General features: G+C 43.9%; 2 protein-coding genes and 1 pseudogene across 3 annotated transcripts in view; 2 read left to right on the top strand and 1 right to left on the bottom strand.

Moving 5' to 3' along the window:
* Nucleotides 1–3,806, top strand: part of Gatm (glycine amidinotransferase) — a 17,875-nt gene extending 14,069 nt beyond the window's left edge. The window contains exon 9 of the mRNA XM_059261283.1: nt 2,770–3,806. Coding sequence (XP_059117266.1) covers nt 2,770–2,882 — 113 coding nt within the window. The 3' untranslated portion in view covers nt 2,883–3,806. The remainder of the gene's footprint in view (nt 1–2,769) is intronic.
* A 17,107-nt stretch (nt 3,807–20,913) lies between these two features.
* On the top strand, nt 20,914–26,324 carry LOC131907858 (thymidylate synthase-like; annotated as a pseudogene).
* Nucleotides 26,325–47,809: 21,485 nt separating this feature from the next.
* Nucleotides 47,810–70,291, bottom strand: Slc28a2 (solute carrier family 28 member 2). Of its 2 annotated transcripts, none has more exons than XM_059259555.1 (19): nt 70,114–70,291; nt 69,942–70,012; nt 65,941–65,953; nt 64,337–64,344; nt 63,098–63,189; nt 61,938–62,121; nt 59,253–59,394; nt 58,167–58,280; nt 57,790–57,867; nt 57,326–57,406; nt 56,879–56,959; nt 54,144–54,269; nt 53,931–54,061; nt 53,392–53,560; nt 53,027–53,224; nt 52,380–52,461; nt 51,098–51,196; nt 50,809–50,920; nt 47,810–48,481 (listed from the first exon to the last, which is right to left on the bottom strand). In XM_059259555.1, exons 1-19 carry the CDS (start codon nt 70,192–70,194, stop codon nt 48,364–48,366), a joined length of 1,980 nt encoding a protein of 659 aa, XP_059115538.1. In that variant the 5' UTR covers nt 70,195–70,291; the 3' UTR covers nt 47,810–48,363. The 2 variants fall into 2 exon arrangements, with proteins under 2 accessions (XP_059115538.1, XP_059115539.1); XM_059259556.1 differs by lacking the exons at nt 64,337–64,344; nt 65,941–65,953 and adding exons at nt 63,901–63,904; nt 64,081–64,094.
* Between the last annotated feature and the right edge of the window lie 1,392 nt (nt 70,292–71,683).

Genomic DNA, 71,683 nt, shown 5'->3' with positions numbered 1-71,683 from the left:
CGGAAGCAAAGACATGCATAGTCTAACATATGGTTTATTTAATTCAATTTCTGTTCCCTTAAGGTACCAAATTATTACCTTATAATTGGCTAGTGATTTCGTTTCTTATAAGCATAGCCTTGTGAGTTCCTGGAACATCTCTTGGCAATAGTTAATCATCTTCTGTAAGTCGGCCAGTGTCCTGGTGCCCATGTGTGCACAGTCAACCATATTCAGAGAAGTAGCTTTGCCCTTCTACAAAGAAGAAATTACTGAAGGTCCTTTAGAAGTAATTTAATGGTAATCTCATGTTTCAGAGGGCTTATAAGGACACAACTGGAAAAGTGGCATGTATATGCATTAAGAACAATTATTAACATGGATAGATCCTGATCCCACTGCCAGGGTTCCCTCAAACAGACCAAGCTACACAACTGTCTTCCATATGCAGAGGGTCTAGTCTTGTCCCATGCAGGTTCCACAGCTGTCAGTCTAAAGTTCGTGAGTTCCTATGAGCTTGGCTCAGTTGTCTCTGTAGATTTCCCCATCATGATCTTGACCCCGCCCCCTTGCTCATGTAATCCCTCTTCCCTCTCTTCGACTGGACTCTCAGAGCTTGGCCTGGTGTTGTGGATCTCTGCATCTGCTTCCATCGGTTACTGGATGAAGGCTCTATGATGACAGTTAGGGTATTCACTAATCTAATTACCAGGTTAGGCCAGTTCAGGCACCCTCTCCTCTACTGCTAGTAGTCTAATCTGGGATCATCATCCCTGGTGCATGAGCTGGCTTTCTGGAGCCCATTACCTATGGTCAGACACCTTGTTCACCCTTGATGCAGGGGGGAGGGGCTTGGACCTGCCTCAACTGAATGTACCAGGCTTTGCTGACTATTCATGGGAGGCCTTACCCTTTTGGAAGAAGGGATAGGGGGTCAGATCAGGGGGGAGAGGTGGGAGGGCAGGAGTAGAGATGAGAAGGGGATCTGTGGTTGATATGTAAAATGAATTTTAAAATTTTTAATTAAAAAAAACAGTTAACATAATAAAGGATGCCAGCCAGTCATTCAACTCTTAAAGAGTAGGATTAATTTTTACTTGGGGCCAAGTTTTCCTATCCCGACATTTAAGTTTTAGACCAGGATTCTAATACTGTTGAGAAAAACACTGAAAGAAAGGATTTCATGTGAGTCACAGGGTACAGATTATGTGTGAGCCGTTCTTAACACATTTGACGTATCTTCATTGTGAATTCGGTAAGAGCTAGGCAACTTACTTGTTAAAATTAGCTTGTTAAAATTTTGTTCTACATTTCAGATATACTCCATAGAGGACTCTTCTCTTATTTGCCGCATCCATCCTTAATGTAGAATTGGTTTTAAAAAGATAGCTTGACAGTTTTGAACTGAGCAGAATCCGGTGATTGGACCCATAATGCCAAGCCACTTTTTCCTTGGCCTTCATTGAGTAACAAAATTACTTGGGTTCAGCTTTTTCATCTGTTATGATTTTGTTGTTTCTCAAACTTAAACTAATGGAAAGCACCAAATAATCTGATTTGATAGTTTTGGTTTTGTAGTTAAAGTCTTTTTAGACATGGAGAACTTATATATCAAATAGCTACAATTCCCTTCAATTGAGGATGAGTATGCCTGTTGCTAGAGTTTTCCTGCCTGACCCACACTCAGGACAAATCTCTCTCACCTGCCAGTCCCACAGCCACTCAGACCCAACCAAGTAAACACAGAGACTTATATTGGTTACAAACTGTATGGCCGTGGCAGGCTTCTTGCTAACTGTTCTTACAGCTTAAATTAATCCATTTCCATTAATCTATACCTTGCCACATGGCTCGTGGCTTACTGGCATCTTCACATGCTGTTTGTCATCGTGGCGGCTGGCAGTCTCCCTGACTCAGCCTTCCACTTCCCAGCTTTATTCTCCTCCTTGTCCCGCCTATACTTCCTGCCTAGCCAACGGCCAATCAGTGTTTTATTGACCAATCAGCAACACATTTGCCATACAGAACATCCCACAGCATATGCCATGACCAGACAGGACATGGATGCTTCTTATCCCACATCTGCTTTCTGTTTCTGTTCAAACCCATCTTAGTCTTCAAAGCCCCACATAGGAGTACCTCAGGGGAGTCTTTCTCTTGCCTCCTTGTTTTCACCATACGGTGAACCCTGTAGTGACTCTGCAGCTCATCTGCCCCCTCAAACGAAGGAGGAAAAAGAACAGATTACTGTGTCTAATGTAACATATTCTTTCTGAGTGCTGTTAATTAAGTAGCCCATTCACAGTGTAGACGTGTCCTTACAAATGGTGCCAAATGAAGCCAATTGTCTCATCAGCTCTGAAACCTGAATAATCATACGACCTAGATAGTAAACTACAGCTCTGGTGCATTTTTTTCCTTGAGGTGGTCTAGCACAGTTAATCTGTAAAAGATGAACGCATCCTTATTGTGCTTATGTAGAATTAACTTTTTAGTACTTAATTTTAGTACTAGGTATATCTGTTCATCCAGGTTATTGATTTGTGAACAGTCAATAGAACAAAACTTGAGTCTGTAGACTTTTTTTGTTGAAGATGTTATATCAGTAATGGGCTAGGTTAGATGAAATATAGTCTATGAAAACAAAATTAAAAAAGGAAAGACCATTGCAGACTGGATAGACCTGAGGGATTTGAACCTCTGTGTTCCTCCAAGTGTTTGGACTTACTCCCTGCTGGGATGTCTTCATGTTAGTCTGTCTAACGGACCTGTCTTTTTCTCTCAATGCAGGTATCAGTACCATCAAGGTTAACATTCGAAACGCCAATTCCCTGGGGGGAGGCTTCCACTGCTGGACCTGTGATGTCCGGCGCCGAGGCACCCTTCAGTCCTACTTCGACTGAGCAGGCATGGCCTCAGATATACCTAAGAAGCGCAGCAGCAAGGCCCATTCTCTCGCTTTAATAAATGCATGAACTGTAGTGCTTTGAACAATCACGTCTTTAACAGGGGTCCCAGGCCTGGGTTACTTTTCTTTGACATAAGGAAGATGACTCTTACTAGGTTTTACTTTCTTCTCCTACAGTTCTTTACTGTTTGGCTTCAAGTATAAAAGCTTAGTAAATGTATCCCAAGGCAAAAATTAGTCACTTGAGTAACTTGGCCGCTAATATTTAACCATCTACCTCTGTTTTTAATTTTCTTTCCGAAAGGCAGCTTGAAATGTTGGTCCTAATGTTATTTTTCACTCTTTTTGGTGAACTTGTGAATGTTTGTATCAGGTTTTTTTTTTTTTTTTTTTTTCCTAAATGAGACAAAGACTTAGGGGGAAAATTACCCACAGATCCTAAGTAGAATCAGATATTCGTCTTTTTGTCTAAAAATCAAATTTGGGTAGTTTTTTAAAATTTGTTTTTAAATAACCTAGACTATGCAAACACTGAGAAAGTGAAGTGAATTTTCCATGAACGCTTTTAACATTCTCGTGCCGACATTTGGCCCTAAAATCTCATCCTGTAGCTTACCTCATCTCAAGTGGGTTATTCTTGTCTTCTTCCTTCCTTTCCAAAAATTTATAGAAATGCTTAGTATAACAGGGTATAACTCGTAGTTCCTATCCCTAAATGTTGATGTTCTATATCTAACAGGTATTATGGCATCTTTGGTAATCTAAGACTTGTTTACATATGTGCAAATTGTTTAAAGCATAGAGTTTTAAAGCATTTTTTAAAAACTAATACAGGTAAAAAAAAAACATGTGACATGAAGTCATTTTAATGTTGGATATTGTATATGTATTTTTATTCTAATAAACTTTTTGTTCCAGATTGGATTTTATTAGAGTTTGACCTTAGTCTCACGACTTTAATGTGAGTTACAAGAGTGTAGCTGTTGGATAAGAGGTCTTTGTGGGGGGGGGGTGTATGCTGTGTGGATAACTGGGGAGGATGTGTATGCTGTGTGGATAACTGGGGGGGTGTATGCTGTGTGGATAACTGGGGGGGATGTGTATGCTGTGTGGATAACTGGGGGGATGTGTATGCTGTGTGGATAACTGGAGGGGGGATGTGTATGCTGTGTGGATTACTAGGGGGTGGGATGTGTGTTCTGTGTGGATAACTGTTAGGAAGGATATGTGAATGTGGGGGGGGGAGGTCAGAGGTCAACCTCAGGTGTCATTCTTCAGGTGTGATTGTTGAAACAGGGTCTCTTTTTACACTGGCCTGGAGCTCACTAAGTATACTAGTTGACTGGCCCAGTAAGTTCCAGGGATTCCCACCTCCACCCCCCACCCCGGCCTCTCCAGCAGTGGGATTATGAGCATACACCATCACACCTGGCTTTTTTACTTGGATTCTGGGGATCAAATGCCTTCTCATGCTTCAACAAGTGCTTTACCAGCCGAGATTTCTCCTCAGCCCACTTTGGAGCAGAATTGTAGTTTTCTGAAATAATCAAGATATTCATCCCCAATTCAAACCTAATATCATATTCAAAAGTGGTTGACAAAGACTGATCACAGTCCTAGCACTTGGGAGGTAGAGGCAGGAGGATCAGGAGTTAGCCTTAGCTGTATAGCCAGATCAAAGCCAGGCTGGGCTGCAGGAGACCTTGGCTTAGAAAAAGAAAAAAAAAAGGGAAGGAAGAGGCCAAAACAGGAAAGAAGGAAGACAGGAAGGAAAAACAATTAACGAAGTCAGAACTTGGCATATTCCTCACTCATGCAAAGCTGTCTGAATGTTTCGTAAGCAAGGGGTGGGGTGTCAGTCCTGGGCCCCCAAAAGGAAAGGAGTCTCATTTCTGGAGTCGATGGGTGCTTTTCCTCACAAGAACATTGCAAAGATGAATAATTAGAAATGAATCAGAGGTTTCAGCCATTCCTGTAACCGCTTTCTGTCAGGTCACAGAACACAGAAGCGCTCGCTGTAAGAGTGCCAGTGTGACACTTGAACTGAAACTGCTTGAGAACAACGCAGTCGTGTGGGTTGATGCCCACGGAAGCCACCACCCAGCCTCTGTAGTCAGACACTCTCTATATGCAGTTCAGCATGACTTCCAGACCTCCAATCTACGTCCTTAGCTGATGACATTCATTTTTCACGGAGATACTAAAATAGAGACAGTCACGTGTTAGAGCCTCCAGCCTCGCCTCCGGTCCCCACAGAAGCATGCTCACTGGTGTAGTGTGCTGCCCAGGGTTTCTCTCTCCTGGCCTCAACAGCTATTCTCAGGCAGTGGTTCTCAACCTTCCTCACACTGCGACCCTTCAATACAGCTCCTCATGTTGTCATGACCTCCAGCCATAAAATTATTTCATTGCTACTTCATAACTGTAACTTTGCTACTTTTATGAATCATAATGTAAATATCTGTGTTTTCCCGTGGTCTTAGGTGACCCCTGGGAAAGGGTTGTTCAGCCCCCAAGGGGTCGAGACCCACAGACTGAGGACCACTGTTCTAAGAGAAAAATGTCAGGCTTCATCTCGGTGCTTGTATGTCACACACCATGCTCTAGAAGGGCGGTTTCTCTCATCACTATAGAAAATGTAGAGAACCTTTCCAACAAATCTAAACTATACACTATCCTCTAATCATAATTCTTTCTTCAGGAACTTGCTATACCAGCCAGTATCCTTCCTATAAGCCCAAGACTGCCAACCTGAGGTATATGTGTGCTTTCCACCCCCCAAAAATAACAACCCCTTGTATCACAATCTGGATCTCTGATCCATTTCAAGGGCCCTTTCTGACAAAATAATTTGTTTTAGTTTGAAGGCTACCCATGTCTTATAAATCCTAGAATCAAAATGTACACACAGATTCCACACATGTGTAATAATTAGTTGATTTGGATTTAAACAGTTAGCTGGCCAACCTCAAAATTTCAGACAGTGGGGAATTGTGGTACGTCCTTCTGGGGAGACTGAGGGAGAAGAATCCTAAGTACAAGGCCACTTGGGGCTACATATTAGGATCATGTAGTATAAATAAATAAATAAAATCTAATATAAACTTCTATTTTTAAAGTAACTTTATAGTTTGTTTGGCTTTCTGATCTACAGCCTTCTTTTCTTTATGGTGTATATGTGTTGAATGACTGAGAACTGTAATCCACCTATTGTTGCTCAAGTCAGGCAGATTTTCAGGCTAACTCTGTTCAAAGGGTATAATTTATTTGACCTATAGACTCTTTCATTTCCATTTTTTCAGTTTTCTTTTTCTTCCACACTTCTATCACTTTATTGAATTCTTTGGTCATATTATGTATTCACTTCCTTATTTCCTTCAGCTGTTTGTTCTCTTAGAATTCATTCAAGAGCTTGTTTGTATCTTCTTCACTCTCTTTGAAGACAGCTATAAGCATTCTTCTGAATTCTGTGTCTGGGATTTCATCTAAGTCGTTCTTTTGGAAGGCCATTACCATAGGACTGGTCATTTTTGAAGGTATCGTGTTGTCTCGGAGCTTCATGGTTATTTTGTATTTGTCTTGGGGCTTTGTGCCTCTGGTTTTCATTTTTTGGTTGAAATTTTTTCAGTTACTTTTCCTTTCAAGGGAGTGTTTGCAGTCTTCAAAAACTCCTAGGTTGTACTAGGGTTGAGGTGTCATTTTTTCTCATCTAGACTCATGTTCAATCCCAGGTCCCCAGGACACCCCTGAGAGCACAGTTCTGTCTGTGACAAGTCACTGTCGAAGGGTAGACTCACTACTAAAATATAGCAGCAGTGGGCAGGGATGACGGCTCAGTGATCACGAGCATCTGCCAGAGGGTTCCAGTTTGGTTTCCAGCACTCAAGTTAGACAGTGCACAACTGCCTGTAACTCCAGCTCCGGGAAATCTGACATCTTCTGGCCTCCTTGGATACCCATACACAAGTGGCACATACTCACACAGACACATACAAATAAATAAAAAATAAATCTTTTTTTTTTTTTTTTTTTTTTTTTTTTTTTTTGGTTTTTTCGAGACAGGGTTTCTCTGTGTAGCTTTGCGTCTTTCCTGGAACTCACTTGGTAGCCCAGGCTGGCCTCGAACTCACAGAGATCCGCCTGGCTCTGCCTCCCGAGTGCTGGGATTAAAGGCGTGCGCCACCACCGCCCGGCTTAAATCTTTTTTTAAAAATACGGTAGTCGTCCATATAAAAGGCAACCACCCTGTAATTACCAACCATTCTAGGAAGCAAAGTGCTCTGTGCTCTGCTGGTTATTGTGGGAATGTGTCAGAAGGAGCCAAAAAGCAGAGTAGGACCAGTGATTTGTGCGGGGTTGATATAAAGTCGAGGAGGGAAACAGTTCAGACAGACAGAGGAGGGAAGAGGAAGCAGGCTGGCAGAATGAGAAGAAAAGTAAAGAAATGCAATCAGATACCACAGAACAGAAGTCTGAAACACTGAGACCCCACAAATCAGGTCAGGCTGCGTCTTTGGGAAAGGAAAACAATGAAGGAAAGAATAGGGAGAAAGAGGAGAAAGGAGAGAGAGAAGAGGGAGAGAGGAGGGGAACCAAGAACAGAGCTGGTCCGCCCAGTTGACGTTGGATATTAAATACAGGAGGAACAAGTGTGAACGGGAGAGAGCAGTGTGGAGTAGACACACTGTTGGGCCTATTTGGTGGGTCCAGTCTCTCAGTGTTCCTTCCCCGGGATCCCTTGTGATGTTGGGTCACAACTTGTCCTGGCTAGTTTTATGTCAGCTTTCCACCCCTCGGCTGGTGGTCCTGGGTTCTGTAAGAAAGCAGGCTGAGCAAGCATTGGGGAGCAAGCCAGTGAACAGCACCCCTCCATTGCCTCTGCATCAGCTTCTGCTTCCAGGTTCCGCCCTGTTTGAGTTCCTGTGCTGAGGTCCTTCAGTGATGGGCTGCAGTGTAGAAGTGTAAGCCAAATAGACCCTTTTCTCCCCAACTTGCTTTTGGTCATGGTGTTTCATCACAGTAATAGAACCTTAACTAAGACACAGGTGCTGGTCATACCACGTGTGTCCCTCTCACTGTCACGCCTTCCTTGAGGAAATCAGGCTCCAGATCCTGTCTGAGCCCACGTGCAGTCTTCACAGACCAAGTCTTGAGGTGTCGGTTGTACCTCTGGGCAACCTTCCAGGAGCTGGTTTGCAAATGTTGACCATATTTCTGTACCACCCTGAATGTCTGGCATGCTGCTTGAAATCTGTCTCTAAGTTCCTTGTAGACTCTGTCTTTGACCAGTTTCCAGCTTGCTGAATACTGCATGATTCTGGTTCAAAGTTTCTTCTCTATCAAGCAATGTCCTGTGGACCAAGTTTCAATGTACAGCCATATGATCCTTGCCCTGGGATTCACAAGGGTCTCAGGCTGCTGAGCCTCCAACACAACAAAGTTGTGTGTGTGTGTGTGTGTGTGTGTGTATGTGTGTGTATGCACATGTACGTATGTATGTATGTATGTATGTATTATGTATGGGTATGTGTATATTTATGTGCAGGTATGGTGGTCATAGGTTGACAGAGTGTATTACTCTATCATTCTCAACTTCATCATTTTTTTATTTGTGTGTGATGTGTATATGTGTAGTATGAGATGCTTGCATCCATGTGCTTGCATGCAGAGGCCAAAAGAGGATATTGGATATCTTCCCCAAGCACCCTGCACTTTACCAGTACTATATATTTGTACTATATGTATGTGGAGGTGCACATTTGCATATGTGTGTATGTGGGTGGGTGTGCCATATGCTTGCATGTGGAAGCCGGAAGGGGACATCATGTGCCTTCTTCTTTGCTCTCTGCCTTATTCTCTTGAGACAGGTTCTCTCACTGAACTTGGAGTTCTTCATTTGGGGCCAGTCTGGCAGCCAGAAAGCACCAGTGCATCTCCTATCCCCCTCCCTACACTGCCATACCTCCAGCTTGGGGTTGCAGGAGCACACAGCCATGTCCAGCTCTTCACACAGGTTGTAGGAATCTGAGCTCAGGCCCTCAGGCCTGCACAGCAGGTGCCCTTATCCACTGAGCCATCTCCCCAGCCCATATTTTTCTAGATGGAGTCTCTCACTGAACCCAGAGCTCACCAATTCAGGTAGACTGGCTGGCCAGAAAGACCCCAGGATTCTCCTTGCCCCTGCCTCCTCAGCACCGGGATCATAGTTGTGTGCTGCTGTTCCCAGCTTCTAAATGGACACAGAGAATCTAGAATCAGGTCTTCATGCTTGTGTGGCAAGTACTTAATCCACTGAGCCATCTCTCCAGCCCCAGAGGATTTTTGTAAACGGCATCACATGACTGCTGTGTGGAGTACTGGATGCCAAGTGCTCGGCACAGAGCGCTGTGAAGAGAAGGTCTTCCTGACATTTCCTGCCAGCATCATGGCCATACTGGGTCATCCCTCCTTTTCTGCTCTTTTCAATACCCATTGCTGGAGCTAGAGAGTTGAGCCCATGGTGAAGAGCACTGGCTGCTCTTACAGAGGACCTGGGCTCAATTCCCAGCACCTACATGGCAGCTCACAATCTCTGTAACTCCAGTTCTGGGGCTCTGAAGTATTCTTCTGACATCTGCAGGATTCGGGCACATACATGGTGCCCACGTACATGCAGGCCAAACACTCGTACATATAAAATAATGAAATAAGTAAACCTTTAAAAATGAAAAATAAAATAGATTACCCATTACTGAAACTACATGCAGATTTCCTCAGCCTCCTTTTCTTAACCCATGGCTCCCAGCAGGAGTGGGAGCTCCCACTACCTTCAGGACAGGCTGAATTTTCTCTCCTGAGTTGTAAAGTTCCTCACTTTACCTGCTATTAAAGCTACACGTACCCATCTCTTCGACAGGTGTTATCCAACTTTCTCTAGTATATTCCCTAGGTGTCACCCGCCATCTTCTCAATCTTTTTGTGTTGTCCAGTCTTCTGTTGTTCATTTGCCAGACCAACTTCTCTGTCAGTGGCCCCCAGAATCATTATGCATCCATAAATACAACCTGGGAGTTTTAATTTGTGTTCATTGCTTCACCCTGGGACACAAGTCATTCCAGCCCATTAGCCTGACATTCCAATCTTCTTTGCAAAAGAGGATTTTGTCAGATGCTGAATTTATTGCAGCTATTTTCCATACTGAATCATGATCCTTGATACCAGAGCGATCATCTGTTTACCAGGCTGGTTGTCAGGTAATTGGTAAAAAGGATAGGTCTGTCAACAACAACAGGCAATTCTCCTTGCTTAGAGGAAGGTCTACAGTCAGTCCTAGGAGGAAAAAGCCCTATTTGCTTATGAACACTTACGAATCGAATGAATTTCTCCCATGGAGATTCCCACCAGGATGTTCCCATACATTTTCTTTCCATTTCAGAACTGGGTGTCTTCAAGCGTGGTCTCCCTTTCTGGAATGTTTTTCTGATCCCACCCATGATGTGTTTGATATTTTAAGTCTGGATGCAATCGTGCCCTTTGGTTATGGGAGCTATTGCACAAATGCTCAATTACAAGGTTGTTCAGTGCTTTCCAAAAGGGGTGTAACAGAAGCATTTGGTACTTTCCTAGTTCAGAGGCTGGGCGGGTGTTCACATTGAGCAGGGGCTACAGAGCTTTGCCAGAGGCTCCACTGGGCACTGGTGCCCCTGGCTGACATTTCGAATCGTATTGCATCGTTGAGATTGTATAGTTGGATGGAAGAACAGACTGCAGACTTCTGGGGGTCTAAGAAACCTTGATGTTGTTCAGATACTAGCCTTTTGTAATTCATTTTATGGATTTGATTTCTCCAAATCCCAAATGGGCCCACCAGGTCTTGAACCCTAAATGAAGCCTCCTGACCTGTGCTGTCCAGGGCTGATTCATTTCCCCATAGCCTCTTGTCCAAAAATCCACAGGTAAGTTTCTCTGATGGTAAGTTTCTCTTCCTTTCTGAAGGTATTTGTGGGGTTTTGCCTTTTTCACTCTATGACTGTCATTTTAGGGCCATTTCAGGAAAGGCAAAATGTTTTTATCTACTTCAACCACTAACTATGCAGAAAATTTTAGACAGATAGCCACAAATGTCATTATGAAGGATAAAATGGGTGGAGTTTCCTTGATACCTTTGCAGGATTTTGTAGGATGTTGGCATGTATCTCCTCAGACTCTCCATAAAGCTCACAAGGCAGAGGCTGGATTGAGTGCAGTGAAATATTCACCTTGGCCACAAAACTGGGGATTCAACAAAATACACACACACACACACACACACACACACACACACACACACACACACCACTGAAATATTTTAATTTAAATTTTTTATTATTTTGATGTATGTGTGTGTGCATGTGGGTACCTATGAGGGTCAGAAGAGGATGTTGGAGTGCCTGGAGCTGGGTAACAGGTGGTTGTGAGCTGCCTGATTTGGAGGCTGGGAACTGAGCTTGGGTCGTCTGCAAGAGCAGCCAGTGTTCCGATCATGACACCATCTCTCCAGGTACACACTTGCTTAGCATGCGCAAGACTCTGGTTTCAATACCTTTCACAGAGAACTAAGTCCATGAACAAGACGCCGGGATGAGAAGCAAAGACACTGTGATGGTTGGTGGTGTAGGGGAGATGGACCTCAGGGTGCACCTGTGGGGATTACCTTGATTATATAATTGAAGTGGAAAGGCCCACCCACTATGGGTGTGGCTATTCTCAGGCTGGGGTCCTGGACTTCGTAAAAAATGGAGAAAGTGAGCTGAGGACATGCATGTATTAGCTCACCGATCTCTGCTCTTTACTATGGGTATAATGTGACCAGTTTATCAGAAATCTATCTACCCCTCAATCAAAAGTGATTTACACTCACTGTAATGACATGCCAAAAGTAGCTATCAAGAAAGAATCTAATAGAATCTATAAATGTCTTTCCAAGCAACAAATATGCTCAAGTTAAATCATCTGTTCCTGAGCTGATATCAGTGTTCTGCACTTCGTGACTATGTGGACAGATCCCTCAGATTTAAAAACATGCGGATCTCATTTAGAGCTCAGCATCAATGGACGAGCTCTGCTTGATGATAGGGAGCCCTATGAATATCAATTAATCATAACATTATCTCCCCCCAAAATTCCATTTCTCTTATAGATCTGTAATAGTTAAGATTCCCAAATGAAACAGATTATTATATTCTCCAAAGAAATAGCATAAGCATTGATTATAAAGGGGGATTTACGAGTGGTTTGCAAGGTAGAGGTTGAATAGCCTCACAACTGTCATCTGCAGACTGAGAGTCAGCTCAGTCCAAGAGTCTGAAAGCCTCAGAACAATGGGAACGAATGATGTAGCCCCATCTGAGGCCAAGGGTATGAAGTTCCCTGGAGCGTTGCCAGGGGAGCCCAAGCTGGAATGCAGAAGGTGGAGTCTGATACCCAGGCGATGGCAGCTCCTATAGGCACTCTAGCTAAGGGAGAATCCAGCTGTGTGCACCAGCTGGATTCCTCCTTCTTGTATTTTTGTTTCTCTGGGCCCCAGCCTATTGGACAGTGAGACCCACATTCAAAGATGGTCCCTCCCACTCAGTTGCCATTGCACACATCAATCATCTCTAATTATACCTTTACAGATGTACCTGCTAGTGTGCTTTACTGATCTATATATCCCTCAGTACTGTTTCATTGAAAATCAAGGCTAACAATCACAAGGCACATATTAAAAAGTATTCTCAATTATTATCATTTTATGTTATGAATTTTCTGAAAGGGGGCTTGGTGTAAACTTTTTTTCCTGTTTGCAATATTAGGGCTCACACAGCATATCAATTTTGACTTTTGTCTATAAAGCCTAAATTATTTACTGTCTGATCTGGCTCAGTGGTTAACAGCACTGGCTGCTCTTCAAAGAGACCCTGTTTGGTTCCCAACACCCACATGGTGGCTACAGCCATCTGCAACTCCATTTCCAGGGGATCTGATGGCTTCCTGGCTTCCAAGGACACACACATGGTACACATACACACCTGCAGGCAAAACACCCATACACATAAAGCAAAACTAAAAAAGCTTGCTAGTGGTCAGAAAGACGTCTATACCCATGCCCTCCCCCCAAAAAAAATGTGATAAAAAGCTTGCTGGTGACCAGCGCGAGGCCTACATACATGCCCCTCCCTCAAATAAAATGGCAGGCAGCCTCTTCGAGGACCAGTTGAAGTTTAAATATAGCCAAGGGTTGCTCTATGAATTTATTTTTTAACACAAACCCAACAATCCTGAAGGCCAACTTCTGCCTTCAATCACATTTTCCTGCCTGACAGATCCCAGAGACAAGTACTAAATAACCAGAGACTACATGTGTAATCTAGAATAATCCAGAATCTTCTAACTAGCCAGTCCTAAGCATTTGTCTGCCCTGCCTTGCCTTTCCCCTAGGAGACCTCGGCAAAGACCCGGGTCCCGCTTCATCCTAGAGGCCAAGCTGAAACAGGAAGCATGAACTGTGGGAAGGAGCTCATGAAGAACGAGAAAGAGGGGGGGTCTTGGAGAGTCTGAGGAGGCAAGATTCTAGGGTCTTCACAGTCAAGTTTTTCCTGTAAAGGGACACATATTTGGGACTTTGCCGACAGCAGTCAGATTACTCAGACATTATTCTGGTTTTATACCATGTAACCCCAAACTGTCACCTCCCCTGTGAACCTCTGTAGGCAATGACACGGTTCTTGACATGGAGTGAGCCTCACTCTCATTCCCTCACGTGACGACCCCAACTTCACCATGTCACATGCAAAGTCTCATTCATAGACCGTCAGCTCTGACTCATCCCGGTCCCGCTCCGCCGCACGTGAAGGAAACACTACATGAAGGAGTTAAACAAAAGAAAAATGTACCTTACATTCTAGAAAGTTTAGAAATAGGAAACTGAAACACATTCTTTTTTATTTTATTTATTTTGTTTTGTTTTTTATTTTGTTTTGTTTTTTAGAGACAGGGTTTCTCTGTGTAGCTTTGGAACCTGTCTTGAAACTCGCTCTGTAGACCAGGCTGGCCTCAAACTCGCAGAGATCCACCTGCCTCTGCCTCCCAAGTGCTGGGATTAAAGGTGTGTGCCACCACCACCCGGCTCAAACACATTCTTAAAGACTAAGGGTTTATTGTTCTTAAATGCTGTTTTTCCATCTTTCCACTCGGTTTTGGTCATCGACAGCAGTCTTTGGTGTTGAGTCTAAGTGCCATTTTTTCTGTATTGCTGCTTTGTAGAAACAGACACTTTCCCAGAATCTCCTGGTCAGAAATGCTCTGGGCAATTTTGCTCTCTGTCCATTCCTGAGGAGGCAATGGGATGAGGTCAGTCGGAACCACCTTTGGCACAGGGACATGTAATTAGCTTCCCTGGGGGACAGAGTAAAAAAACGGCTGAGAGCACTCAGATTCAGTTAGAAGGGTGGAGAGATGGGGATTAAGTTGTGCTGCACCCTCCAGTAAGTACTTCCGTGAAGTCTGTCTTCCTATTCTTTTATTTGTATTCTCTTGCCCCAAAGTGATCCCTTCCTACTACATTCAGATATAAAGTCTTAATGTGAATTAGGATCACTTGGAATATTTGCTCCAGTGCAGATCTTCAGGCTCTGCAGCCAGAGACTCTGTGTTAGTTTATTTCAGGGCTCGGGAGATTTTTAAAGGCAGTGCCGGGAATATTAACCACATGTACAATGCATTCAAGTCATGTGGATTTCCTGAAACAGTTAAAGAGGCTAACGGGAGCACAGGACACTGGTCATATGGGCCTGTGTACAGGATAGACCTGTCAATATTGTCTATCATTAGAACATAAGGATATTCCACTGTAAGTCCCTCTGGATGCGTTCTGGGAATGTCGTCTTCCTTTTACCCTAATCTGATTAACACAGAGGTGAAAATTGTGATCATCTTCTTACTATTTCTCTTTGTGTACGGGTTCTGGGGACACTGAGTCTACAACTACTCCAAAATTGGAAAGAGACATTGCCTAGATAATGAATCAATTGGATGTCCGCTGTCTGTACTTCAGCCCCTTTTCCTGAGATGGACAGAAACGTTTTTTGATGAAACAGTAAGACAAATAGAATACTCCCACCATCATCTAAAATGTTGTTATTGGGCCATTAGCTAAGGGGTGAAATGTGTTGTGTTCAGAAGAGTAAGGGCCACAGTTAAACCACCAACATTATAAAAATTAAAAACTAAAAAATTTAAAGATTTCTTTTTATTTATGTGTATGTGTTTGTATAAATGTATGGGGTGTGTGTGTGTGTGTGTGTGTGTGTGTGTGTGTGTGAGAGAGAGAGAGAGAGGTGGTATTGTGTTCCCCAAAATATTGTGCACCCTAATAAACTTATCTGGGGTCAAAGAACAGAACAGCCACTAGATACAGAGGCTAGAAAATGGTGGCACTCACACCTTTAATCCTAGCGTTCCAGAAGCAGAAATCCCTCCGGATCTCTGTGAGTTCAAGGCCACATTGGAAACAGCCAGGCATGGGGACACACGCCTTTAATCCCAAGAAGTGATGGTAGAAGGCAGAAAGGTATACAAGGTGTAAAAACCAGGAACTAGAAGCTTTTGGCCTGGTTAAGCTTTTAGGCTCTGAGACCTATTCTGGATAAGGACTGAGAGGCTCCTAGTCTGAGGAAACAGGATCAGCTGAGGAATTGGCAAGGTGAGGTGGCTGTAGCTTGTTCTGCTTCTCTAATCTTCCAGCATTCACCCCAATACTTGGCTTCAGGTTTGTTTTTATTAATAAGACCTTTTAAGATTCATGCAACATATGTGTGTGTGTATGTGTGTGTGTGTGTGTGTGTGTGTGTGAGAGAGAGAGAGAGGGGGGGGGAGGGAGAGAGAGGGAGAGAGAGAGAGAGAGGGAGAGAGAGGGAGAGAGAGGGAGAGAGAGAGAGAGAGAGAGAGAGAGAGAGAGAGAGAGAGAGAGAGAGAGAGAGAGCGCCTCAGATTCCCCCAGATCCAGAGTTACAGGCAGTTTTGAGTCATGCACTGCACGGTGGGTGTTCTGGGAACCAACTCAGGTCCTCTGGAAGAGCAAGACGCTTTCTTAACCACAAAATCATCTCTTCAGCCCAAAAAGAAAATGTAAGACACTTATTAAAGCATGAGCTGTAAAATTCATGTGGGTTTTAATATTTTAAAGGAAGACTTCAAAGAAATTTTACTATTTCATTGGCTTATCTGACTGAATTCGAGTTCTCAGTTTGCTCCGCTCTTTGGTGTCATTTGGTGACTTAAACACATTGGGCAATCCTAGGGGAGTCTTACTTTTTTTTTTACAGTGTTTTGGCATCAATCATTAAAAACTTTTGTAGATCATAGCAGAGTGAAGAAATGTTTTCTTGGTTATTTAAAATTCAAGGCCAGCAAAATGGCTCAGCAAATGAAAGTGTATTCCTTGCAAGTCTGGTGACCCGAATTCTACCCCCAGATCTGGTGAATTACAAGCATGTGTCACTATGCCCAGCAATAACTACAACCTTTTAAAATGCTAAGAAAAATAACCCCATGTAATTTTGTGAGCAGGTTTAATGTTCTATGAAAAAAAAAATCACTTCCATGTTAAAAAAAGGATTTTTTTTTCCTCTTTCAATGATCACAAATGCTAAAATCTATTTTTGCCCATTTTACAAACAAAAGTTGTGGGCCGGTCATAGTGGCACATGCCTTTAATTCCAGCACTCGAGAGGCAGAGGCAGGAGGATCTCTGTGAGTTTGAGGCCAGCTTGGTCTACAGAGCAAGTTCCAAGACAGCTAAGGCTGTTACACAGAGAAACCCTGTCTCCAAAGTCAAATAAATAAATAAACAAACAAACAAAGAAAAATGTTGCTCAGTTGGGTTTTGTGTGAATGCCCCCCTGAAAAAAAATGTATCCTCCAATCAATTCTGAGACACTGAGAATGGCATTGTCATCCACACATCCTGCCCTCAGGGACACAGGGATTGTAGCTTCCATAAGGACCTCGAAAGCACTTCCCACCATGATCATCTCCATAACCAGAACGTTGGGCATTGCATCTAGCCTAGAATGGGACACATTTGACACAAACTTACAACACCTTTATAAGACATTCTAAAACAAGAGGTGCCCTCAGCAATCCCTTCTCTGTTTGTTTTTTTCTCTCTCTATTATTTCCGTTCCAGATATACGGATGTTATTACTTTCCCACTTTAACAAGGAAAACCAAGAAAAGCTCTCCTGGCCAAACTTCCTCCTCTAGCAACGGCTGTGTTTCCACAGTCTCTACAAATAGACGATTTCTACCTGCAGTTCACATGCTCTTCTGCGCGTCCGTGCTCAGCCCTCAGCCTGCACCTCTTTACGTAACTGTTCTTGCTACTTTTTCCCTGATGCAGAACCCAAGGCACGGGTCCCTCCCTCTCATATGACCGTCAGTAACACCGCTGTGTATACAACTTGAAAATGTGTATGGACTGTCTTCTCAGCACGTATCTATTCAACTGCCAACTCAAGGTCTCCACTTGACTGATAGGCCTGCTCCAAACTGGATTTCTGATCTTCCCTGCCAACTCGGCCCCTCCCTGGCTCCTCCTCTGTTGAGCTGAGGCAATCCCATCCTTGCAGGGGTACAAGCAGAACTAAATTCATCCTTGATTCTTCTTGTTTTCATACCTCACACCAAATCCCCAGTGAATCTGTCTACTGTTAAACTATATCCAGAATTCAACAACATCCTAGCACTCAGGAGACAGAGGCAAGTGGATTTCTACAAGTCTGAGGCCAGCCTGGTCTACATAGTGAGGTCTAGTCCAGCCAGGGCTACACAATGAGACCCTGTCTCAGGAAAAACAACAGCAACAAAACATCAGTCCCTTGGTAACTTCATTGTGGGCACTGGGTCTATTTTCTTCTGGTTGGTTGCTTTTATGTATGCAATTACAAGTGCAGGTGTGGGTGTGTGTATGTGTGTGTGTCCCTGAGGTCAACCTCCTCAATTGCTTTCTGTCTTGCTTTTTCAATATAAGGTCTCCTACTGAACACAGAACTCGCCAATTTGGTGTGACTACCTGGTCTGCAAGCCCTGTAGATCCTGCTCCCCACCCCAGAGCTGGGACTATAGGCAAGCAATGCCTCCCTCACTCCACACACACACACCAAGAAGCCTGAGTAAGGTATTTCACATGTAGCTGGTATGAAAAAAAAGTGCTAATTCTTGTAAACTACTGTTTCACCCATGGAGGAACTGAATGGATCCTTTTTAGTCTTTGTGAACTAAATCATATTTCTGTGTGTCTACATCACCAAGACTCAAAGGAGCACCTACTTGCCACTTGACTAACTTAGACTCACACAAGACCACTGAGGAAAGGATTTCATGGCAGTCCTAGAAAAGTCACAGTAAAGGCTACTGGCAACAAGAGAGACTACAAAAGAATCTAATGTACTCAGCAGCTCTCCATGCTACCAGCCCATTAGAGGAAATCCTATGGAAACCTTAGTGTATCACTATTACCATCTAGTGTGCATTCTGCCGCCATCCCATTGCCAATCATGCAGGGTGTTTTTAATCTTAAATTCACTCAAATAAACTTCTTCCTCCTCACTCATATTTCCACAACTACAGTAAACTGTGTCCTGGAAGGACATGTAGGAATCACTTTGTATTTACAATTTTCTTTTGTAAATGCTCATTTATTTGGGACCTTGTATTTGTATTTTAGCAATACTTACTATAAAATGCAATGGGATTTTTTCTACAAAAAGATAAAAGTAATGATAAAGCTTTGAAAAATGAGAAGCAATAAACAATAGAAACCTATTAGAGCTAAGGAAACCCCATGATGCCACAGAGAACTTTTTACAAATACATGCAAGTATTTGACTCATAGAAACTTTATGTCAGAGAAACCAGGCTGAAAGGGTAGAGTGGTAATGTTCTTGATAGGATGTTTTTATTAGTTGTGGTTCTCCAGAGAAATGAGATTGAAATTTTTTAGGAAGCTCAGGAAGTTACTGGGTCTGGCAAATCTAACATTAGTATAGGGCAGCTTCGGAGCCCGGAAATCCAGGTCAAGAACTGTGGCTGCCAGTCTTGACTATAAAACTCGCAGAGCAAAGCCACAGCCTGCTCAGGCAGGGTTTCCTTGTTGCAGTCTTGGGAATTCTTTCTCCTTCAGACACTGTCAGTCTTGACTCACTAGTCCTCAGCTGATTAGCTGAAGTCGCTCCTGATTGAAAGGCTAGCCACTCTCATAAATGCCCTCCTGTATGCTGTAACAGCTGCACTGGTATTTGACCTGCTGTGCATGGCAGCCTAGCCACGTTGATGCATAAACTCACCCATCAAAAGGTAATGGAGGGATATTCTTCCTCGATTACCACTGATTCCCCACTGAGGAAGAAAACCAACTCTGAGATTCTAGGACGTAAGTAGAGGCTTGGGAAAGATAAGCTACAGTTTATTTGAGATCAACAGACACTACTCTAATGCTGTTAAACCCTCAACAGGAGACACTTGGCTTTTCTGTCTGACACTGCTGCTAAAGATTCGTGAACTGTGAGTCCAGCCCTCAAAGACTAAGTTCAAGGAAGAAAAAAAAAAGCAGTGACATAAGACAGCAATATTTTGATTTTATATAATCATCTTCCAATTACCATTGATACCTATTTATTACTTTGACCAATAAAGTAAAAGATAAAATATGGAGTTTGCAACAACAACAAAAAATTAAGTAATAAAATTAAATAAAAAATTTTAAGGTAAAAAAAGAATCATATAGGATGAATTTGGAAAATTCATTTCTGAACTGAGTATGTTGGCACATATGACTGTAATCCCAGTACTTGAAAGCCTGAGGCAGGAGTACTGTCGTGTGTTCAAGGCCAAACTGGGTTATATAACCAGACCCTGACTCAAATAATAATTATTTTTTATTATTATAAAATTATTATTATTGTTGTTGTTTCATCTTAACCTATGGTGTGGATAAAAATTAAGTCCATAGGACAACATTAGAATAAGCAATGAGTAATAATATTCAACACAGTATGAAGCATAATTTATTATACCTAGGTGTTTATTTTTTGAATTATCTAATAGAGTTCAAGTTCTTTGAACTTAGGGATAATTTGGGATGATATTTACACTTAGATGCTTTAGTAGTGCTATGATTTTTTTAAAATAAAAAGCATAAGCAATCTTTGACTCAGTTAATCTGTCTTTGAGAATGACACCCAACAGCAGCTTAATTAATACCTAGGTTAAAATGAAGCAATTTCTAGAATGCAAACTTGCAAACCTAGGCTAAATACCTCTAGTGGGATAGTAAAAGTCCAAACCAGTTTTTCCACTACATTCCTTCTGATCATCCTGTTCTCACTCGATTTCCTTCTCACCGTTAGCCCACCGTAACTCCTAAAAATGCCCATCAAAAGCCACCTTGAAAACGAAAAGCTAGTTTTAACACCACTGCCTTCCGGAAGCATTGCCTCTGGTATAGAGGTGTCTTCCTGTCTCCCCATCCCCACGGGGCCTGGCTGCATCCCTGGGGAGGGCCTGGAACAACCCTCTTCTTTCTTTATTCCACACAGATTGATGAAGAGGTAACCCTGCCCTGTGGACAGACCAGATGGTTTATAGAAAGACACTGATATTCTTTTCCTGTCTGATCTCCTGTTTCAGAGAGAGATGTTTATTTTTACATGTGCACAGCTGCTGATACACCACAAAAGTCAGAGATGGCTAATCCCCAGGACCTCAGCTGCTGTAGGGAAAAGGTCAATGCCACACAGCTCCAGGATCAACAAGGCTCTGGGTCTCCCTGTTGTTAGCACTAAAAATTAATCTCATGAAGCATTTCCTGAAAACGTGCAAGATTCTAATGTGCTTTTTAAAATGTCCTGTAAAAAAAAAAAAGGTAGAATTCAGAGCTACTTTTCCATAGTTTCTGACTATGGGAAATGATTAAAATTTTCCTTGTAAAACCAGAATGGCTATTTTATCATAAAGATGAACATGGTAACATGTTAGAAGGGCTACGCTATGACATTTTTGTTATAAGGTGACATAAATGTAAAGTGAGATCCAGGAGCTGCCTGACTCCATTCTGTTTGCCTGATTTTGAGTTGAATTTAAACTCCTCTGATTCTGGGTAAAGCTATTTTGAAAAGCTCAAAGTACTGCCATTCACTTAAAGGCAGCAGCCCATGTGAGACGCCCTGCCAAGGTCAGTGTGTCGCTGGCAGCAGAAAGTGCAACTCAGCAGTGTCCACTGCCAGCATGGCAGCTTGAGGAGTCCCTGGGAGCCTCCTGGGGCCTCTGCTCAGGTGACATCCGCCACGGAAGAAGATTCTGGATGAGTCAGGAGAGAAAAGTTGGTGAGCATGTTGACTAAGCAGTAAGCTCTGACCCACTAAAGGGAGGCAAGCCTGGAGCCTGGGAGAGGAGCGCTCCTCTTTGCCTGGGCAGCAGCTACACAGTGACATGGGGCTCCTAAGCTACTTCATCTGCAGCTAAGTTGTTTCCATATCGGGGACATCACGTCCTGCATCTCACTTTTCCATATCCTCAGATGGTACCTGTGAAGAGGAGACTGTAAAGAGTTATACTGCACTGATTTCAGCTGTAGAGATGGGACATTGACCTGGACTTCTCCACAGGTCACTTGAGGGGTTGTATTTAAGACATAGATCACTAGCCACCTTTAACAGTCTCATTTGTGACGTGTTACCCAGGAAGGGAAGTACAATTCTTTTACGAGTGGCCTGATTAATTATGCTGACATTTCGGGCAAGAGACAGAAATCAAAACTGGAGGGGCATTCCTTCTTGTGACCCTCTATTTCCTATTAGGTCACTGTCTCGAATGTGATAAGGTTTGGTTTATTGTGCTAAAAGTCCAGTTCAGTGCAGTGGCTGTGCTATTCAAGATTATATCTGGGATGATTTCTGAAGTAAGTTGGAACTGCATTCAGTAAATATGAAAGAAAAAACAATAAAACGTGTTTTGATTAATAAATGTGAAATGATATGATTTCACTAAGATTTCTTGGAGTTCTCTATAGCCTCATCTAAATGAGGGCATATCATTCCTAATGTGGTTTACTGTGGAACAATCTTTGTACACTGTAAATATGTATTGCTCTCATTGTTAATAAAAAAGCTGATTGGCCAATAGCCAGGCAAGATTATTGGGGCAGAGAGAATGCTGGGAAGAAGAAGAGCAGAGTGAGAGGAGTCGCCTGCTGTGGGACAATGCTCTTGTACACTGTAAAGATTTGTCACTTGAATTGGTCTAATAAAATGCTGATTGAGGCCGGGCAGTGGTGGCGCACGCCTTTAATCCCAGCACTCGGGAGGCAGAGCCAGGCGGATCTCTGTGAGTTCGAGGCCAGCCTGGTCTACAGAGCGAGATCCAGGAAAGGCGCAAAGCTACACAGAGAAACCCTGCCTCGAAAAATCAGAAAAAAAAAAAAATGCTGATTGACCAGTAGCCAGGCAGGAAGTATAGGTGGGCCGACCAAACTAGGAGAATTCTGGGAAAAGAAAGGGCAGAGTCAGGTTCCACCTACATGTGGCACCCAAACATTTGGCAAGAATTTCCACATAAAACCTGAGAAAGCTTAAAAACAGGATTCCAAACACACAAAAACAGAGCCAAGTGCAGCTTCTTGTAACTGTCTTTTCTCCTGTAGGCTCTGTTTGCTGGTGGTGAGCCGAGGCACAGCTCCTTTAAGACTGACTCAGCATTAGTGGCAAGACCTTGTGGCTCTTTTAAGAGGCCCTGCTACTAAACATTTAAATGGAATTTATGAGCAGCAAGTGGCATACTACTCGGTGGCAGTGTGGACCCAAAAACTTGTCAGAGTTGCAGTGGTAAACATGGCTTTCAGAGCTCTCGGTAAACATGCCTCTGCCTGAGACTAGCTTCTCAAGGAACCAAGCCACATGGCTAAACATAGATAAGAATTGTGTGTTAATTTAAGTGTAAGAACTAGTTAGTAATAAGCCTGAGCTACCAGCTGAGCATTTATAAGTAATATTAAGCCTCAGAGTCAATTATTTAAGAAGCAGCTGCTGGGTATTGCAGAACAGGCAGGCAGGAGAAAAACTTCTGCCCACAGTTTCCAACCAGATGGGAAGGAAGCAGGACATGCAGGGGAGGTAAAAGCCACAAGCCTCAGGGCAACACATAGATTAATAGAAATGGGTTAATTTAAGTTGTAAGTGCTGGCTGGAGACAAGCCTAAGCTATCTGCTCAGCATTTATACTTAATAATAAGTCTCTGAATGGTTATTTGAGAGTGGCTGCCGAGAGGCTACGGAGAAACTCCACCTACAAATGGCACCCAAATATCTGGCACCTACATCCACATACGACCAGAGAAAGCTTTAAAAAAGGTTCTAAACACACGAACATGGGAGCCCTAACACAGCTTTCTAGTCTTGTGTCTCTCGTGCTGGCTAAAGTACAGAGATGCATCTCCCAGCAGCTGCCTGAGGGAGGAGCCAGACACCAGACACCATACACTACCACCGTACAACCAGCAGTGGCAGCTGACATAAGATTCATCTCATGCAATCAAAAAAAAAAATACAGATGCTCAGTAAAATCAGATCCAGATGGAAAAAAAAACTCTAAATGAGTTACGGTGTGTTTAAAAATATTTATAGGCTTGGGAGAGAAAAGAGAAAGGGTAGAGATAGTCACAGACTTAAAAATAGTTTAAAAATAGTAAAGTCCTTAAAAAAGAAATACATATATATGATATATATACAATAAGTCACGTAAAGAGGGGAAATATATGGGGAGTCTGGATTCTGTATGTTACTGTGTTGTCTTTAGGTTTTCTGACTGCTGGATTAAACCAATTTATATATTTTTAAAATGTTCTTAAGATTTAAGACCAGAAAGGAAACTCTTACACAAGCTTCCATAACTGATACTCTGGAGGGGCAGGTTAGGGTTAGGGGCAGCGCTGTGTTAGATGTCTGACTTACTGCACAAGTATGCAAGGTTGCAGTTGTATTAGTGGATCCGTATCTGGTTCTCTTGCCTTCGCCCAAGCTTAACAAGAGAATCTTATCTCCCAGCACACACAGCACCCCTCATACGTCTTTCAGTGAGAGCAAAGTCACTAGCCATCAAAACATGGATTCCAGGCAGTATAGGTCCACCCTGTTTGGATCCTCGGTAGAAGTGGAGGGACTACTTTCTACAAAGAAAAAAAGAGCATTAGGATCAGGATGGGAGTCACCACAAATTAAAGAACCCTGGCTACTCTGCTAACAAAACAGCCCCAGAAACAGGGGCACCAAGTATTTTAGTTGGCAAGGGAGGTGCTTGAGTTTGAAATTTGACAATTCAGGTGACCAGTCATCAGAAAAGCCTGAAGTGAACTGACCGCCAGCAGGAACGAGTTTCCTTCATGGAGGAAGGTTCTGAATGGTATCGATAAAACCATCTATATCAACCAGCAAAGAGTTTGGGAGACTGAGAAATTTGAGTGTGAAAATATCCCAGGTTAACTAAAGAGAGAGATGAATGTTATTTACCAGAGCACAAAACATTCCCTAACATATGCAGAGTTTCTGTGCCTAACCGCCCAAGAAACCACATCACCCAGGTTATGTTCCAGATGAAACAGAAACACAGCGAAAGTGTCTTTCTTTCATTTGCATGAAACCCTGGAAATGAGCTTGTATGATATGGGCCAGTTACTGGTGTGGGCACTAGCTTTGCTTTGGCCTCAGTCATGATCCCTGGAATTCACTTTTATGGAAACACACACACACACACACACACACACACACACACACACACACGCACACAAATCTTTTGTTGTTGTTAGTTTTCTAGGGCCAGGATGGTCCTAGAATGAGCTCAGAGGAACTGCTTCATTATCCTTTACTCTAGAGTTAGCTCCCTGGCCAATCATCCATCACCCGGGGGTCACTTAGAGACCCTCTCTCTAGCCCACTGTCTAGAGGTTGAATCAGCTCTTTTATAAATTGCTATATTACTCTATTATAATGAACGCAAAGATGTCTGCTCCACAACTAATAGTAAGCTACCAGTCTGCTTAAGGCCTCCTTAACGTCCTGTTAATTTTGGTCCAGGTCTATCAAGCCTGAGGGCTCAGCCAACACCTCAGCTGAGTACAATTATTATCAGCCTTTTCCTGGGAATCTGACTCCTGTCCAGGGTCTAGGAAAAGGTGGTGGTTTGTCCCACCTCCTCCATTATGATGGAGACAGATCAAACAGATCTTTACAATTTCTGGATTGCAGACTGTACTGGCTAATTTTACCATCTACTCGGCACTTGAACATCCCCTTGGCTTGGATGACTTACTTCCTTCCAGACATCCTAGGGACCTTCTCTGGCACCACACTGCATCTCTTGACAATAGTTTAAAAAAACATTATTGGGGTGCCTGCCACTCAGCAGCAAGGCACAGAGTCTCTGACAAGAGGGAGGCTGTGGTACCTGGGACACAGAGTGAAACAGTCTGCTCTGTGGCTTCAGGAAGGGGAATGTGTGGGCACTGGCACCCTGTGGCTTCAGGAGGGAGGACGTGTGGGCACTGGCACCCAATGGCTTCAGGAAGGGGGATGTGTGGGCACTGGCACCCTGTGGCTTCAGTAACAGGGATGTGTGGGCACTGGCACCCTGTGGCTTCAGGAAGGGGGACCTGTGGGTACTGGCACTCTATTGGTTTTCCACACCCAAGTGTATTACCACCTGAAAGACGGATTTCTAATACTCACAACCAAATGAATATTCTATAAGGGTGTTTTAGAAGAGTTGCTGTGCTTCTCAAGGGATCCACAAAGAACTGCCTTCCAAGAGAGAGGAATCTGTCATAGCAATGGGTCCCTAGGCTTTTTGGACATCCAGGGATTTCCCACACAACAGGAAGAACACCTGGGGCCAGTTTATGGTGTCTAGGGGAGGCATTCTGGGACAGACTACAAAGATATGGATTCATTACTTCAGTCAAGGAGTAGACCAACTATAAAAAATAACTGAGACCATCAAATCAATCCTGGTGACAGCGAAATCATCATGTGTGCCTTGAATCCAAAAGAGTTTCCTCTAATGGGGCTTGTCTCCTTGCCATGCCCTCTGACAGTTCTATGTGGTAAGCCAAGAGCTGTCCTGCCAGCCATACCAGAGGTCAGGAGATACCGGCCTAGGTGTGTTCTTGGATATTGCCAGTGATCGCTCACCTACATCATGGGCCTGCAGCCAGTGATACTGTCTATCCTTTGGAAGACGCACATTTTCCCCTGCATCATATCAAGCTACTAAAAATTCAGCTTCAGCAGGAACCAAGACTTTCCCTAAGTTCAAAATCCTTTGAGAAGTTGAAGCAATTGATGACATCAGAGTTGAAGAGTTTCAGATCAAAGGGACTAATCCAACCCAGTGATTAAAAAGGAAACGGCTGTTCAGCGTGTTTTTGACGATGCTGTGTATATCATCAGTTTTCCAAGCTTGGGAGTCTTCAAATGCCCAGGGTAAAATAAAGTTCTTTTTTCTCTAAAGAAAAAATGAACTAGGTAAAAACTCTGGCAGTGGCCTATTTATTACTATTCATTAACTTCTAAGGCGATGTCACCAGCAGATAAAAGTGCCAGTGACACTTTTATACTAAAAGAATACTTCCTGCCTTTCTTTTAGTATTCACTGAAAATGCATAAAAAGCTGAGGGTGGATATATGGAGGAAACTAGAACTTTATATCCTCTTATCAAGAACAACAGGCATTTCTATATGTCCACATAAAGAGACCTGGTGAGTTTCATAGGTTTCATAAGCTGTTCCTCCAAACCTGAAACATGAAACAATGTTTGCTTATAAACTTTCAAAGTTGTGCTTGTCTACTGATTGCTAAAATAAAGACCTGTTTCATACTAAAAGAAACTTATTGGACATCCACAGCAGCTAGGTTTTTAATTTCTTACAAAATAAGACGCATCTATTTTGCCTTTGGAAAGTCTTAGAGGGCTCTTCCTCAAAACACCAGTTAGTGAGAAACCAAAAGCAGCAATCCGAGAGAGCTGGGACAAAGAAGACAGCGTGGCAAAACAATGTCAGGAAGAGGTGAGCAGGCTCAGCGCTGGGGGACGGGGAGGGGACAGAACAGGGCAGGCAGGATTCGGCCTGGCTTCCGGCTATAGTTCACTGATCTCTGCAACAGAATATGGAAGTGACACAATGCGACTTCTGAGACCAGATTGTAAAGGCTGTAGTTTGTAGTTTCTAGTTTCTGTGGGTGTTTCTTGGAACACTGGCTCTCAGGAAGCTCCATCGGGGCACTTAGACACCATCCCCATAAAAGCCCATAACACAAAGTCTACTTGTAGGTCTCTGGCTGTTCCAGAGCCTCACCTCCAAGTCATCTCAGCTAAAGCAGTGAGTGAAAACGTCGGAGGAGCCCCAGAGGCCTCAACCTACACAAAGACCTTAGTCAGCTAAGGAATGCTGAGAGTAGGAGAAATAGTCTTCCCGGGGAAGAGCACAGCAACTGATTATCCAGTACTAAATGGTCAGCCCTGCAAACATACACGCAAGTAACAGTATACAGACAGAGCAGGCTGTACTTACGTGGCTAAGAATATATATGTGTGTGTGTGTGTGTGTGTGTGTGTGTGTGTGTACATATGTAGTCTTATATATGTAAAAAGGAGAACTATATAATATCAAAGGGGCTATATGATGTAAAAAGGAGACCATGAATTTGAAAAAAAAACAAGGCAGGGTATATATGGGAGGGTCTGGAGGGAGAAAGGGGAAAAGGAAAATGATGTAATTATCTCAAATATAAACAAAATAGCTGAAAAACATATAGAGTATGGAATTCTCAAAGAATTAACAGAAAATTAATAAAATTAAAGCAAATAGAAGCAGAAGACATTCCATCGGGAGCTGGAGAGACGGCTCTTGCAGTGGACCCGGGTTCAAATCCCAGCACCCACATGGTGGGTCACAACCATCTGGAACTCCAGTTCCAGGGGATCCATTGGGTCCCTCCCTGCCAGACACCAGAAACCACATGGTGCACATACATACATGTAGGTAAAACACTCATACACATAAATAAATCTTTTTTTAAAAAAATTAAGAATGAATGCCTGCATGAGAGAAACCTTGTGTCCACCACAACAATTACACTTTAGAATTCGTTCTTTAAACTCCCACCCCAACCCTACCCTAAAAGCCCTCGAATTAGAACTCCCAGCTGAGCCAACCTCTCCAATAATGCCTCAGGAAATTTAACGGACCCAGGCTTTAATTGGTGCTTTTGATGCAGTCCTGCCCCCTGGTGGCCAACATTCTCTCCACAGAAAATCAACATTCCCTTTGTCTACTGGGTCTCATTTTTCCTGAAATTTTGTGATTGTATTCTTGGGTGGATCTTCCTTGATGTATCAGGCCTTAAGTACTAAGATGTTCTTCTGGAATTCTTTGATACTTTTCTCTCATCATTTTGTTTTTTTTTTCTGGAAGTTTTATCAGAGATCCAGAACTGACCTTTTACTTTCCTGGGTTTTCTTTCTCCTACCCTCCCAGATCCCTCTACTTTTTGAATGGTAATGATTTTTACAGCCATCAAAAAGAGTACGAAAACAGCCTACTGCATAAACAAAGCTATGTTTCCTAAAGCTTTAACTTACCTTTCTTGGTAGTCTTGGAGGAAGGGGAAAGTTGAGGTGTTTATGAAGTTTTGAAATCTAAGAGCAGTCTTAACATGCTCAGACTTGGTCAAGATTGGGTAAGGATGATGGTTAGGGATGGTGGTCACAGCAAGCAAGGGTCTTGAGACCAGGTGTCACTCAAATCTTAAATGGTCTTATAATAATAATAATAAAAAAAAACAAAACCCAGAGCCTAATATTGGGGTGAAAGCCACAGCCACCACCTCTTCCCTCACCAGCTCCTCAGCCTGGAAGAGCTCCAGAGGAGAGGGATTCAACCTGAAAAAGCCTCAGCTGATAGGCCTCTAGCTGAATGAGCTTCCTCAGCCGAAAAAGCTTTAGTTCCTGTCTCCTCACGCCTTATATACCTTTCTCCGCTCAGCCATCACTTCCTGGGATTAAAGGTGTATGTTTCCCAGTACTGGGATTAAAGGTGTGTCCCACCACTGCCTGGCTCTGTTTCTCTCCTAGACTGAGTCAATCTCATGTAGTCCAGGGTGGCTTTGAACTCACAGAGATCCAGACGCATCTCTGCCTCGTGCGTGCTAGGATTAAAGGTGTGTGCCACCACTGTCTGGCCTCTATGTTTAATCTAGTGGCTTGTTCTGTTCTCTGACCTTCAAGTAAAATTTTATTAGGGTATAGAATATATCACCACAATCATGGGTTCCATCTTGGGAGTAACTAGTGCTTGATGGTTAACTGAACAGTTCAGTGTTCAATTTCAATGAGTTGTTTAAGGTTGAAATAATTCCCAGAGTAAAGAATTTCTTCCATTGCTCTATGGAAAAGTTAGTTCCCTGTGCAGGTATCTAGTGCTGAAATGGGAAAATACAGTATTGTAAATATAAACTGTAAACTGTGGGCATAGACAGTTTCAAAGCTTAGAAGTCTCTCTGCCTATCTACCTTCTGTTTTTGAAGGTGTGAGGGAGGATGTTGTTTTTGTTCAGTTAGTTGGTTAGTTAGTTGATTGGTTGATATTGTTGTGATGGACCAGCCACCACTTTTACGACCCAGGGTACTCTTGAATAGGGAGAAGTGAGAAATATTAGCTAGAAAGAGATACCTAGATGATGAGAGGAAAGACAGAAACACAGGATAGCCTGGGGAGGGCCTGGATCCTTATCCACCAGCCCAGAACTTTATTCCAAAGGGCTTTTTATGACAATGCCAACGGGAAGAGCAGAGACCTCCCCCTTGCAAGATACAGCCAAGTGTAGACCCTTCCAAGCACCTGGTACTCAGGCCTGTGGTCCAATCATCCTCTTTATGCAGACCTGCTGGATAAAGCCACTAGGAAACCCAAATGGGCTCCAACATATTGTTTAGCCAGTTGGTTGGTATTGTTCAGTTAATTGGTTGCTTAGTTGGTTGGTTGGTTAATTTTGTTTGTTTACTTTTTGATGCTATAGACTGAAGCCAGAGTATTGAACACTGTAGTAGGACAGGCCCACAGGGTCAAGGAAATTGGCTCAGACCAGTAGCCAAGGCATGCATATAACATACTCCTTAAGAGCCAACCTGGAGTCTTCCTGAGGGCCTAGCAACAGAAGCTGTCAGAGTTCCTGATTGATGTCATAGTTCCTGATCATGCCCAGCCAATGAGGGATGACCACACAGACTGGGCGCTGGGAGGAAGGTATGTATATAAGGCCTTCCCTGTAATTGAATAAAGGAGTTCGTTATTTGCTTTCAACAGACTCCCAGTGTCTGTGTTGTTGACGCCCTGCCTTCTCACTCCCCCCCCAAGGGAGCCATTAGGATCCAAGCAACAGAGCAAAAAGCACATACTCTGCCATTGAGCTATACCCACAGCCTCCTTCCTTTTTGTTGATTTTTTAATTTCTGCTATGGTATCTTTTAATTTTTATAGCATTCTTATTTCTTTTGCATTCTCTTTCTCAAAGCCTCCTTTCTTTCAAGGGAAGGAAGCCTGCTCTATCTTTTCTTACTTTGTGGTCTTTAAATGTTGTTTTCTTACCAATCTTATGCCCTTCTTTCCTTGGGAGGTATTCTTCAACTGCCTAAAGGTGATCTTTGGCTGTGTTTTTCAAGAGCAAAGACTATCAGTTAGCATACACTATCAACTAAGCAAGACAAATAAGCTCTAGGGGTCAGCTGTACAATGTTGCACAACAAAAATATATTGACTGATAGTGAATAAAAGTGATCAACAGTCTTACCCACCTGTGAGTCCTTTAAACTGTAATAATGAATAACTTGCAGATAAAATGTGCCCTCTAGTATAATAGTGGCATGGTTGTAATGGGAGTAATCAATCACTTTCTGATTGGATTTGAGACCTGCTTCACAGGAAAGAACTCACATTTGGTTCTATAAAATTGATGACAATCCTATGGCTAAGGAAGTTATAGACCCTAAAGGAGGCCTACTACCATTGTTTTACAAAATGGTTAGCTGTCAAAAAGCCTTCTAGCCAGGCAGTGGTGGCTCACGCCTTTAATCCCAGCACTTGGGAGGCAGAGGCAAGCAGATCTCTGTGAGTTCAAGGCCAGCATGGTCTACAGAGTGAGTTCCAGGACAGGCTCCAAAGCTATACAGAGAAACTGTGTCTAGAAAAAAAAGTCTTCTAAATACTTTATACATACATATATGTACATATATATTAGTGTCATGCCCAATCTTCAACAGTGAAGTTTCTTGTTACAATGGATGACAGTAAATGCAGAAGTAACTCACCAAAGAGCCTAAAATGCATGATGATGGAGCGCTTAGCCCTGAATGAAATAGCATGACATAGCCACTGTATTCATGACCTCAATGTGGTTGTGGTTATCTGCACAAGATCAGAACCCTCGACATTTCATCATGAGTCTAGCATCCCTTATAGACTATTAGCAGTTATCAGTTCTTGGGGGAGGAATGGCATTTTATTCTGTGGTCTCACCACCGATAAGTTGCCCTTGTTGCAGTAAATAACCTCCCACCCATGCTCAGGCAATAATAAACTAACTGAACTTAGTGGGTCACACACAGAAAGACATGAAAGTAAGATGGAGATTTACTGAGAAGAAAGTTCAGCTAGAGAGGGAGGGAGATGATGAGAGAGAGGAACAGGGATTGAAATGACTAAAATTCCTTATGTTTACATTTGAAACTGTCTCACAATAAAAATTTTAAAACTTTGTCTGGATACATTTCACCTTGAGTAATCTTACTACCATAAAATATAAATGTGAAAAGACCAGTGGGACCCACAGCAGCGATGACTCGGGGTAGGTTAGTTAGACTGGTCAGGGTCTGATGAGTTTGGTGAGCTTGGAGGGCTCTCCTGCTCCAAGCCAACAAGTTTTCCTGTGGGGAATGTTCCAGTCATGTGCAGGCTGCAGAGGTTAGCCTGGCCTGCAGCATCCTCAGAACAGGGTAGGAGGTGGGAGGGCAGACATCAATGTTTCATGCCGGCTTGCACAGAATTCTCACTGCGAATACAGCGACCCCGCCCTCCGCTGTGCCTTGACTTTTGTCTCAGATACTTCCCCCCTTTCAGAGACTCCTAGTCATGTAAGCTTTTCGGGGTTTGGAGAACTGGCTTGCTCTGCGCTTCCCTCACTGATAGTCTAGTGGTTACCACTCTGTGAAGGCAGCTTCCAAAATGTGGTCACTGCTGTCATTGTATCCAGTGCCTCTGTCCCTGTGGGTTTACGCATTTTGACCATATTTGTCATTTTAAACATTTGGGGACAGGCAGCAGAGACAAATGAATGTTCTCATTTAACCACACTCAACCAGGACACCTGCAACTCCTGGTTGTTATTGAAAATGCATTTTAAGCAAGGAAAGGATGAGTGGGTAATTGAACGAGATATTGGAGGTGTTACATCTTGGAAATCTCACGATGAAAAAAAAGGAAGATTCAGTCTAAGAGGTTCATGGAAGAGATAACTTCTTTGTGGGGTGTGTGTGTGTGTGTGTGTGTGTGTGTGTGTGTGTGTGTGTGTGTGGTTTCAACCACCAATGGTGCTTTATTCTGGAAACTTCTATGTATTACATAGTTAGTAACATCCTTCCTTTCACCCCCTCTCCCCTGCAAATCCAGAAAGACTGGAAAACCAATGATGTCATGTATAAAAACCTCTTACCTACTTTCTCTAAAGCCCTGGAAAGTGTCACTGCGTGTGAGAAAGACTTGTGGAGGACCGGCCTTGTGATCACTAGACTGCCACTCCTTTCCCAGGGGAAGTGGTCAATACTTCTGCTTCCTTTTCAGAGATTCATTTCTTCATCATTGCACTATCATTCCCCACTTGACACCTTAGCTCCTTGATGGTTGGGTGCGTTTTTCACTTGGCAAAACTTCAGTGTGACTTTGTGTGGGATGGTCACTGTCAGAAGCAGCAGTGTTGATGCTCAGGCCCTGAGAGAAAAAGGAGAGAGAGCTGTGCATATTCCTAGAAGAACGTATGCTGGAGACCGAAAGGGGCTGTGCAGTTCATATGTCTCATCGACACCGCCTGCTTTTCAACTCTGTGACTGTTGGCCAGAACACAAATGTCCCCAAAGACGACCCCTCTGCTTCATTTTGTTCTGAGGGTATCAGAGTAGGTGGGCATGACGCTGAATCACATGACACTCTATGTCATCTGCAAGATGGCTCATTCAGACTGTCTTAGAAGACCTGGGTGTCATGAGAAGAACTGTTCATAAGTAACCCTGAAGGCCTTCCTCCCTCCCTCCCTCCTTCCTTTCAGTTAAGGCACTAGGTGGTGCTGCCTGCCGTGAAGTTTCAGCAGCATGCAGCATCCCACAGGGCATCTCCTGTGGGCTCTTCAGCGCCTCTGTGAGCTGCTTCCCACAACCCCAGCCTGCACTTTGCTGCTTGCCAGCCCTACAGGCAGCAAGGGGAAGACTCCATCACTCTGCGGAGTGCGCCAGTCCCTCATTCTGCTGGAAGAGCTAATTGTCAGTAAGAGGGATGCTCTTCCAAACTGGCTACTTTCTTGAGGCCTCTGTCTCAGCCCAAGGGATAGTGGCTGCCCTGTTCACCTGCTATTCCTGTATTCTTTTACCTCTAATGGTTCTCTTTACTCCTAAGAGTTAAATCCTATTACCATAGTAATAAACTTAGTTTAAAAATCTTTTTTTTTGTTTGTTTTTTTGTTTTTGTTTTTTCGAGACAGGGTTTCTCTGTATAGCTTTGTGCCTTTCCTGAATCTTGCTCTGTAGACCAGGCTGGCCTCGAACTCACGAAGATCTGCCTGCCTCTGCCTCCTGAGTGCTGGGATTAAAGGCAAGCACCACCACCACCTAGCCAAAATTCTTTTTAAAACCATTTAAGAATTTATTGTTTTTGTTTTCCAAAACAGGGTTTCTCTGTGTCAGCTGGCTGTCCTGGAACTCACTCTATAGACCAGGCTGCCCTCACAGAGATCCACCTGCCTCTGCCTACTGAGGACTGGGATTAAAGGCATGGGCCACCACCACCCAGCTCATTTAAGTATTTTTTATTGTAAAACTTTCCAAACAAATGCAAAAGGAGACTCCAAGTGCTCATCTCCCAGTCTCCTTACATGTGTTGGTCTCATATTGTTCTCCTGCTTTTTATGTCATGTGGCTAAAGAATTTTAAAGCAAATCTCAGACATCATATCACACCTGCCATCTCTAGTATGCAACTCAAAAAAATCTAAATAAGTGGGCTGTGGTGGCACTCACCTGTGATCCCAGTACTTGGGGGGCCAATGCAGAAGGACCGCTGGATCAAAGTCAACCTACATAATGGGACCTTGTCTCAAAACAAAGGAAGAGAAATATGCAGTTTTCTGCATAATCACAATGCCATTATCTTATCCTTAATACCTTAATATCGTGCAATATCTAATATATATACCTGTAATTGTCCTGTAGAGTAAAACCAAAAAGTTATTCACTTAACTTACTTGTGTCTCTTGAGACTCTTTTAAGCCTTTGAAGTTTATGCATCTCTCAGTACAGTACCCTCCCCTTTTCCTCTTGCTTGAATTGATTCATTGACAGAGCAGGATTCCAACAACAAGACCCTCTCCTGGTATTACATGTGTACTTATCTATGTGTTATGTTCTTTATAGTCAACATTTCCTTTGTACTAGAGGTAAAGCAATTTAAAAATATTTCATGTGTATGAGTGTTTTTCTTGCATGTATGTCTGTGCAACACAGCATGTCTGTGCTTACCGACACCCTGGGACTGGAGGTACAGAAAGGAAGGTTATGCCCCCCTCAACATGTGGGTGCCGGGAATTACACCTGAGTCCTCTGCAAAAGTGACAAATGCTCTTAAACATGGAGCCAACTCGTCAGACCCATGATTTTAAAAGATCTCCCTGGGCAGGGAGATGTCCTCATGCATAAGAGTGCTTGGTGCTCAGACATGAGGACCTAAGTTCAGATCCCCAGATGGTAAGGCCAGGAGCATGGACAATCTAGTTTTTTCACTAGCCGGCTAGAATCTAGTGGTAAAACAGCAAGCACCAGGTTCAGTGAGTGGTCCTTTCTTAAGGACGTGGGGCAGAGAGAGAGAGCAGGACACCTGACCTCCTTTTGCCTCAGCACCTGCACATACAGCACACACAATTGTACATCCACACATGTGCACACATGCATGCACGCGCACACACACATTCCTCCTAGACAGTGCTGTCTTTCTACACCTCCATAGTGAAGCACATACTATTAATTGTTTTACTTTTTCTGACTTTAAGATTGATCTTTGAAGCCAGATATGGTGGTCCATACACATATAACCCCATCACTCCAGAGGCTGAGGCAGGAAGATCTTGAGTTTGAGGCTAGCACGGGCTACAAAGGAGACCTTGTCTCAATCGAAAGTCAATTTAGTTTTAACTAATTTCAAGTTTAAGGAAATGTTACAGAAACAATATCATCCTCTCGTATCTTAGCTTTGTCTAATGGTGGCATCTTGCATAACCAAAGCATCATCATCATCATCATCATCAAGAATAAGAGATCAACCTTAGTATAATGCTATTATTTAAAGCACAGAGCTTATCTGAACATCAGTGATGTTTCCACTTACATTTGTTCTCTGTTCTAGGAGCGTACACAGGATGTGGTTATATCATTTCTGCCTAGTCCCTTCTAATCTGTGACAGTTTCTCCCATTTTTCATTACCTTTCATGACCTTGATCTTTTTTTATAAAGAATATTTTTCTTAGTGATGGGATAAAGTACCTTTGGAGGCAACCTAGGGGCAGAGGCGTTTATTTCCATCCGTTTCATGGTAAGAAGAGCATGGCGGCTTTCACGGCAGCAGGGACAGCCCTGTCTGTAGCAGTGGGAGGGAAGACAACTTGTTCACAGCTTACTGCTTTCAGAGAAGCCAAAAGCTCAGGCTGGACCGGGAGCCAGATCTGACCCTCCCCTGTGGCCCTGGATTAGCCGTCTAGGCCCTAGGTCCAAAAGGCTCCACAACCTTCTGAACCAGCATCAGCTAGAAACTAAGTGTTTGTTTAAAATGAGCCCTCTGGGAGACATTTCACATTGAAACCGTAGCTTCCTATCCCTGGCCTCCACAGGCTCATGGCCATCTCACGATGCAAAATGTATTCAAATCTAGTTCCAAAGTCTTGAAGGTCTTAAAGCTCCAACACTATCTAAAGGTCCAAAGTCTCTTCTGAGACTCAAAATGATCTCTTAACTATGGGTACCTGTAAAACAGAAACCAAATTACTCAATTCCAGCATAAAATGGTGCAGAATATGGCCAGGTGTGGTAGTGTATGTCTTTAATCCCTGTACTCAGAAGGCAGAGGCAGGCAGATCTCTGTGAGTTCAAGGCCAGCCTGATCTACAAAGAGAGTTACAGGACAGCCAGGGCTATTACACATAGAAACCCTGTCTCAAACAAGAGCAACAATATCCTCCCTCCCCGCAACACCAAATGCTGCAGCTCCATGTCCACCATCCAGGATTCCTGGTGACATCATCTGGGCTCCACTGGGCTCGGGCAGCCGTGGAACCTTGGTACAGGCCTCCTCATAACTCTTGTACCATGCATATCTGAAAACCCAGCAGCACGTGAACAGTGACATCAAGTTCTGCAGCCAGCACAAGATCTACCCTGGCCTCCTTCACAACAGAGTGGCCCTGTGTCCCTGGGCAGCTGAGCACTCCTCTCTGGGAAGCTGTTTGGGATTAGGAAACTCTTGCAGGGGTACTTTTTGTGTAAGTATTTTCTTTCAAGGGAATTTTCACTTTTATACCTTCAAGCCTTTGGTAGGTAGGCCCTGGCCCTCAGCACACCTTTACTATCGTCCTAATGCAGAGGGCAAGGCTGCTCTTTTTTTTTGTTGTTGTTTGTTTGTTTGTTTGTTTGTTTGTTTGTTTGTTTTTCAAGACAGGGTTTCTCTGTTTAGCTTTGCGCCTTTCCTGGAACTCGCTTTGGAGACCAGGCTGGCCTCGAACTCACAGAGATCCACCTGGCTCTGCCTCCCAAGTGCTGGGATTAAAGGCGTGCGCCACCACCGCCCGGCAAGGCTGCTCTTTTACAGCATTCGTTTCTTTAACTACTGTGGCTCCTCTGCCTCATCCACAGCTTTACCTGGAATTGAATGTTCTTCCTGGCTGAACTTCACATTTTTCACATCTTTCTGCTCTTTCTCACCATAAACCTAGCTAAGAGTAGTTTAGAGGGGGAAATCCATCAGACTCAGGCAGGGAGTGCAGATAAATCAGTGTGAACTGTTCAGGGAGTTAACGTCAGGGAATGCTAGCTGAATCAAGGAAAGCTGTAAATGGAGATGTTTTTTGCTTCAAGCATATCTGCCCCACTATTTCTCACCCATGGCAGGAGCTGCTTCTTCTAGCCTCAACCACCTCTAATTCATCTGTAGCTAAGATGACTTTTCCAAAAGGAAAATCTAATAACAGTGCAACTTTTCAAAATTACAGAGACGCTGGATGGTAGTGGCACATGTCTTTTATTCTAGCACCTGGGAGGCAGAGGCAGGTCGATCTCTGAGTTCGAGCCCAGCCTGGTCTACAGAGAGAGTTCCAGGACAGCCAGGGCTACACAGAGAAACCCTATCTCTAAAAATAAATGTGTGTGTGTGTGTGTGTGTGTGTGTGTGTGTGTGTGTGTGTGTAAAATCTAAACACTTGAACATTTCACACCAACCTTTCATGATACAGCCCTAAAATTATCCCGAAGGACTGGGGTATAAATCATCACAACACACACACACACACACACACACACACACACACACACACACTCACTCTTGCTTGGGCAACATCGAGCACCTCACTCCCTCATGCTGCTACGCTTTTACACTTCTGCCCTGAGGGGATCAAAGGAAGAAGCTCTGAGTGTGCGAAGGCCTGACTGGCTGCGTGTTGTTGACATGAGCGAGCATGTCAAGGACCCTAGCCTCATACCAATGGGAAAACAACCAAGTACCCTCCCTCCTTACCAAGGCGGGGAGTGAGGCTCCGAGGGCTGGCGCGGCCTTCCTCCAGTCCATGTGTAGATGTTGATAGTATGGATAGTATGTACAGAGAGCACCCACCATAGCCTCTCCACCAGACTCGAGCTGTTCTTTCCTGACAGGGAAACCTCAGGGATGCTACTGTGTAAAGCTCTGGGTGGAGACAGACACACAGTGTTGATCTATCCCACCAGTGAGGGTATGGACCATGACCATCTGGTAGTATCGACCATAAGGTCATCGTTGTCTTTGTAACTGATTGGTGGCCAGTGGGAATGTGCTCCAAAGACATGATCCACCCTCCAGGTACGACGAAACCTTTCACTGACCGTCTCATCTGAGTAAATCACTGCTGTGAAGAGCAGCAAGAGCTGATTCTCTATTTCCACCATTCCTGCTACATTTATTAGTTGTTTTTAGCTGTAAAGAATTCTATCTCTTCCCCATTTATTTCTTTAGCTTTAAAATTTTTTTTCTTTTAGATTTGTGCGGGGAAGAGTGTTTTGCCTGCATGCATGTCTATGCACCACGTGTGCCTGGTGCCTGTGGAGGCCAGAAGAGGGTGCTGCAGCCCCAGGGACTGATTCCAAGGCCGTGCTTTTTCTCCTTAGGCACCTCAGAGCAAGAGCAGAGAGCAACAGGAGACCTGGAGCAGACTCTGTGTCTGTGAGAGCAGAAAGAGTGTTGAGTCACAGCACCAGAGAGGGCAGTAAAGGCCACGTGGATTTGCCAGAAGAGAAACAAGACACTCAGTTAAATTAGAATTTCACATAAATGGTGAATAATTTACCAGTTGAAATGTGTCCCAAACACTGCATGCAAACTACTTACACTAACGTTTTTTGGCTTAACTAAAATTCAAAGTTAACTGAGCATCCTGCATTTTTAATTTGCTAAATCTGGCGTCTATAGGACCAGATTGCAGAGAGATTTGATATATGCTGAGGAATTTTCTCCATGGTTAACATGGGCCCATGGAGGATTTGGGCACTAAGGAACAACATTAGTATAAAGTGAGATTTGAGACCAGCTACAGATGACGACAGCTGTCCTGGCCGGAGATGCTGACATATAAGACTAGGGAACTGGCAGAAGGAGGAAAAAGGGACAGGTTCTAGCAGCTGGTCAAATACAGTTGTAAAAACAAAACAAAAACCAGAAAAGCCTAATGACAGGTTTTCAGACTGGATGGCTAAGAGAATGACAGCTATCGATGCAAAGAGATGGGTGCCTTGGAAAATAAGAAAAAATTAACTTTGAGACTATTCTTCTCCCATTTCTGAATGAATTTTACAACAGTTAAAATAGCATCTATCTTTTGTTTGGCATCTTCTATGCAGTGCTATATAGATTTAATACAATATTTATTGTTTATCATGAGATAGAGTCTTCCTATTAGCCCAGGCTAGCCTTGAACTCATGATCTTTCTGCTTCTTAGGTCTCTCAAGGACCAGGATTACAGGCAGGGACCACCTCACTCAGCTTTGGTTATTAATCACCCCACCTGATGAAGGAGGCTGTTGCCTCCTAAGTAAGTGGTAAAGGATTTACAGTCTCTGGACCAGGTATGGTGGCATACACCTCTAATCCCAGCACTTTGGATAGATCTTTCTGTGAGTTTGAGGCCAGCCTGGTCTACATAATGAGTTCCAGGCTGACTCAAGAACAAACAAACAAACGAAATCTCAGGGTTTATTTATTCGGCTACTCAGGTCCAATTCTACACTGCTACCATCCCTGCCCCAGCCTGATCGTGATGAGTTTCAACTTTTTTGCTTGGAGGCCGCCTCCTTCTCTCTCTTCAGGGAACCCTTCATCTTCTTGGAGGCCGAGGATGAGTGTGAGTTCACAGCAGGAATAGGTGCCAAACCCAGGCCCCACAGGAGGAAGTCGAGCTGCTTATCGAGACACCACACCTCTGCTACTGAAATGCCCGAAGCCACATCTGCAGCACCTCTCATGAAGGAGTCTGCCCGAGCATCAAGAAAACGCAAGTTCCTTCAAAATATGGTGGGTTTCCTGAAAGAGCCCAGTTCTTTGAAACCTGCCAACCGTTTGGGGTGCTTAGTTGTTTAAATAGTGACTGTAAATGCACACTTCCTCACACACAATGCTTGCACATGTACTACATTTAAAGGATGATCTCCCAGACACTGTGTCCTCAGAAAGAAATTTTTCTTGTTGTTCCTGACTTTGAGAAAGTAAATACTCAAGTTGTTATTATTATTTTTTTTTTTTTTTTTTTTTTTTTTTTTGGTTTTTCGAGACAGGGTTTCTCTGTGTAGCTTTGCCCCTTTTCTGGAACTCACTCTGTAGCCCAGGCTGGCCTCAAACTCACAATATCTGTGATATCCGCCTGCCTCTGCCTCCCAACTGCTGGGATTAAAGGCGTGCACACCACAGCCCGGCCAGGTTTTTTGTTTGTTTGTTTGTTTGTTTTGTTTTTTGTTTTTTGTTTTTCCAGAACTGAGGACCGAATCCAGGGCCTTGCGCTTGCTAGGCAAGTGCTCTACCACTGAGCTAAATCCCCAACCCCTCAAGTTATTTTTTATGTTGACCAGTAATTATCTTTGTTAAAGACTTCCTATGTGTGATTGTATGTGTACATGTGTGCCGATACCCATGGAGGCAGAAGAGAGCATCCAGTCTCCTGAAGCTATAGTGACAGGCAGGTATGACCCCATCAGTGTGGCTGCTGAGAACTGAACTCAGGTCCTCTGTAAGAGCAGCAAACATGAGCCGGGCAGTGGTGGCTCACGCCTTTAATCCCAGCACTCCAGAGACAGAGGCAGGTAGATCTCTGCGAGTTCAAGGCCAGCCCGGTCTATGAAGAAAGTTCCACGACAGCCAGGGCTGTTATACAAAGAAACCCTGTCTCGAAAAACACAACAAAAAGGAACAGCAAAGACTTTTAACTGCTGAGTCCCAGTCCCAGTCCCAGTCAGAATGTATCTTTATATACTTTCTGCCCTCTAAACTTTTATAGAATCCTCTATGAAAGATAATTATATCCTTCTGTGGTTAGTGAATTACCAGAGCTATGGTACAGCTATATTATTATTTGTCTTGTAACAAGATATTAAGGCCGGTAGGGTTTGGGGTTGAGATGTCTGTCTGTTGTCACTCAAGAGTAAATCAGTTCTATAGTTTATGATCTCTGAAGCCAGTGACTGTGTTTTATTTATGTCCATATCCCCCATCCCTTAAGCAATGTTACACAGCACTCACTGTTGAATAAAACACTCGATAAATAAAACTTTCTCTTCCTGACTTTTAAGACAAAGACTAATGGTTTCTCTTTAAAAATGTATGAATCCAAACCTCACTCAGTCTTTGGGATATGGCTTATTAAGGTATGTCATCTGTATATCTGTTACAGCTCAGGCCTTCACATCTGCCTTGTGCCATGTGTGTGCACGCACACACACACACACACACACACACACACACACACACGTACAAAAAAAACTTTTAAAGAAGTATCATAATCTACTGATCATTGCAAAACTTCCTTGCAGGTCAAGACTCTTCCTCGCTGCTCAGGCTCTGTTGTGCATTGTAGTGACTGTGTGTACTCTTTGTTAAGTGCTATTTCCTGGCCTCTGTTATTCTAGAAGCCTGTCACCTCCCCTGATGCTAAGGATCTCAGTTTTATAGCAGCATCCTCCACTCTTGGTACTGACTTACAAAAGACACAGGTGTCAGGCCCTTCCTCGGCATGGTCTTTGTTTCTTACTGAAAGGAAGCTTCTTGAGTTCTACTAAAGTTCAGTCAGGTGGCAGCTTACAAGTCTTACATAGAAAATGTATCCCAATATTATCATTTTTCTATTTACAATTCTCACTTTTGATTTCCTTCTCAAAATAGTATTCCTGACATTTCCACCTCCTGTCCAGTATCAAGGAACCATCACAGCAAACTGCCAGGGCGTGTCGAGAGCATACCTGTGAGAACACTAAATAAAGTTCATGCGGAGATGCCCTCATCTCAAAGAACCCTATTCTACAAAATCCTGTTTAACACACCATTCTGCTCCCCAGTCTTCACACTTTTGAGATCTAGCCTCACCTTATCCTGATTCCTCCGTGTTCCCCAGGTCCTGGGAGTCCCATGCAGTGTAGCTTAATTCTTTCTAGAACAGAAACTTCTTTCCTTCTTGGGCTGTGCTGAGCTCAGACACTGGTTATCACCCCAGAGGCAAAGATCCTGGAGGCATATCCTGCCGAGAACAAGTCTCTCACACAGTTTTCCTACTTCCCTCAGTTCCTGTGTGGTCTTCAGTCAAGGGGAGCTCACTTTTCTTTGTCAAGACTTACCTGCTTCTGGCGGCCAGGAACATTCGAGGACAATTTGGAATCTTAAGATTCTGAGGCTGATGCACCTGAATATTTCTTGTCCAGGTTTTAAAGTCTCACACATTTTCTATCTGGAAGAGACTAAAAAGAGAGAACCACTGAAGATTTGCCTTTGATGTCTTGGGCAGATGCTCTGGGTCCTAAACCTCAAATTTTCAAGTGTCTGATCTGCTGTTGCCAGAGATAAACACCTCACTTATGAAAGCTCTGGGACTTCTATGTCATTTTATTTTTGCAGAGTGTTAATATGCTGTTCAAAAGCGTACTGTCTATTCTCTCGTCCTTAACATCATCTTCGTCACTAAGCAACTCCAACATTCCCTTCCGTCCCAAGCCTCACTTTCCCAGCATTCCCTTCGGTCCCAAGCCTCACCTTCCCAGCATTCCCTTCGGTCCCAAGCCTCACTTTCCCAGCATTCCCTTCGGTCCCAAGTCTCACCTTCCCAGCATTCCCTTCAGTCCCAAGCCTCACCTTCCCAGCATTCCCTTCGGTCTCAAGCCTCACCTGCCCAGGGTTCCCATCAGTTCCAAGCCTCACCTTCTCAATCTTTCATCTTGTACCTGCTCTTCATCTCAAAGATCGAAGTGTGGCCTGGACTTTTTCTATACCACCACCACAGAAACAGTTTCTGATACCTCAGACGGGTGTGACTGAGCCGTTCAACCCCAAGATCCTACTTTGAGGTCCGTCCCCAAAGGCCACTTCTGACATCCATGTGTTTTTAGCGTAGCACACACACACACACACACACACACACACACACACACACACACACACCACACACACACAATGGGAGTATAATTCACACAATAATTCACTTTTTATGACAGTGCTGGTATTTGAAAGAAGAAAGCATGAAGGGGTGGGGAGGGAGGGAGGGACGGAGGGACGGAGGGACGGAGGGATGCAGGAAAGAAGTGGAAACCAAGAAGGCCATCTCTTCACCACAGGCAAAGTGGGTGACTTGATCTTCCAAGGTGCCTCCAAGAGTTCACTTGCGGTCTGTCATGCCTCCAAGAGTTCACTTGCGGTCTGTCATGCCTCCAAGAGTTCACTTGCGGTCTGTCATGCCTCCAAGAGGCTTCTGAGGAAGCCAAGGTCTCTTAAAGCCATTGTGGCTATTGGCCTGGAGCGTCAGCCTTCCTTCCTGGAAGCACTCACTTTGGATTTATGGTTGTAAGAGGCAACATAGAGGTGTGCGGGTCCATGGCCGAGTAGTGGCTAGTGCCTGGCATTTCAGCAAGGACTTATTAAATAGTAAGTATTACCATTAACAGTCATTTGTGAGTTTCATGGCATGATTGTCACATGCATAACATGACTGGCTGGAGCACCACCTGCCTTGTCTCAGTCTTGGTTAAGCACCTTTGTGCCAAAACGGCAATCATATATATTGCCAATGAGATCTGGCTGGTTCAGCAATGCTGTAAGACATGGTCAGCGTGGGCCAACCACACAACAAGTGGTTTTGGCAAATCCACATGATGTTGATTTCCTCCAGACAGCATACAGCTAGGCGGTAGTGAGTGGCTACTCATGATTTCTTACATTGCCTATCCATCTTTAAACCTTTTAAATATTTGACTGGTCTCTAAAAGCCACCAAGGAAGTAACTTCATAGTAGTTTTGTTTTGTAAATGACAGCCCTGTAGCTGAAGGATAGTTTGCCCAATCACAGGCTTCATAGATTTGCTTCTGAAACCGTGCAGAGAGAAACTCAAATGTCAAATATAAGAATAATGATATTTTCTTTGGGGAATTTGCTACATTATCCTTTGAGTTTGCTTAGCCATAAGGAAGTGCCTTTCATTTGATGAATAATTCAAATCTAAGTCATGTTGCCATGGAAAGGGAGCAGCTATCTTTGCGAATTGTTTTTTATGAGGCACTCAGTTCCACAGACATAATGTTTACCTCTCTTGAGGGAGCAACAGCTCTTGACACGAGGAAATATGATTCCAGCAAAAACCTCAGTTCTCTGTGCTTGTTAAAAATTGCCTCAGTAGTCTGTGTTGCTTCAAATACATGGGAAAGATTCTTGTACTCAAGGATAATCTGGTGATGGTGTGACAGATGTCAACCTTGAGAGAGGGACAAAAATAATTTTGAGCCTTGGGAAAAACTATGTAACTTTGGCTTTTCTAGGAACTGATCAAAGTTGTTTGGTCTAGTGAAAAGATAGGCTGTGGGGAAAATGGCTCCCAGCACATCTCCTAACGTTTGCTCTCCTGTTGTGGAAAAATGTCTGCGGGAGCATCTGCTTGCACAGATTCAGCTTGACTGTAGCCGTCTTGGCTGGAACTGCCATTTTTCCTGACAGATGACCCTGGCATACACTCCAAACTCTGTGAGACAAAGTCAAAAAGGCTGACCATGCTATGCCACACGATGTCAAGACTCTTTCTTTGTTTTTTGTTTTACAGTGTTTTATTTATTGTCATGTGTATGGTGTGTGTAGGAAAGAGAGCACACACGTGCCACAGAATGAGTGCAGAGGCCAGAGAACAAATTTTGGGGGTCAATTCTCTCCTTTCAGCTTTACATCGGTTCCAGAAATTGAACTCTGGTCATCAGGTCTTTGGGGTAAGCACTTTTTTACCCAGTGAGCCATGCTGCTGGTCCCGAGACTGTTTCTTGACTGACACTGGACACATGAGTAGTCTCTGAGAATGGACGGTCACATTCTGATTGACTGCTGTATACCTTTGTCTCATTTAAACCTTTCCTCCTGCTTTGGGGTGCATAAACCCTCATGTCTCACTATCAGCCAGTGCAGGCGTCTACTCATTGGTATCTCTAATAAGTTGTGCTTTGTGCAATCCTGGGCATATCTGTTTCTTTCTCAAATATTTCATCACCTTTACCTTTGGTGGCCAAGCTCTCATCTGCTGGGATGGGTTGTTCCAAACAACTACAATTTGCTCTGGAGCCATTTGATGGCCTGGTTACCCCTGTTCTTAGGCCACCTTTGTTATGTAAGAGTGTATATGGCTCCATCAGTTCTGAACTTCAGACTTGCACCTTAACTGCAGCCTGGGGCTTCCTGTCTGTACCCCTCAGCAAATTCCAGCCCAACCTAACATGTCCTTTAATCCTGCCATTCTGGGTCTAGTTAGGAGAGGAATTGGCATGAGCAGGCCATGGTGCCAGGTACCCCTGGAAAGAAATATAATACACTATGGTAGATGTATACAAAAAGTACTCACCTTCATCTATCTACCTGACCTATTAGAAAAAACACATAGACCAAGTCGTTTTTAAACAATAGAAATTTATTCCTCACATTTCTGAAAACCCAGATCAAAATAGTAGAGACTTGGTGTTTGAGGACCCGCTTCCATATACATGCCCAGCACTCACCATGACCTCAACACGCAGAAGGGAATGTGTTCTCTGGTTCTTTCATCAGGGCATGGACCCCATTCATGAAAGCTCCACCCCCATGACCTAAGCACACCTTAAGTTCTCACCTCTAGTACTAACACCTTTGGGGATAGGATTTCAACGTATGAATGAGGGCGAGGCACAATCATTCAGATTCTGGCAGTGTCAAACGTTAGGTCAGGAGACAGGAAAGAAAATGAAGCCTGGGCAAAGAGAACTAATGTTCATTGTACACCTCTGCGTGTCAGTGATGGCGTTACAGTGAAGATACAACATCTTCCACAGCAAGCCTTTTATGAAGCTGCAGTTATTTTCCTTTGGGAGGTTAGGTACCTTGGAGGGTCACTTAAAGAGGAAAGGATACATGTTTAAGGAAACTCAGCAGTTCTGTGTGGCGACTGAGTGATCACACCTAAGAGTAGGTAGCATGAGGCAGTGTAAGAAGGAGACAGAGATAGATTTGGGTTGGCAAGGTGGACCAATAGGTAGAGGCGGTGGTACGCAGGCTAAAGATCTGAAACCAACCTCCAGACCACTCCACAGAATGGCAGGACAGAGCTGACTCCTGACACCTGTCCTCTGACTCCACATTCGGGCCTGTGTGCCTGGACAGACAGACAGACAGACACACACACACACACACACACACACATTAATTTTTAGAGGTACTCTTGGGATGAAGAGATGAGCTATTCGGTAAAGTGCCTGCTGTGCAAGCATGAGGACCTGAACCCCTGAATCCAACCCCTAGGACCCCTACACAGGAGGACCACAAAGGACTGGCTCTCTAGATGCCCTTTGTGCCCTCTAGCCTACTGGTGCATCAACTATCTTTTAAATTTTTAAAGAAATGACCCAAACATGCTGAGGTTTCTCGGGACAGCCAACTTTTCTGTGCCTGTGGCTAAGCTGTGGAACTCCTCTCTGTGCCCCGTGGCCGAGCTGTGGAACTCCTCTCTGTGCCCCGTGGCTGGGCTGTGGAACTCCTCTCTGTGTCCTGTGGCTGTGCTGTGGAACTCCTCTCTGTGTCCCGTGGCTGAGCTGTGGAACTCCTCTCTGTACCCCGTGGCTCAGCTGTGGAACTCCTCTCTATGCCCCGTGGCTAAGCTGTGGAACTCCTCTCTGTACCCCGTGGCTCAGCTGTGGAACTCCTCTCTGTGCCCCGTGGCTGAGCTGTGGAACTCCTCTCTGTACCCCGTGGCTCAGCTGTGGAACTCTGTTGACTGATTGTTGCTCGTGGCTCTGCCTCTGCCACTCACCTACCCTGGACAGCTCCTGGATCCTACAGCACAGCACCCACACCAGACCATAATAAGCACAGCAGACTCTCCTTTGTGTTTTGGTTTGGTTTTCCCTCTGGTTATTTGAGACAAGGTCTCCCTGTGTACACCTGGCTGTTCTGAAACTCACTGTGTAGACCAGTCTGGCCTTGTACTCACAGAGATCCAAGGCATGTGTCACCACACTTGGCCCGTTTCTGAGGAGTTGAAGCCGGGATCCATGAGGTTGCTGTGAGCAATTGTTAAGCAGCCCTGGTGTAAGGGCCCCTTATCAATTTCTGCTTTGAGAAGTTCTCGAAGGATCTAACTCGGACTATCAGGCAAACATTTTTACAGTGTGAGCCATCTTGCTGGCCCAAAACTATTTTTAATGGACCCTCTGTAAACTGAGGTACAGAGAGCTGGCACAAAAGGAGAATGCCAAACTAAGTAGAGGCCTTGAAAAGTGGATATTCCTTAGAACTTTATATAGAGAGGGCTGGAGAGATGGCTCAGCAGTTAAGCTGTGTACTGTTCCCACGGAGGACCTGAGTTCATTTCCAAGTACCCACATTGGGTGGCACAACTACCTTTAACTCCAGCTCCAGGTGGCCCCACACCTCTACACTCATGCACACACACCCACACACAGACACATACACACAATTTTAAAAAAATAAAATAAATCCTTTAAAAAAATACTTTATGTACAGTGAACATTTTTGTTACTGTATGAAGATAAGGAGTTTTCAAGTTTACAAATATTTGGCAACACAAAAAAAGTTATCATTAAATATTCATATGCATTTCATCTATAACTTTAGAAATATAGTTCCTCACCTCCATCTCTGCCCAAGGATTCATCATATCCTATATCACTTTTATGAAACACGTTTGAGTTCCGGTGTTTTTGAAACAGTATCTCACACTGTAAACCAGACTTGCCCTGATTCTGAGGCACTCCTCCTCAGCTGTGGCTTACCGTTAGGACATTACAGGGGTGTGCCACCATTCCAGATTTAAATCCAAGCATCTACTTTTGATTTCCTCGCTCTCCCCATTCCGGACCTGGCCAGGGATGGAGCCTGCATCTTGGCCCTTTCCACACAGATACTATCCCCTTAGCTACATTAATTTGGCTCAGGAGGGCCTATGAGGAGATTCCTATCTGGTGTGCTGCACTCCAGGGGAGAAGTGGGTGCTGATTTTCATACAGGGCTAGAGTGAGCCCAGAGTTTCACTTTGTGGATTCTAGTGTGGTCCTTGTAGAGTTGGAAGCTTTGTGTGTTCTATAAGAACTGTCGTGGAAGTGCCCCTGCCCCCAGCCTCATGCACAGACAGGGCTGCTATAGAGGCCACAGCAGCTAGCGAGACTCTGGGCACTGAACTCCTTGTCTTCCCAGGGACCCGAGAAAGAAGGCACGTTGGTGCCGTTCAGCGACGTACTGAAACGATAAAGCCAGGGAGATGCGCAGGGGTCAGACACTAACAAGACAACACGACACATCAAAAAGTTTTACCAAGTAGCTGAGAACAGAACCCCAAACCTGTGGGTGGGTCTGTTGGCCACAACCAATGAAATGGGATCCACTCAAATGCATTTTGCTGCTCACATTTTAGTTAATGCTGGTACAGAACCCTGTCCAGTGTCTGCCCTGTGGCCAGCTCCTAGCCTCAGCCCAGTTAGAAATAACATTTCCAGACAGCTGAGACAAAATTAATGCCTTAAAAATGATCTAGAATTGAATTTAATAAAAAAAATAATAAGCTGATAACCTAAGGCCACTTTCCTCTTAAGGACAAAAAAACTCCTTACATTTAATTGGTATAAATGAATTAGGCAAAGATATTTCTCTTTTAAATTTCTTTGATTTCCATTTTATTCCAATTGAAGTAGAATTACATCACTCCACCCCTTTCCTCCCTGCAGCCTCTCCCAGCTGCACTCCCTCAACCGTTCCTATCATCCCTCCACTCTCAAGTTAATATCCTCTTTTCCTTCAGTTATTATCATTACGGACATATGTTAGCCAGCTGTTAGTTTTTTCAGATTATATTTATGTGTGGATGTGGATATGTGCAGGAGAGAGCAGGTGCCTGCGGAGGACTTAAGCATGGGATCCTTCTGAAGCTGGAGTTCCAGCTGGTTGGAAGCTACCCAATGTGCATGGTGGAAATAGTACTGGGTCCTCGGCAAGAGCAGCATTGCTAACTGCTGAGCCATCTCCTGCATCTCCAAAAACATTTCTTTCAGGTTCTAGCTGTGAGTGACTCTTATGATATGGCTTTAGAAAATCCACTGAGAACATACAGACCAGACTAAAGATCTATCCAGTTTATAAATTCCCCTTTAACAATACACAAAATTAACGACTCATTTACTTTTTTTGGTAGTTTTGGAGCCTTTCCTGGATCTCACTCTGTAGCCCAGGCTGGCCTCGAACTCACAGAGATCCACCTGCCTCAGCCTCCTGAGTGCTGGGATTAAAGGCCTGTGCCACCACCGCCCGGTTTCATTTCTTGACCTGTTATGCAGCTAGCATCTGAATACCCCACAGTGAAGAGATCACTTGCATACACATCACCCCCTAAGCAGACTCCAGCTCTGGTTTTTCTCCTGAGCCCCACTCCTGACTTGTGAGTGGTTTTATGTGGTGTTCACACAGGAACCTCCAAGTTAACAAATCCAGGACTGGAGGGGACCACACCTTTCTCCTTTACTCCTATTCCTCTACTAGTCCTGCTCCTCATTGTGGTGGACACATAGCTCAGGACAGAAAAGGGAGTTCCTTCTCCTCCTCACCTGGGCCTTGATCCTCCTAGCTAGTTGAGAACCAGTCCAACCGATTCTGTTTGGTCTAGCATACCTAAACCCTTGTAAGTATCTCATCATCTCTTGCTGAGACTGTTACAGCATGTGGTTGCTGTGCCAGGGTCCAGAACCCTGCAGGTCAAAATCTAACTTCTCTAGGCTTTCATACAAGGCCTTTCAACAATGTTTCAGCCTTGCTTTCTAAAGCTCTCCCCAATCCCCTGCAGACCTCTACCAGCACACACCTTCAGCTTTGGCAATGTCAAATATTCTAGTTCCTCATACCTTCCTTTTATGCATCCCCAAGCTAGTTCTTTTGTCTCAATGATAGGTCCTTTTCACATTCTAAAATGCAGTAAGTGAGATCATCTTTACACTATCTGAATTCGAGGTTATCTTGTAAAATTAAATTTATCTTCTCTTGGTCTTTTTGTTTTGTTTTGTTTTGTTTTTGTTTTTTGTTTTTCGAGACAGTTTCTCTGTGTAACAGCCCTGGCCATCCTAGAACCCCTTTGTAGACCAGGCTGGCCTTGAATTCACAGAGATCCACCTGCCTCTGCCTCCCAAGTGTTGAGATTAAAGGTGTGTGCCACCACGCCTGATAGTCTGCTTCATTTCTATCTGAAAAAAAGCCTCTGAGTTTTGCCACGTAGGACTATTGTAAAATCATCACCTATGAACTATATTTCAGTCATAATAACAGAGGGACCACACTTCCTTCCCTTCGCCTACACAGCACAGATAAACAGAACCTGTCACACGCAGCAGGGCTAATACTGAAGGTAATAAGAGAAAGGAATACAGATGGAGGCCATCACCAACATTCATGTTGGGTCTCATATACTCCATACAGCTTCCACGGGACTGTACTCAAGACCTCTCATCTCCCAACATCCGGAAGTTTCCTTCATGGAAGAGAGGAGATAGGAGAAGGGAGCAGGAACTATGGTGTTCACCTACCTGTGGAAAAGCTCCGTGCAGCACACGTAGGTCTCGTAGGTTCTGTTGGTGAAATTTGTGCTGAGGAATGAGACACAGTCAGCTTCAGCTCCCCTGGGAACGTAGAGGATTCCTGCACGAAGAAGATAGGCATTACATGAAGGAGGAATATTTGGCACATGGTCCCCAAAGTTCTTTATTGTTTGGTTGGGAGTTGGTAACACTGTAGATTAGGGATCTGTAGAATGGAGAGTTAGTTACTCTCAGAGAGATGCTGTGATCTCTGCCAGAGACACCCTTAGGCACCCACCTGCCATACAGGCGCTGATAAAGGAAACGCAAGCACCCGTGAAGAGGGCCCTGACCACAATCTTGCACAAGTCACTCTTCCGCTGGGGCACCATTGACACTATAGGCAACAAAAGAGAACAATTAGATGTCTTCCCCACACAGCAAGGAGGAGTGGCCCATGAGTCCCCATTCAGAAGAATATAGGAGGAAAAAAAAACCCCACATCAGATGAACAGTGCTTCTAAAACTGATATAAGAGGTGTGTGCATACATTAGTCTTGATAAATAACTCATGCTTTTCCTGGGTTGAGGACTGTATATCTGACCCTCACCTCAGTGGTTCTGGAATCTACTCAAGATCTAACTGAGTCAAGCAAGGCTCTGAGCTGCTCCAAGCAGGTGCACGCCTGGTGTTTGCTAGTTGAAATCTACACTCTAAGTCTAGACTGGAGTTAAATGGACCACTGTGAGCCAGCGGCATAGAGAGGGCAACATCCATCTCACCCCTGCCTCCAGAATCACAGATATCAGGTAGCAGAAGTAGGACAACATGGACAGGTATTTAACAGAAGGGAGGAAGATAAACTAAAAGGAACTGTTTGGCCTTCAATCTGTTTAATCAGCAAGCAATGAAATTTAATAATTCCACCCCAAAATAGGATTGCCAGAAATGGCATTTTTCACACATTCTTTTCATGTTCTATTTCTTCCTAGACCCATATCTAACTTGTCTCTTCCAAGTGCTTGGGATTCTGATAGACATCCCCCACTCTGCCCTCCAGGACCACTCCCTCTCTCCTGGTGTTCCTGCAGCCATAACCCACGCTCAGCAATCTCTCTGGCCACCTGAATGCCTCTGTCTCAAATACTAAGGCCTCTGTACTCCAGGACCCTCAGCTTTCAACCTGACAATGTATAATACTCACTTGCTCTATTTATTTGCTTTTTTGTCTCCTGTCATTTCTTTTTTTGTGAAAAAGCAAAACTATTGAGCAGCTTAATTTCAGAATGTACCTTGGGTAGTTTAATGGAAAGACAGAAATATCATTTTAGTAACTTCTCCCTTGTAAGGAAAATAAAAATAAACCCTTTTGGTGCCTTGGCAGGAAGGAGAAGAAGGCAAATAAGGCTTTGATTGTAAAGGACTTAACCCCCAGTCAGCTGACTGCATGAGCTCTGAGTTCCTCGTCTCTGAAGAGGCCCACTTCATATCAGCTTCTCTATCTAGCCTCCGCTTTGCAGTGAGCAAAGGTTGGGATCTGTCTGGCATATTGAGGACCTGGGGGAATTTAACAACTCACTCAGGCCTCCCAATGTGATTCCTATGGAACTAAGATTGGCAAATCCACAGAGCGAAAATGTTGCAATAATTTCAGCTTTCACCTAGGGGGGAAAACAAGTAGATAAATTCAGTCCTGCTGTGTCTCACAAGCATGGTAGATTTTCCAGGGCACACCAACTCTTTCTTACAGTGTTCTAAAGAACCAAAAGAGATGCTCAGAAAATAGATGGCCCCTAAGTTACAACAGCTGCCCTGATTTGGTAATCACAAGACTCCTTGTCCAGAGCACTGTTCTTATTAAAGATAAGGAGAAAATTACCCAGCAACACAAAGACAGATATAAAGAAAATCAACTCACAGCAATTTGAATGTGTAAATAAAGGGACTTCAGAACATCCAAAAGGCGTGCTCCTTGGACTGTGCCAATGTAAGAAAGCACTAATTACCATATAGATCAAAGTTGGGCCAGAATACAGAGGAGAAATAACACAGAGACCTGGGGCAGAAGCTCACTACTGAGATATATGGTTCTGCTTGTCTTGTGGTTAGGCTGGGACACTGGGAAATGCCTGTGGGCCCACAATGTCTGTGTGGAACTTTCTGCATTCCCTCAGATATGCATGGCCCAAACCTCCCACTCTGTGAGTTTTCTGGATTGTCACTTACAGAAATCCACTGTTTCTCGCCATTGATCCACTCTTCTACTCCAGAGAGACGTTGGTTCTTGTATTGAGACAGTTGTTGATAGGCCACGAATTCATTTATGAAGAATTTGACTCCCACTATCTCAGCCACTAGTGGACAGTCTGCCCACTCTACACCCATCATGAAAACCATGGGCCGAAGGACATAGGAGCAGATGACCTGAAAGAAGAGAAACACCCCAGGGAAACAAGAGCAGACAAGGTCAGGTCCAGAAGCTGCTCTGGAGACTCAGCCCTCCTCTCCTTACACTTCCATCTTCTTGCTAGGACTTTCTCTTAGCTTGCTGTGGGTCAGAAATCATGGCCAACATGTGTAATAAGACTTACCTGGAAAGTGAGCCCATGTATATCCACCATTTCCCCCAGCCAGGAAAGAGTAGCATTGACGAAGGCCAACACAGCCAAAAAGGCAATCAGGTTGGCTGCAACATTAGCAACAAGGGCTATGGCATCTGTGGCTCCATTGCTCGCAGCCTCCAGGATATTCCTCTCTTCCCTGTGGTTATTGGGCAGAAAGCATATGCTACCTCAGCTCCTCAGAGAAGAGAAACTCCCTTGCCCCCGAAGTGTGAGAAGTGATGGGATCCCTTCGTGATTTCAATAGTGAAGATTACTCTGAAGTGATTCAGATGTAATTGCCATGACAGTCTGATGCCAAGGACCTGGAGTAAGTGTCTAAGGAGTTAATGCCAGGTGGGAAGGTTAAATCAAAACAAAACGAAAATGATAAGCTGGATGCAGAGCTGGCAAAAGGAGACATGGTATGACGTTCTTCCTTCAGGGAGACTAGAAGTCTCTACCACCACAGGTCCTCTCTAGGTAGCACAACTTACCATCTCCCAAATTACACGCTTCCCCTGACTCACCTACGGGGCAGTTTCACTCCCTCCTTGCTCTTGAACTTGGACTCTTCTACTTCTGGATATACCAGTTTGGACAAGGCAAGTGCACACGGGGCGGCCATCACTGAGGCAGAAATCAAGGATGAGGCATCAATCTGTAAGGCCAGATGGGGGATTAGCACCACTGTAGGGCTCCACGTGGGTGCACCGGGAGGGATGATGTGGACGGCGCCTCACCCCAAAGGATATGAAGGCTCCCAACACAGTGCCGGCAATGGTAGCAAAGCCTCCGGTCATCACTGCATGCATTTCAGAGAGGGTCATGTCTGCAAGGTAGGGACGGATGAGCAGAGGTGCCTCTGTCTAAAAACAAAGAAAAAGCAGTCACATACCAAGAGTAACACAGCCCATCTCAAAGTGCTTATCTGAGGCGTGGAATGGACCCATCCGATGCGTGCCCTTCCAGCCAGTGATCAAAAAGCTTTGCCCTTAGGCTTCAGACCTGCCAAACCATCTCCTTGCTGACTGTGTTTCCACCTATTTCTATATCATGTTATAAAATGCTGCAGACAACCAGTATTCATTTATTTTGTTTACCATGTTTAAATGCATACACTTTCTGGGTGAATTCTGGAGTACAGTGCACTTACTGACCACCCACTAGATATCTACAAAGCATGCATTAAATGAACTGGAAATAACTTATCTAAGCATGCTTTGTGAAATAATAAAGAAATAGTAACAATATCAGGCCGCCAAGAAAGCTCATCCTGAGAACCTGAGTTCAGTATCTAGAACTCACATAGTAGAAGAGAGAACTTGCTTTCACAAGTTGTCCTCTGACCTCCACATGAGTGCCATGGCACAGGAATGCTTACACACACACACACACACACACACACACACACACTGCATTAAATAACTGTAATAAAGTTTTAAAGAAATGTCTGTAAAATGTTTATTAACTAGGAAGTTTCAACTAGGAAATTACCTAGCTCGATTTAGGATGTCATTTGTCCTTTAATGAGTAACAACAAAAGGACCTAGCCACTAAGACCAGTAGTGCAAAACTAATTGTAAATCATTTTAGCAAAATTTGAGGGATATAATAGAATAATCAGAAGTACTGTGAAAACATATCAAAAGCAGATAATCAGCCTAAGGCTTTGAGGAAAAAAGACCCCAATGTTAACTTCTTGCCCATTTGAAAAACTATTGTCCCTCATGTTGATTTGGTCAATCACTAGCAAATATTTAATACTATAATGGTTAATACTGATTATCAACAATTGATAAAATCTTCTAGGAGACAAGACTCTAGGAATGTCTTAAGGATTATCTTGATTAGGTCAGCTTGTGAGACTGTTTTAATTAGGTTAATTGAGGTGGAAAGACCCACTCTAACAATGGGTAGTACCATTCCCTAGGCTTGGGTTCTGGATTGCATTAAAGAGAAAGCTAGCTGGGGACAGGCATCATTCTCTGCTTCCTGATGGGATGCAACATAATCAGCTGCCTCAAGTTCCTGTCACCAAGACCTTCCCAATATGATGGCTGTACTCTCAAACTGTGAGTCAAAAATAAGTCATTTCTCTCTTAATATGCTTTCTTATTATGCTTTCAGGGTATTTTATCACAGCAATAGAGAAGGACACCTATTCCACACAAACACCACTCTTATTTCATGTTGTGGGATATTTGTACACTGTGTGAAGATGTGTTTGGTGAGATTTGTCTAATAAAGAGCTGAACAGCCAATAGCTTAGGCAGGATGTGTAGGTGGAATTCCAACCAGAGAGACAGGAAGGAGGAGGAATCTAGATGCGAGAGAGACAGGAGGAGACACAGAAGAAACAGGATAGGTGGTATGTGACAGAACGTAGATTAATAGAAATGGGTTAATTTAAACTATAAGAGCTAGTTAAAAACAAGCTTAAGCTAAGGCCAAGCTTTCACAACTAATAATAAATCTCTGTGTTGGTATTTGGGGCTGATGGTGCAGAGAAAGACTTGTTACAATTCCACACAGAAGGACGCACTAAGAAAGTCTATGGAGCCGGGCGGTGGTGGCGCACGCCTTTAATCCCAGCACTCAGGGAGGCAGAGCCAGGCGGATCTCTGTGAGTTCGAGGCCAGCCTGGGCTAACAAGTGAGTTCCAGGAAAGGTGCAAAGCTACACAGAGAAACCCTGTCTCGAAAAAAAAAAAAGAAAGAAAGAAAATCTATGGAGAAGAGCCCTGTTAGTCTTGAGCAAGACAAGCCATTGCCTCCTCAGAGACCTCAGAAAAAAGGGATCACAGAACGTCACACCAAGAAACCAGAAAGCAGCTCAAACATCCTTCCTAGCTCCTGAAGGGGATAAGGTTTGGACTAAGACTTTCACCTGTGTTCCTGTGTAAGAAGCTGGACCAGTTGCTAAGTACCTTTACATGGCGTGTCCAGACTGTATCAGACATCAAGGGTTAGAGCAATGAACTGAGTTCTCCTTGACCCTCTGAGGTCTCTTTCGTAAGGAACCAACTGCTTCACAATCTCCGTTTCTCAGACTTTTCATAAGAAAAGCGGGCTTTTGAGCTGTGTGGTGACACGTGCTTATACTCTCAGCACCTGGGAGGTGGCAGCAGGGAGATCAGGAATTCAAGGTCATCCTCAACTACACAGTGAGTATGAGGTCAGCCTGGGCTACATGAGATTCTCTTCCAGAAAAAAAAGAAAGAAAGAAAGAAAGAAAGAAAGAAAGAAAGAAAGAAAGAAAGAAAGAAAGAAAGAAAGAAAGATGGAAGGAAGGAAGGAAGGAAGGAAGGAAGGAAGGAAGGAAGAAAGAAAGAAAGAAAGAAAGAAAGAAAGAAAGAAAGGAAGGAAGGAAGGAAGGAGGTGGGGAGGGAAGAAGGGAAAATCCTCTTTCTGAATTTGTTTTCTGCAAGTTCTCAGTTCTCGAGAGAGAAGAAAAACAGAAGGCCCACAGTACTTACCATTCCCACAAAGATGTTTCCTGCCACGGCCAAGGTCTCTGCAGCAGTGGTACCCATGGTGATTTGCAGAAACCAGGCGATCTAAAAGGATCCAGACAACTAAATCATCTACATTAGCAGGAATCTTGGATAATGTCCAGCAAAGTCCCTCCCCCTATTCCATTTTCTTGTAAGGAAACTGAGAGCTAGGGAAATAGTGTGGCGGGGTGGCAGAACAAGTCACGGATATGTTAGCCGGAACTCGGGCCCTGGGACTTGTAGACCGAGCATACCACACTCAGTGTGAAAGTGCAGTCCAGCCCAGCTTTTCCCCGTGTTCTGCCCCAGCCTATCTCCGGCATGGGTAATCAGTTGACATCAAGATGCTCAAAGGGGAGTGCCTTTTCATAGGTTCAGTGTCATTCACTCCCCTGACAGGCCAAGCTGAAGAGCTTTTCATGGACTTACCTTCTGAACCACCCACTGTACAAGGCCCACGTAGTAGAGAATGGACATCACACATCCAAAGAAGATAATGATTGGCAAGGACTGCAATGAGAAAAGCGGCAAGGGGTGAGAGAATTATACTACATGCGCTGTGTGTGCCACAAGCAAGCTCTTGTAGGCCTCTAAATCCAGCTCTGGGCATTCCCAGGATATCCGGTACAATGCAGTTTAGGAATAAACTCAAAATGTGCTGCAAACCTGTAAGCCTATCAGTACTAAACCACAGGATGTTTCCTAAGCCTCTCCTCGAACCTGCCTTTCAAACAATTTCATGATGGTAAGGATCATGGGAAAAGAGTGGACTCCCTTCTAGGGTCAAATTGGTAAAGAGACCACCCGATCTCTTGAGCACACATATCAACCTCTGCTTTATCCCTGTACCCTTTCACTGACAATATCATTCCTGCCCACAAAATAGGAATTACCTGAAAAGCAAAGACATTTTGGACCAGTGCATCACCAAAAACAAAACTGGAGCCTTCCACAGTATAAGCCAGGAAAATCTGAAGTGGGGAGAATAAGGGATGAGAGTTAGGACAGGCAGGACACCACAGAGGAAGATGTGATCTGCCTCAGATGTGACCACCTGGGGGCAGGCCGTGTCCCAAGAGTTGGCCATGAAATGACAGACCCGGCCAACCAGTTCTCTTCACTTGTGTTCTCACCTGAACCCCACTACTTTCTCTCTTTACCCAACCAGATTCCCCACACCACCATGAAGACATAGTCCCAAATCCTCATGCTTCCCTCAAATCTACATCCTCTGGGGTTCCAGATGAATGAAACATTCAATTCCCTGTACCTGGATCTGATCTCCCAACCATTGAAATGCATTAAATCCGGGTTCCGTTCTGATGACCAAAATCCCAAAGACGAACTGAAGGCCCAGGCCCCAAAACACTGTCCTCCAGCACACCTGGGATCAAAAAGAAAATATTCCAGTATGAGTTCCAAACCTTACTCAGCCACTGCCTGGTTCAGCCTTGTACTGGGAGTGAAGTTAAGTGAGGATGTTAACAGTCAGTCTGGGATAACATGGCTGTGCTGGTTAGCTTTACGTCAACCTGACACCAGCTAAAGTCATCTAAGGGGAAGGAACTTCAGTGTGAAAATGCCTCTATAATAGTGGGCTGTAGGCAAGTCTGTAGGGCATTTTCTTAAACGATGATTGACATGGGAGGGCCCAGCCCATGGTGGGTGGTGCCATTCCTGGGCAGGTGGTCCTAGGTTCTGTAAGAAAGCAAACAGTAAGCCATGAGGAGCAAGCCAGTAAGCAACAGCCCTCTGTGACCTCTGCATCAGCTCCTGCCTCCAGGTTCCTGCCTTGTTTGAGTTCCTGACCTGACTTCCTTCAATGATGAGCAGTGATGTGAAAGCATAAGCCAAATAAACCCTTTCCTCCCCAAGTTGCTTTTGGTCATGGTGTTCCATCACAGAAATAGTCACCCTAGGACAATGGCATAGGGAACAGGGAGACTGGTAATTAAAAACAGGGTGACTGTTCAAAGAGACAAGTATGTCCATACAGATTTTTAAAATAAGTTACGTGGTATTATAACACATGCATACAAATAAGGTCCACAAATGTCATTTTTACACAGTGCCACCTGATTCTCCGCCACAGTCTGTTTTCTTTCTTTCCTTCCTTCTTTATGTTTTCTTTTCCTCTAGTGCTGTCTAGATTCATATATATCACAATAATAATTGACAGGCCTAAGGTCTCTAAAAGCTTTCCAACTTCTCTTAGGAATAGGACTGTCAGAGGAAAATTCCAGGAGTTGTCACTTAGTTCTATGTCTTTATCATGAATACCAGACACATACATGCTGTAGTTTCTACTTAGCCCTGGCTGTGTGTTGCTACGCCCAACTTAATACCCCAAACTCACCGCACTGTGGTGTTTGGAACAGACAAACAGGATGAGGATGAACATACAGATTCCTGCAAAGGAGATCAGCTGCTCTGGCCTTTGAGCTGTGTCGAGAGCCAGCCACAGGATAAGGCCGACCACAGAGGCTCCTGTGAACACCCTAAAGGTGGAATTCCAGAGCTGTGTCACCAACTCAGCGAACGAGCAACCAAGAGTCCTCTGACAGGCAGCTTAGTCTTAGGGTCAGTGAGATAACTCAATGACTTACTCTTGATTAGACAGAGATGGACCTCGAGAATCATCTGATAGTTCCCTAGCTTCTGCTCTCCCCCAGTTTACAGAAATAAGTGTCTAATCCAACAATACAAATCACATGGCTTCCCTTTTCTCATATAACCATATCAATGAAATTCTATATAAAGATTCTTCCCTGAAGGTGCTTCTAATGACTAATCAACATACTGAAAACCCAAGAAGAGAATGCATTGGTCCCATATAGAGTGCTACTCAATTTTTAACCACTCCAAGGGTGAGAACTAAATAAGTCATTTATGGACGTATGGTTTTTACATGCACTAAACATATTTCAATACATAGACTGGAGGCTTGGGACATAGCTTAGCAGAGCACTTACCTAGAATGGTCCAATCCCAAGCCTACCAAAATAAATAAGGAGCTGGTCATGGTAGTGCAAGCCTTAGGAAATGGAGGCAAGAGGACCAAGATTTTAATGTTGGGATTGGAGAATTGGCTCAGCAGCTAAGAACACTTGTTCTTGCAGAGGGCTCAAGTTCAATTCCCACCACCCACATGGTGGCTCACCAACCATCTGTAACCCCAATCCCAAGAGATCTGATGCCCTCTTTTGAACACAATGGTCACCAGGCATGCACATGGTGCACATACACTCATGCAGACAAAACACTCATACACATAAAGCAATACCAAAAGAAGCATGTGATCCACTGAGACACCTCCACAGCCCCCAAGGGAACTACAGGACCGCAGAGGAATTCACACACAGCTCTTTTCTACACACCTCTCCCAAAGTGAATAAACTCTGAGTTCCAAAAACATAGTTAATGAATAAACTTGCTCTGGCTTCTCCTCACACACTGTCAAGTAAATCAGTGATACAAAACGTCGATGGTTATCTGTTAGTTCTCCAAATTATCACATTTGAACACCTATTTTCTGTGCATTCACTGGAGAATGGGAAAAGAGGCATTTTCTCCAGAGTCTGGCCTACGGTCGATGCACATGGACATGGCATGGTTAGATTAGCTACAGCTGCTGCAGAAGCCAGTTCAGTTATGCTGATGATATCCAGTTTGCTCCTAGACTTTAAGATAATGGTTCTCAACCTGTGGGTAATCACCCTTTGGGGTGGCATATCGGACATTTACATGACAACTCATAACAGTAGCAAGATTACAGTTCTGAAGTAGCAAGGAAAATCATTTTTGTGGCTGGGGGTCAGCACAGCATGAGGAATGTATTAAAGGTCCCAGTGTTAGGAAGGTTGAGAGGTTGCAAACAACAAAAGCAGGTAGAGGGGCTCTGGAGGACTAGACGGAAGGAGGATAAAGCATAGGGAAGAGCCGCGCGGTGGTGGTGCACGCCTTTAATCCCAGCACTCCAGAGGCAGAACCAGGCGGATCTCTGTGAGTTCGAGGCCAGCCAGCCTGGGCTACAGAGTGAGTTCCAGGAAAGAGAAAAGAGAAGAGAAGAGAAGAGAAGAGAAGAGAAGAGAAGAGAAGAGAAGAGAAGAGAAGAGAAGAGAAGAGAAGAGAAGAAGTTAAGAAAAAATATAGAGAAGAGAGAAGCAACTTGGTTGGTAGTTTAACGTAAGTGCAAGCATCTGCTCTGACCACTCTATTAAAGAGAAGCACGGACTTTCTCACTTCTGTCATAGACTCTTGGGATTTCAGACAGAAACTCTTCCCTGATCTAGAGTCCCATCTACACCAGCAATTTTGACCCAAGGCTGTAAGAACTGGACTGGGCTTTGCGGCTCAAAAGCCGGTTGCTCAGTGGTCTCTACACTTTGTATAGGTAAGAGCCCGGAGCCCTCTCAGGAACTGTCAAAATGTTAAAATGTGAAATGAGATGGCCGTGATGCTCAGCTGGTAGATGGCTTGCCTAGTATGCCCAAGGCCTTGGGTTCAATCCCCGGCACTCTATAAACTGAGTCTGATAGTACATGCCTGTAATCCTAGCACTCAAGAGGTGGAGGCAGGAGGATCAGAAGTTCAGCATCATCCTTGGCTACATAGAGAGCTCTGAGGCCATCCTGGACTAGAGACTTTGTATCAAAAAAGAAAAGAAAAAGGAGAGAGAGGAAGAGGAAGGGGGAAGGAGGCAAGGAAATCAGTCAGTGAGATTTTCATTGGTACATTCACAATTCAAAGGACAATTAGGAGGTGGTGGAAGCTGTAGGAGGCGAGACCCAATTGGAGGAAATTGGTCACTGGGGACATGTCCTTGTCCCAGGTCCCTTGCCTTCCTGATCTCTTTGCCTTCTTGTCTCCAGGATATGAGCAGCTTTGCTTCACCGATTCACTCCCCACCATGATATTCTGCCCTATCACCGGCCGACATCGATGGGGCTAAGAGACCGTGGGCTACGCCTCTGAACAGTTTCTCCTGCACATTGTTCTTAGCTGTTCGTAAACAGCAGCGAAAGTTGATCGACACACTTACCACTTCATCCAAATTCTCAGGCGGGAGTTTTTAAAGGGCTTCAGACAGCTTACTAATTTTTCACCAAAGAGCTTCTTCAGAAAGTGGCAAGCCAGGACGAAGATTACAAGACATGTGATGACAAATAACGCCAGCGCCCTCTGGAAGTTCAGGATGCAGGCTGCCAGGAAATAGGCAGCATAAGCTATAAAGAGAAGGCGAAGAGTGAAAGCTGAGCTTCCGTGGAGAATGAAACCATTCCTCTCTGCTCCCTTCCGTGTTATACGCTGCTGTCCTCACTCTCTCCCTTAGATTTGGTCAACATCCGCTGTTAGACTCTTTGGAAACCGGACATCTCTTCTTGAATTTTAATTTTACCCTTCGTTGGAATGTCAAATGATTAAACTTTTCTCTTGAGCAGAGCTGTGTAAAGGAGGCTGAACCTGCCGGGCGGTGGTGGTGCACGCCTTTAATCCCAGCACTCGGGAGGCAGAGACAGGCAGATCTCTGTGAGTTCGAGGCCAGCCTGGGCTACCAAGTGAGTCCCAGGAAAGGCGCAAAGCTACACAGAGAAACCCGTCTCGAAAAACCAAAAAAAAAAAAAAAAAAAAAAAAAGGAGGCTGCACCTAAGAGGAAAAGCTACATGGTGCTTTTTTCTCGGTGCTCCCAGATTCACCCCCAAGAATCATTTTTGATCTCACTATCCCAGCTGCATCTAATCAAAGCCCTACATATCACTGACAACATACTATAAACAAGGTTTTCTGACTTTCAAAAATAATGTGCAGCACTGATTTTAATTATAAACCAGTAAATAAGTTGTGTATAATAGGCGTCTTTCATGAGGACTACAGACTTGTGCCCTGAGTCAAACCTCAGAACTAAAAAAGAGAATATATATATGTACATATATATATACATATATCTATATATTCTTAAACTTTTATGCCTGTCAAATAGTACAGTTTTGAACTATAGCTTATCTTTAAGTTTTACTTATCTTTCTGGATATGAGGCAATAAATTAGGGCTTACCTACAGGCAGTCGAGATCTATATCTCAAATAGCCTATAGGTTAATTTATGAGTGATACTACTTTTTACCCAGCAATAATCTTGACACAAGTTAACATTTCTAAAAATGTTTGTGTTTCTTCCTTCCATGAATTCTCATGATCTCACCTAAACACAAGAGACCGAGAAGGATTTTCTTGAATAAAACAGCATGTCTTTCAAAGAAACTTCTCGCCTTGATGAAAGGCTGCAGACTCCTCCTGATGAGAAACCAAAATTAAAATGTGAGAATTACTTCATTCTGTTTGTGCACCTCTTAGACCTCGGATGGCCCAAGGCAGAGTTTGCTCTTAGTCAATGAAGAAAATTACTCAGCTGGCAGGTGTTCCATAGTATTCCAGCAAGGCTCCAAGGGCCGGATCAAACCTTGTGTCTGGGTATCAGGTCAGAATGGCCCTATCAGCCTAAAGTAGCTACCTCTTCAATAATTTCCTACCACAGAAGTGGTGGACACTAAGCACACCAGGGACTTACTCCTTGTTTTTTTCCTAAGGACAGATGCTGTTCAGCTTCCATATTCTGCCTGTCCTTAGAGGCAATTCTACCATAGCATCCTAAAATCGCACAAAGCCTTAGGAGTTGTGCATACATTGACAGATGGGAGAGAAAACAAACCAGCATCAGGAATCTGTATGTCAACAGGTCTGAGGGAAGATACCCAGCAAGAACTATTCAAGATTCTTTGTATAGTGTTTTCCATGAGTTTGGGCTCAAAGAATTTGGCAAATACTAACGGGGCTCCTCTAAGACCACTGGAGGTTGTTATTGGAAACTGAAAGCCAGGGGAGTTGAGTAAATGTCCCAAGGTCACAGAGGTTGGAAGGAGTAGATCTCGAATCTGAGTAGCCTGTCCTGAATCTAAGCTTTCAACAATCTTGCCAGGCTGCACCTTAGCTGACCCCCAGGATCACCTCCCTTTGCCACTCCTAAGTGTCCTTAACATGTTGCAGCCATATCAGCAAAAAGATTCCACTTTCAACAAAGAAAACAAGCCCAGCTAGAAGTGTCCTGTGTGACTATGGTGCTAAGGTGTGGTGCTTAGCTGAGAATGGGACCAGCCACTAACTAAATGGTCTGGGGTCTTGGTCCACACAGTTTTGAGTTCCTTCTCTATTGTTGCCTCTCCCATCTTACTTGAGATTGAACCTGTCATACCCATTGCCTCTATATCCTTCCTTCTTCAGCCCTACCTCTCCCCTTATCTTCTACAGGGAGTCCAACCCTGGCTTACCTGGGCAGGGTGTACATTCTCAGGTACAGAGAAGTCAAAGAGGGAAGGAAACTATCCTCATCACCCGTGGGTTGTCTAAGCCCATCACCTCCAGAGGGCGTTTGGGATCTCAAGACCGCTGCCACTGTCCATTAGTGGAGAAAGCGGTGAGCCAGAAAGTTCGTTTACAGAGTCAGTACCTGAAGGCGTCATTACCTTTGGAACATCATTCACAAGGTTCATCAAGCCATGCACTTGACTATAACTCCAGACTTCCGGGAGTGCCAGGTCTTTGTTTGCTCCTCCATGTCCTCACACTACCCTGCTTGGGACCTGGAAGTTCAGTCTGTGAGGGCTATACCACTGGACTACAAACCCCTTGCCTTATCTAGTGGGGTTCTGCCAATGTGACCTCACAGGAGATCTCAGTACAGAACAGCTGAGGTCCACAAGTAAGCAGGAAGAGATTTTGATCTGGTTATCTTACCAGGTTCTCTTGCACCATACCCCTTCTGGTCTAGGAATAGAGCGTGTTCACTGTTTCAAAGCTTGGGTCTTGTACCATCCTTCCCCATGGTTCTGCTCTACTTCATACCATTTTCAAGCGTCCGTCTTCGTCTTTGTTTGTTTATTTGTTGTTATGTGTGTATTTGTGGGGTTGGGGGTTGTGCATGCAGAGGCCAGAAGAGGACATCAGGTCTCATGGAGCTGGAGTCACAGGCCATTGTAAGCCACGGGATGTGGGTGCTAGGAACTGAACTTGGGTTCTCTGGAAGAGCAGTACATGCTCTTAACCACGGAGTCGTCTCTCCAGCCACTCTTTTGTTTTTCTTTTTGTTTTGTTTTTCTTTCCTTAACTTTTTTCCAGTTAGTATTGGGTTTTATTATGGTATTTTCATACATGTGTCATTCTACTTTATTTGCACATAATGGCCTCTTTATGAGTGAACTTTCTTCTGGTTATTCTAGTTTAAATATGACACCTGTCTCCTAATACACAAGGTGAAGCTGGCTTGAAACTATGCCCAATTAAATGGCAATTGAGAAAAGCCAATGCAGAATAGGAGGGTCCATATACTGGTCTAAGAGTAGACAGAAATCACAGGTTTAGGGTTTCTGCCATTACCTCTTCACCACAAACCCACCTTCCTGGGAACTAAATTTCAGTGCGTACTTCAGAAATTGCTTAAAGATTTTTGCAAAACCCATGAACAATGGAATCTAACACCAGGTTAGAACTGAGCCTCTGATATCAAACAGAAAACAAATGAGCCAGGTGGTGGTGGCTCACACCTTTAGTCACAGCACTCGGGAGGCAGAGGCAGATGGATCTCTGTGAGTTTGAGGCTAGCCTGGTCTACAGAGTGAGTTCCAGGACAGCCAGAACTACACAGAGAAACCCTGTCTTGGAAAAAAACAAATAAACAAACAAACAAAACAGTGATGATGGGCTATAAAGAGAAATGTTCCAAAACAAAGAAGAAAAGATTTTTCAGCCTTTTATGCTAATCAAGCAGTTCATAGCAGCACAAGAGCAGGTGTCCGTGAGCTCTGTGTCTTGCCTGGTCCAACATCTCACTAACAGTACAAGCTCTTTACACTACACAATGGTACACTTTGAGCCTTGGTATCTGTGCGATAACTAGAAGTTTAATTGAGACGTTTAACTGCTAGATGAGTGAACACTGATGCCTTGCCTCTCCCTCCAAGAGTTCGTACGGGAGGCTTCCTGGGTATGGACTATAGACGACCTTCTCACATGCTTACTGACTGCATCGCCGAGTGATAGGTGGAAAAGAAATCGGTGAACCTGGTCAGAAGTACCAGCTAAACATGACTTTAGTGATCACCAGATCCAGCAGCAAAGACATTCATGAATTTTCTTAGTAACCTACTTGCAAGATGTAGAAACTCTCCTAACTGAGGGAGACGGAGCCTTGGTAACTGCTACAACCTGGAGCTCTTCATTTAGCCATTAATGTGGAAAGCTTGAGGGAGCTTTCAGAGAATCCAGCTCTAGTGACAGGAGACAGTGTGGCCCTGCCTGAGTCTTTGCTACTCCAGCTTGAAGGACAAAATAAAAGAAGGAAATACAGGAGTCAACTCAGAATCAGTTTATGGTGTGAGGATCGCCTAGCACAGGGGACCAGAGTCTTTCAAAAGGTCAAAGGTCTTATTTTACACCCAATTAAATACCAGTTGGAAAAAGCTACTGCAAAACAAGAGATATGCTCTGGTATAGCAGAAATAAGTCCCAGGCAAGAGATTTTGTCCTGGTCTTCCTAACCACAGACCTATCGTCTGACGAACCACTTTTCCATAGTCAAAGTTATGCACACAACTGGATCTGAACTTAAGAGCTGGATGATAGTGTTGTGCAGGAAATCGAGTCTCCAAAACAAACAGATGTTAATAACCAATGTGGAGAGCTGAGTAGGGACTGGAAATCCAGGGGAAAATCTGTCAGGAAACAGCAGTATGAGGCCAGCCTGACTGAAATAATAACAACGCCCCAATAGACAGACAAATATGAAGAACCTATACAGTGGGTTTTCCAACCTACCCTCAGCTTCTTCCTTCCAGAACTCTTCTCTCTCCAAGTTGGAAGTAGCATTTATTCTGATAGACAGTGGAGTCTTCCCAGGGAAGCTGTTCTATCTCATGACTATGCCCCATGCCAATTTCAGGCTGGGGCTTTGTATATATTTCTTTTGCAAGCAAAATTGTAGGTCCTGTTTGAATAATTAAGGAACAAAAGGATGAGGTTAAAAGTCCCACATCCACTACATAGATATAATGAGCAAGTTGTGTTTAGAAGTCGAGGAGAGCCGGGCGGTGGTGGCGCACGCCTTTAATCCCAGCACTCAGGAGGCAGAGCCAGGCGGATCTCTGTGAGTTCGAGGCCAGCCTGGGCTACCAAGTGAGTCCCAGGAAAGGCGCAAAGCTACACAGAGAAACCCTGTCTCGAAAAACAAAACAAAAAAAAACAAAAAAAAAAAAAAAAAAAAAAAAAAAGAAGTCGAGGAGAGTAAGCCAGAGTGAGAAGCATGAAGCTGTGCTAGAATTTAAAGAGGTCAAGCTCTTGAGACTCTTCACACCTGCTGTGTGTGATGGGTGAGGTATCAGATCACAGCAAGCCAGTGTGCATCTCTTCCTGGTATCTTGCTCAGTGGCATCCTTTGGTAACTTCCATCAACCATGGAGTACTTACACTATATGTCAATGCTACAGATAGGAGCTTGCTGTAATAGCTCTTCTACATTAAGGACTGTCAACTGTAGTGGTGGATGGGCTAGGTCCATTTACCTACTTCCAAATAAATTTTTATTAGAACATGTCCATGCTCATTTGTTTATTGTTATCTGTGGCTTCTCACTAAAATGGTAGAGTTGAGTAAATACATCAGAGACTATACAACCTACAAACTAAACTGCTTACTACTTTACCCTTCACAAAAAAAGTACACTGACTGCTAATCTTACTTAGTAAGTAAGAAAATGTATCTATAACACCCATGTCTAAACTGTACTCAAAGAGGAAAAAAAAATTTTTTCAGAAAGAGGATCTTACTATACTGCCCAGACTGTTCTCACACTTATTAAGATCAGAACTCACCCTCCTGCCTCAGCCTCCGAAGTAATGGGTTGATAGACATGCACCACTATATCAACAGAAATCCCAATCTTATGCATTTAACAGCCTGCATATAATCCTAGCCCTCAGGAGGTTGAGGTAAGAGAACAGCTGTAAATCTAAGGCCACCCTAGTTTATCAAGTGAGTACCAAGCCAGCTGTGACTACATAGTAATATTCTATCAGAAAACAAAAAGAAGAAAAAAAGACCCAAAGCCAAACAAGAAAAAATAAGCCAAACAAAAAAAAAATCAGTACATTCCTACATAGAGCTCAGATATAGTTCTAAGCAGAATTTTCACTATTGACTGCTAAACTGCTAACCAAAGTATGAAATGTTATGATTACAAAAAAATACAGTTGATTGTTCAAGTAGTAATTAGGTAGTATAACAAATAAGTAGAGGGTTGGCGAGATGGCTCATCAGTTAAGAGCACTGGTTGCTCTTCCAGAAAACACAGATTTGAATCCTAACACCCACAGGTACAGGGAATCCAGTGCCCTCTTCTGGCTGCCTTAGGCACTACACACATGTGATGGACATACATACTTGCAGACAAAACACTCATAAACATAAAATAAAAAGAAATATTTTTAGAAGTAGAAAAACAGCAGGGTGTGGTGGCATACACCTTTAATCCCAGGACTCAGGGAGCAGAGGCAGGCAGATCTCTGAGTTCAAAGCCAGGCTTCTCTTCAGAGTGAGTTCCAGGGCTGCCAGGGCTACACAGAGAAACCCTATCTCAAAAAGTAAAAGTAGAACAACAAAATTACATTTAAATATAAAATATGTGTCAATTGATACAGATATTTTATATAAAAATTGTAGATAAGCCAGGGTATGATGGGGTGGGTCTGTAATTCTAGCTCTTCAGAGGTAGAAATGAGGACTGACAGGTCAATGCCAGCCTTAGCTTCATAATGACTTAGAGGAGAATCTGGGCTACAAGAGACTCTCTTTCCAAAATAAATAAATAAATAAATAAATAAATAAATAAATAAATCTATAAAAACAAACTGTGGCAATTATAGAACAGAAGACAATTAAAAGGTGAAGATGTTACTGAGCTAATTCATTTTTAGGGGGAAAAAACAACAACAAGAATCTTTCACTCTAGAGCATCTCTGGAACACGGCCTTACACTCTCTTCATCAGCTCTCCAGTGTTCTGTTCTCGGCATGCTTCTCAATTCCTGGCCTTTCATGCCACAGAACACAGCGTCCAGCTGAGCAGTTTTCCCCAAACTTTGACATTAGCTCTGACTCAGGTCCGTGTTCAAACTCATTAATACCTTTGGTCACTCCACCCTCCTCAGCTCCTGAGCACACAGCGCTGCAGACTGCAGCGCTCCTCAGCAGGCCCTGCCCTTCACGGCCAACTCACCATCTCTCTTTAGCCTCCACAGAAAGTTCTTTTGTCTCTGCACCCCTGTTTTCCTTTTTCCTACTCCTGGATATGAGTATTCCAGAAAAGTTCTTTAATCCTGATAGAGGTGGGCTGCTTTGGGTTTTTTGTTTGTTTGTTTTGTTTTATATAGGGTCCCACTATGTAGCCTTAGCTGGTCTAGAACTTGCTATGTGGACCAGGCTGGCCTCAAACTCATAGAGATCAGTCTACCTCTGCCTCCCAAGGGCTGGGATTAAAGACGTGCACCCCAAGGCCTGGCCTCAGAGAGATTTATTTTGTTTTGTTTTAATTGATATGAGTAGGTTCATTCCTAAGTCTCAATGCTCTAATTTAGACAAAAGTACTAAAATTAGTACTTTCCTGTTATGAAAATTAATTACACAAAATTACACATAATAGTACTCAATAAATGTTAGCCATAAAAAAAACTGTTAGCCATTGTTACTATTATTATTGCTGCTGTTGCTATTTTTTTCATGTCATCTAGGCTGGCACTAATGGGCTTGTCATTGTCATGGACTGATGCTTCAGTTAATTCTACAAAACACAAACGTGTACATGTTGGGAACACGCGGTGATCCTGGTTTGTCTGTGAGTTAAGCAGTCTGAGAATGAGCAGCTTTGATCCGTTTCACTCACTTCCCTTCCCCACCCCCCAGGCTCTTGGGTGCTAACTAAGCTGGACTCTGGACCATCCTTACCCCAGGCCATCCTTCAGGCTGTGTCTCTGTGTCACTTCGAACTTTTCACTTCGTCCAGGATCTCCTCTTTCCTACAAACACAGATAAAGGTGAGATCAGCCATGCAGGCCTGTCAGAGGGTCAATAACAGAGAGCAACTAAAGCCATACCAAAGTCCACAACACCGAATTACCATGAGTTCCAGCCCTGGGTTCTCGATGCCATTCTCCACTGAGGCCTGAGGAACAGACTCCCTTCTCTCTGCTTTCTCCATCTCCTGTTAGCCTCAGCTGAAAAACAAACTCAAGGGTAAGGCTGGCAGATTGCTCGTTCCGTCTTGTGGGATGAGGGAGAATTTTTAAGGCCAGGTCGTCTCAGAAAACACAAGACTAAACTTCTCTAAAACGTCAGCTGCTTCTATTAAGAGTAAGAACTGGAAAGATGGGGAGCGGATAAATATAGTAAATAATGAAAGGTAGAATTTGACTTCTTGTTGTAAATGGTTATGGAAGAGGAGGCAATATGACAGGGGAGAAATAAAGGGCAGGAAAGAACTGGAAAGAACTGGTGGGCTCCCCAGGGCCCCAGGACCTGGGTTGAACTATAACCCATTTAGTTCCTCAAATCAAGGGTCATTTAGTTATGTTCTTTATCTTTTTTCCTGGAGCAGGCCCCTCTGAGCTATGCTGAAAGGAAAGAGAGGGAAGATGACAGCTGAGGAAGCCCCAGGTGACAAGGAGACTGCGTTCGGTAGGGTTCTCTGAGGAACAGAACCAAGAGAACGTGTGTATAGAAAAGAGAGTTTTCTAGAATGACTTACAATGTGCTGGATGGGTCTGCACAGTCCAGTCCGACAGTGGCTGGAACCTGGGAGCTGCTCAAGTTACAAAGCCCGATACCTCAGTAGTTCCAAAGCTGGTGCCTGGAAGATTCCTGGAGAGCTACTGGTCTTCAGTCCACACGAGCTCCTGGAGAAGCTGGAGCCAGCTGTCAGTGGAGAAAGACAGCCGTCCTAGAGATGAATGCTGTCACCCGCAGGAAGTGGAGGCAGGCAAGCAAACAGCACTTATCCCCTCTGACTTCCTTCTATTTAGGTGGTTACCACCCTAAGTGCCGCCCACTCTAGGGGAGGGCCTCTCTTGGGAGTGTGTTTCTTTACCATTCTTCATTTTCAGATGAGGACAATGACAAGATCATAACTCTGCCTAACATTATATAGTTATCTCACGAACCACTGAAAATGTGCCATTCTTCCCTCGGGATAAATGGCAAGGTCCCTTGAGGAATGCATAGTCTTTCAGTAGCCTATAGCTTAACTAGGACAATATTAGTTGAAGAACATTTAATTACTGATATTATCTCAGTCATTACATTGCAGGGTAAAGGAACAAAAAAGGAAAGAAAACACAAGTATTTGCTTAATATATGTGTCTATATATTCAAACATATTCCTAGCAAAATTAGGACAGGACCACTCTTGGCAATAACAACTCTCATTGCTATAGCAGGTCTTGTGGCCTTACCTGGAGTTCATAAGTGTCTTCCACAACCCATTCCGTAGCCCTTCCACCTTCGGTAAGCACCTCAGCCAGTCTTGGTTCTTTGCCTGGAGGAGGGACCCACTCTTGAAGGGTCTGAGTCTTGTATCTTCCTCCTGGATTGGGTTGTTGTAGCTTCCCATTGACTTCAATCACAAGGCATAGCTCTTGTATTTGATATGTTCTTCCTTACTTCCATTGTGGAGAAACAATCCAAGTTCCCTT

Source organism: Peromyscus eremicus, chromosome 4, assembly GCF_949786415.1.
Source record: "Peromyscus eremicus chromosome 4, PerEre_H2_v1, whole genome shotgun sequence".
In the NCBI taxonomy this organism is placed as follows: Eukaryota; Metazoa; Chordata; class Mammalia; order Rodentia; family Cricetidae; genus Peromyscus; species Peromyscus eremicus.
The sequence above is the reverse complement of the archived record's forward strand: the minus strand, read 5'-3'. Positions and strand labels throughout refer to the sequence as shown.

Coding starts and splice junctions, on each gene's coding strand:
- Slc28a2 (XM_059259555.1), bottom strand. CDS start 70,194: ATGGAGAAAGCAGAGAGAAGGGAGTCTGTTCCTCAGGCCTCAGTGGAG. Junction 53,225..53,391: donor TACATGGGCTCACTTTCCAG/GTAAGTCTTATT, acceptor CTCTTCTTTCAG/GTCATCTGCTCCTATGTCCT. Junction 52,462..53,026: donor GCGAGAAACAGTGGATTTCT/GTAAGTGACAAT, acceptor TTTCCCCCCTAG/GTGAAAGCTGAAATTATTGC.